Source organism: Strix aluco, chromosome 14 (assembly GCF_031877795.1).
Source record: "Strix aluco isolate bStrAlu1 chromosome 14, bStrAlu1.hap1, whole genome shotgun sequence".
NCBI lineage: Eukaryota > Metazoa > Chordata > Aves > Strigiformes > Strigidae > Strix > Strix aluco.
In genome coordinates, this window is record NC_133944.1 from 19,505,177 (window position 1) to 19,577,265 (window position 72,089).

Here is a 72,089-nt window from a genome sequence, read left to right on the forward strand (position 1 = left end):
ATTTTTTCATATGAAAGATGATTTGATGGGCATGAGAGAGAAGGCAAAAGTGTTAGAGTATCAATTGTAGCCATGTCTCCTGGATTTTAAGTTTACCAAATTCCTCACTAATTTACCATTTTAGCAGAGATCTTGTATTTGAAGTTTGCAACGTGGGTCTGTCACATCCTTTCCAGTTCTAATTGCTGGGCTGGTTTTAAGAATCTCCTACAGCATATACTAGTGTAGGTGCTCTTATGTCAAATACAGAAACAGAGGTGCAAAGGTAAAGGACCTACATATAAGAATGCACTGTTTTGCTTCTCTGTGAAAATGGAGATTAACCAATATAGGTATGAGTATATTTACATATATATCTCAGTGATCCTCCAAGTAATATTTAAATGTCATGTTATAAACTAAAGCAGTGGAGAAAGCAAATATTCCAGTGAAGGAATCAGAGATTTAACATATTAAAACTTTTTTTTGCAGTGTGTTCCACTCTCCTGCAAAGCAGATAACACTGACCCTACATTCAAAAGGGATGTTTGGAAAAAGTAGCTAATAAAACTTCTTACTGTTTTTCTTGGTGAAAAAAGCTTTAAAAATAGGGACCATTGAATTTCTTTATAGCTGAACTCACAATTCAGTTTGTTGTGAAGTACCACGTGTGTTGGCTGGTGGTACCATTCACTCTTTACTGGCACGTACTTAGGAAAACTTGCCACAGAGCTGCTCGCAGCTCTGGCCTGCTGGGGTACACTGCTCTGTGCTTTAGCAAGTGAGACTCTTCCATCCCAATTACCTTTCTGCTTTCAGGACAGCCCTAGCATTGGTAGCAAAAAAGCCAAGTACCATGTTTGCACAGTCTGGGACCGCTGAAGATGTTTGCTTTCAGTCGCTTAAGTTGATTTAACCAATCTCCAACTTAATATTATCTGGGGCTTCCATATATACAGGAGCCTGTACACCAACCTCTACTGGTAATAGCGAGGTTACGAAGATAGTGCAAATTTCCAGATATAGGTATTTGTCTCCATTAATCTGCCACCACTGCTCACTAATCACAGTCACATTAAATAAATGTCAAGGAATATCAATTTCTTTGATTTCTGAGGTCCAATTAAAACATAAGATGTAGACATACCAATTCCAGTACTTTTTCATAACAAGTTAGCATCTACATTCCTCCTGCATCCCATTAGACATTCTCACACATATTAGACATGACACACTGTGTACTAAGGAGGTCAAAAACTTAAAGAAAACTGTCCAAGAGTCCAAGAATAGTGAAAACACTGGTGGCATTTGACATAATTTATAGCACTAAAGAGCTGGGGAAACAGGAAAAGGTTGATGTAGTAATAACATTAGCAGGAACTATAGTCCATGCAAGCCAGTGCTAAATAAAGTGCCAATCAATAGCTCTTTTATTAGTAGGTACAATCAATGTACAGCAGGCAGGCCTGGCCAATTAAGCTTATCGACTGACCAAAGAGTAGCAGGAAACATTCTTTCCTCGGTTTTGTTTTCCTTTCTGTAAGTGAGAAATGAGCTCCAGTTTTATCACTGGATTCCCACCAAGGCATCTCCAGGAGTTCCTGTAGAGTGGAAACACTGACAAAAAGCAGGCTTGAGCTATCCTGGTATCCTTTAACCTAGGGTCAGCCACAAGAGCCAATATAGTCAAGGGTCACTTACAAAGTAACTTTTTTTTCCTAGTGACTGTATGAAGCAAAAATGTTGTTCTTCTAGATGAAGGAAAGAACTGGTAAAGGAAAAGAGCACAATCCCTTAGCAAGGCTTAACCATTAACAGTCCTGTAAGACCTTAGGAAATTAAGCCTATTTGTTTCCAATTCATGTATGCACTGCCTGAACTCAGTAAACCTCCCGGTGTGGAGCAACTCTAGTACCTTTCTTTGGAGGAAAAAAGCCAAAACTACAGCTCCGGTAAAAATTAAACAGAATTTCAGTCCCACGTTGTGAAAGCTGCTGAAAATAACAGAAGCTTTAATATTCAACTGTGACTAACTGTGCAGATGCAAATAGGATATTTACCCACTCTACCACTCTCCCTCCCTGCTCTGATTCCCCCCTTCCTCTGTTATCTCTTTCAAAAGGAAAAAAGTTAGAAGACCAGATAAGATGTGGGTTCTCAGCATGATCAAATAAACACTGTGTGGTGGTCACAAGGAAGGAAAACACATTGTAGGAATGAACGGTAAAGATTACATTTTACAAAGAATCACATACAAAATCAGCAGCCCAGATGCCGATTTCCCATTGATGTAAGCTAGGCAGGATTTCTGTGGCCTGGCTTCTCAGCAGGCAGAGTGCTGCAACCATCCCAGCAGCCAATCCGGCTACATCATTGGAATTTAGTGAATACAGCATATTTCACCAGGTCTATATCCCCTCCAGGTCTGGCACATTCAGAGCTTTACAGGTATTTGACACCTCAAAATATTGGGGGAGGAAGGGGAGATTCTCAGCATGTTTGACTACTGGCGTACAGGCACTATGGGATGGGCCAGTTTTCAGCTTCCTATCAGACAGTTCCCCAGTTGTATCCAATTTAGAAAATATTTTAGCAATCTACAGAAGTCACCTTAAGTGTCAGTCAGACAATCCATTGCTTAAGCTGCAGGCAAGCATCTCATTTCTTGTATTTATGTTGTTTGCCGTTTTCTTTTGCTTGCATGTGGTAATTTAATCTAGAAGACTAAAAAGAGCAAATCAAATAACTTTGCATCCTATCTAAATGTCACAAGGTTCAGTCTTCTCTACTGCAACTCAGAAGAGCTCTAACTGCACAGACTGCAACTCCACTGGGTGTTGCGTGATCCTACTTCTAGCACCATGGCATCTGCTGAAATTCATCATAGGTTACACGTGCACACGTTGCTTTAATTCACTAGAGAAAAATCAGCCTAACACAAAAACCCATTTACTCACAGTTTTGCTTGCCTGCGTTCATGAGACATTAAATACCGTAACTCCAGGCCCACTATATTATGACAGTTTAAGCAGGGAAACAATGCAACGAACAAAAGCAGGGGATAAAAATATGAAGAAGACATTTCCATTCGGCTTTTTTACATGACAGTTCACAGGAGTTTACAGAAGACAAGACAGGAGCTTAGCTTGGACAAAAGTAGCAACCTTAAGGAGTAGTATGAAATAACCCAATTCTTCAGAAGTATTTATCAATCAACCCCTCTGCTTCAGCTTTCCAGGAGCTCAGAGGTTTCAGAGCTTCTAAAAAAAGACAGGCCTTCAACCAAAAGCAAGAGGAAAATGGTTTACTCCCTGGCTTCTCAGGCTGAGAAGCAGCCTCAGCTATTTTGTCAAAAAGAAAATTTTGTCCGGGTTTTCCCAGTTTTGTCCAGAATCTCTTTCTTGAATCAGATCTGGCTACCAGTCTCAGGGAGAGGTTGGGGTGTCTTTTGGATAAAAGTGGTTTGATCTCTCATGTCCTTAAACAGTTGACAAGTCAGACCCATACCTTCAGTCCCAAAATATAAAAAGAATTAATGACCTGGGCTAACTGCTTTACATCAAGCACAGGCCATTTCCAGGGGAAGGTGTGTAATCCCTATTCAGCATATTATTCCAGCACAGCTTTATTTCAACACCATGCGGTGCACAGCTAAGTGTCACAATAAGAATCCAGGTATAGACAAACGTCTCTGGAAAGCCACAGGCATGTGGGACAGTCAGTCCCAAGCTTTACCCACCTTTCAGAGTTGCTCAGTACCTCTCCCTTAACACATGCATCACCTCTCTCATGGAGATCATACAGCAAGGCCAGTTCCTGGCTTGCTTTGTCACTGCTGGTCACTCCTGTCCCCAGGAGGGGCTCATTCTTCTGCAAGGGGCTCTGTAATGCAAAAGATTACATCCTTATCTTGGGTTGACTATCTAAACTGAGCTAAATAACAGGTCAAAAGTCTTTATCAAAATAAGGTTCACATGAGATGAATGGGGACTTCTGTCTTCAAGTTTTTGTAAAGTTAACCCCAGGCCTGGTGTACTGCTCTTCTTCTAAGACTTAAAGGGAAAGATATCTTTAACTCAAAACCAGGACCTTTAACTCCAAACCCTGTAATTCTCAGGTCAGCCAGGGCCCTCACACATTTGTGTCTTAGTTTTTTTAGGTTAAAAACTCCAGCCTAAACCTTGAGGTCTGACTAGAGGAGCTAACCGTGTCACAGCCTGGGAGAAGTCAGCTTTGCTAACAAACACAAGGCTCATTAGTATTGCTGAGCAAGCTCAAGATGAAAATGCACTTCAGGTTTGGGGGTGGTTTTTCTGAATTGGTGAGAGGGACCTCAAATACACCCCACATCATGGCCAGAAACATCTTCTGGACTTCCATTTAGATATCTGCCCTTTTGTCAAGAAGCAACATGTTCTAAGATGCAGGATTACATCTTCACACTCAACACATTCTCAACTAGAGTCTGTAAAGATACAGCTGGACATGTGCTACAAATCCCACTCAGTTGTTCAGAAAAATCCTTGTTGAAATTTCCTCTTTGTGAATCTATTTTAGTGTAAAAAAACAGAGACAGATCTTCAAGAATCAAGAACTTCACATGGAGGCACTTCTGTGAGCGTAGAAGGTGGAGCCTGTGAAGCAGCTCATCACTCCTCCTACTACTGTTTTCCATGCTCTGTGCCTCTTCCACTGTTATGTTCCCTTCTGAACTGCACAACAGATGGGAGCAGTTGGTTTTTAAAAGGTTTTTATTTTCTGATTTCAATTTTTCATGTGTCATTTGAATCTGGCACAATACCATTCTCTAGTGAAGAGGAGACATTGTGTTAAGCTTAATTATCAAAGGCTGAAACCCAGCAAGCAATCAATCATTTAGTGACACACTCATGCTTTCACTGATTTGAAAAAATATTTTTTTGTGGCTATTGAAAAAAGAAAAACTGTCAGAGACAAAAACAGAATCACTCACTTTGCAGCATATCAAAATATCAAGACTGTGGGGAGATGAGTGAAGAATGTTCATTTGTTTTTTCTGAAACTAAATCCAACTCTTTTTGGCATGAGAGCCCGGAAGTCACGTAAAATGTCTTTTAGTGTAAACATGATCTTTCTGCCGAGCTTTGCCTTATAATTAAGGCTGACTGGAACAGTCACAAAACTTGTTTCTAAACAGCTTTCCTGAAGAGCCAAGGTTGTTTTGTTCTTTAATTTTCTTTAGTTTTTCTCCTCCGCCCCCCCCCTTTTTTTTTTTACTGCCAGATAAGTGCTCCAGCAGCTGCATTCCTGGGGAACACTGACATCCAGTGGAGAGCTGGGGTCATCCCCAGAGCCAAGGCAATGGCCCCCCAGTCAGCATCTCTGGCGAGAGGAACGCCCCAGAAGTCTAACGGCTGTAGGAGATGCCTTGAATTACAAACACAGAGCCTCACAGCGCAGACTGTGGCACACTTCAGTAAGAGCCTGCATGACCTTGAGCTGTAATAGTTATTTTGTCTTCTAAATTCTCATTAAGATGATCACATTTCTAGCAGTGTTATTTCTAGTGGTTTACTTGTGAAGCTTGGATGTGGGGTTTTTTCAGTTGAGGAAATGTTGAAAGAAAAACCGCTTGTATCCACTGATCAGCAGATACACCATGCTTGCTTCTGTTTTTTCAGTGATACAGAATGACATGTCCCATGTGTTTAGACAGCACTGTATTTCAAATGATAGTGTACAGTCAACAATTAACATTGTTTTTCTTTGGAGAAACAGAGTCTCTGTAAGGTCACTCTGGTGTTATCACCCAGTATAAAGGCATCTGATATCACTAGCCTAACTCCAACCAGCACATAGATGCTTTTTCAAGCTTACTCAGTAAAAATCTACCCAAATACAAACATCAGACCAAACTTGGTCTGCAAAACAGGTTCATGAAACCTACATAAAAGTGTGATTGTGTTCTTGCTCCTTTGCAATAGCACCCTAGATCAACTCTTTGCAGTTCTCATTTTAATACACTGTGTTGTTTAGGAACATAATAGATACTCAACAGCAGATGACTACAAGAATTATGGTGCTGGTAACATCGCCTCAAACCCAGGGTAAACTAAAGTTTGAAGAAAGAAAACACAGTTGTACTGCAAGCTACAAACAAGAATCCTGTTTCAGAAGGAAATGTTTGAGGTTTCTAAGCTGGTTTTCTCTCTGCATTGCATTCCAGTACAAAGCTTCAAAACATTTCATCCTTCCATCCCCAAATGTGTCACATTCACCCCATTATAACCGCAAGGCTAACCACAAACCTGAGTCGTGAGAGACTAGATTTTTCTGAATCCCACAGAGGGAACTTGAACCTGGGACACCCATAGCCCACAGGACATCCTTGCAGCTATTTTGGGTGAACAGACCCATCTTGCTCCCTCCCTTTGTCTTAGACCCTGGATACTCTCACACAGATCCATTTTCACTAAAAGTTTATTTCATCCCATCAGCATTTCCAAAGAAATCTTTTATCAGAAGTTCCCAACCAGCTCCAATCAACTGTTTTTACCTTCTGGCCAAGAAACAAGCCACACTGTGCTCTGTTTCACAATGTGCACTTCTAAACCAACTCCAAGAGATTGTTGTAAAGATCCTCCAGATTTACACCGATAAAAATGAGATCAAGTTGTGACGCATGTTTCCTAGCTTGCTATAATACAAAACAACAGTGCAGTAATATCCTTTACATCCCACTCTGAGAAGCATATGCTCTGAACTGTGTCCTTCAGTGCTTTCCTATCAAGAGCAATACTTCAGGACAGCCTAACCACTATCACATTTGCTTCAGAAGGACTTGAGCATGTACTTAAAAATAGCAGCAGGGAGTGGAGACACTTTGGAAGGATGTACTAAAACCAATGTTAAGCCAAGCCTGTACTCAAGTGCTTTCCACAGCTGGGACCAGAGAACATGCCAAATAATCAACCTCCTTCTTCCAAAAGGAAGAGTCCCTGCTCCAAAGGTGAATAAGAGACACCTGTTCACTCCTGAAGGTATGACAATAAGATTATAAATCCCACCAAAGCTTATACTATTTTAACTTATTTTTCAAATGAATACATAAAGATTTTAGTGCTATGACAAAGTGTTGCTTTTCTCCCTGTAGCAAGCCAGGCTAGTTCTGTCTTATTAAGGCAGGATATCTCCTTACTGCCTGACTTTTGATACACAAGTTAAGTAATGAAGAAATACCTTTTTTTAAAAAAAAAAAAAAAAGGTTCTTAGTGTATCCTTCCAAAGGAAATAATAAGGGATAGCTCTTGTTTCTACAGCTAGCAAACTATGTGGTTTCTTTTATGAGCTAAATGAAAGGAACATACAAAATAATCATTATGGATTTGTATGAAATTACTGGGTATGGAATGCAGTAAATCCCCAAACAAGCTTTAACTATAGCTTGTAAGATATAATAATCAGGTAAAACTGCAGACTATCCTTTTGTAAGATGCAGCAGAAACCTAATATTTTATTGGAAACCTTGATTTATGTTTAATAGCTCTGCTACCTACTAAAAAAGATCTTGTATTAGCAAATGGGTACAGATCCAGTCCATTAGCTTAGGACAACTGAAAAACTCAAGGGTTTTGTGAACTAATGCAATAAAATATCATTAAACACTGTAGCATGACAAGACAGACAGAAGGTTTGAGTTGAAAGTCAGGAGAAGTGTTTGAAATGAAGTAAAATGTACAATAGATATGTTTAGGTACATCTGGCTTACATTTGCAGTAGGTCGTCAGAGGACCTTAGTGTCTGTGATGTAAATGAATAACAGAGCCCTCAACAATTTAACTGTCATCAGTATAAATGCTTTAACTGGCACAGTAAAGCAAAGCTCTGGGCCTCTTTCTAAATCTCCATAAGCTCCTGGTCTGAATTATAAACTGGAGCTGCATTACCTGAAGATGAAAGCAGCCAGGTCAATTCACTTAAAACCAGAGAATTACCACTGCGAAGCTGTGATGAGCAGCAAAGGAGCATGTATGTGTGTGTATGTGCGGTTGTGTTTTCAGTGTACAGTTTCGTAGAGACAAGAGGAACATCTGACTGCTCCGTCACTCAAAAATCCAGATTCAAAGGTCTGATGGGAAAGAAGGCAACCGTTTGATTTTCAACTAGTCGAAGTTCCTAAAGAGCAAGGCTAAAGATAAACCACCAGAATTAAATCTCTGCTAAGAGGGGGTACATAACTGCAAGGAAAGAGTTGCTTCTGTATAACCTGCTCCAAGGCCACTGCTTGCAAACATTTCCCTATCAGGCAGCGCCATCATGTATACAAGGCCAGGATGAAGTAGTCTGGCTACATAAGCTCTGCCGCTGACTTAGATGGCTTTAATCAAATCCTTTCTCTCTCCTTACGCACATTTCCTCCCTCATCTTCTGTTAGCCTTCAGATCACCAGGTTTGGGGAGCAGGAATTATCCCCCCTCCACGTGCTACAGCACACATGGTACAACACTGCCGCAGATCCCCAGTCACAGTACACCATACAATCGGCAGCAGCCAAGTATAACCCCTCTCCACTCACCTCACTTATCTTTGTCACTCATTTCAAGGCCACTGATCCCACACAACTGTCCAATATCCAAACGGTTGAAAAAAATTTTTCTAAGACTCCTCAGGCAGACAAAACCCAAACAGATTTCACTTCTTTGAAATGTTGTGAGTTGGATATACTGAATAGAGCTTGTTTGGGTAAGTAAAGGCAACTAAGCTTAGAAAGATATGAAGACAGATTGATCACATTTACTGCGATGTGGCCAAGTTAGTGTATTGTCACCACAACTCTCTGGCTCAAGATGAAATTGCTTCCTCCCCCCCCTTCAACAAACGCATAGGATGTTCACTTTTATAATAAATCTCAAACAAATTAATGGATTCCAACATGCATCATGAAATTTATATTTCCTCCTCCACATAGTCCTACCCCTGTAAGTAATCCTTAAAATACGTCATGAAGCTTTCAAAACAATTTATGCAAACAAACATCAAGCAGAGCTATTTGTATTGGCAGCACATTTCACTTAACAACCTACAACAAGGAACAGATGGTCTGAGCTCTGGAAACAGCTACAAAGAAAACAGTAGGAGCAAGTCCATCAGAAGCGCTTTTTTCCCCCAATTTTGTGAAGATTACAGACTTGTTCTTGTTTATTTCTTTGATTAGGCTGTTATTTTATGTACTCATGGATTCTTCCCTTGCATTTCATGGAACAAATCCACCAGAAGCACATTCCCCAACTGTGTATAGTTTACAGAAGCACTGCTTTATGAACTGAGCTATCTGTTCCTCACTGATCCAGCGCTCTCTAAAGTGGTGGGGAAGGAAGCAAAACAACATGCAGATGTTGTACAAGGGATTGACAAATTTAAGGCAAACCTCTTAACAGTTCATAGTTCTCTCTATCCCTTCACCCATCTCTTGGTCTCCAATATTAAAACAGGCAAAATATTATTCACACAGTTCCATCCATTACACATCACTTAGTGCTATTCTTGGTCTTGTAAGATGTGATGGTCTCCCTCTTCCGCTTTTCTGAGGGGACCTTCATCTTGTGAAGATGAGGCTCAGCCCAAGCAGGATGCTATGGCACAAGCAAAGGAGAAGCAGAAAGACTAATACCTACAGGCTATTAGGAGGCTGTGCTAGCTGGTTAGAAGCCTGATCAAATGGTTTACACTCAGATCAGGGCCAGAGGACTCTTCAAGGAAAGAGGAGGCCACACTGCTCAGTATGGTGCAGGAAGCAATCTAACAAGCAAACATTAGTAATAGTATTTTGAAGTAACTGAGAGGAATAACATGGAAATTAAGCAAAAACCACCACAGTGACGTTAATGGAAATCTGTCTTCCCTGTATCAAAACAAGTAATAGGAAAAGTTTTTATAAAAAGTAAAAACAATACTCACCTGTACAGACCTTTTAAAGAGGTCTATCCCTGATCATCAGTAACCATGCATTTCTTGTCACTACCACCATCATTAAATACACTGTCAAGTCCACTAGTATCTGTGCTTTCCTCACAAGGATTCATATGAATTCATCTGCACAAAGACTCTCACTCAGCCCTGGATTTAATTTGAATAACATTAGGGACAACTAACATGCTGCACAGCTATCAGCCCACCAGCCACAAACACACACCCCCTCTTTATTATCAGAAGTCAGAGGCAAATTAGCCCCCCAGAGTTACACAGGGATGAATATGGACCACGATGTTAAAAAAAGATAATAAACAAGCAATGAAGGACTCCTGACCGGAGACACAATCGTGATATCTTGAAGTAACAAAAATCTTTCTGAAGGGCATTAACCTGGGTGGAGACAGAGGTCAGTTTGGAAGGGTTTGGCTTTGAGAACTGAAACCATGTTAAATTTTGGGGGAGCAAAATCAAGGACAAAGCAGACCAAACTGACAGCTTAATAGGACCTTTGAGCATCACAGTTGAATAAACTTTGTTCCACATGACACTATGTAATTTCTGTTTTTATACTCGTTAGTGGTACAGTTTCATATCAGGATGACTGCAAAGCTGTTTTCACTGCCTGCCTTGGCGAGCCATGATTGCCAGTCCTTACATACTGTACAGATCTTCTGCTAGACCACTTAACAGAGCAAGATGACTAAAATACTGCTGAGGAACAAAACCAAACACATCAGAACCACTTTCTGCCTTATGCAGCATCACAGATCCAAGTTTTTTTGGGGGTGAAACACAACTAGATACAGCAGCAAAAGCCCAGGCAGCCAGCACATATATTTTCAATGCAGCTTTTCCCATTACTCATCTGGCTGCAGGAACAGGAAAGCAAACTCAAGCAGATGATAAAGCTAAGCTAACAGGGCTGTTGAGCAAAAGGTGTCTCAGGGAAAACAGCTGGAGAAGAGTATCTGGACAAGCTTTGTCATGTAAGCATTGCTCCTCGGTTTTACTTGTAAATACAAAGCAAAGAAAATGTGAAAGTTGATTTTTCAGGACTTGAACTGTCTGACTGCAGTTTAAACCAATTTGAGAGTAGGTACAACTCTGAGTTCACGGTCTGACCCTGTAACATGATACCCAAACTGAGCAAACAGTTTGAAGTTCACTTCAGATTTCTTCATTTGGAGGATTACGATGAAGCATTTCCTGAGATGTCACGCTTTAAACAGCTAATGGCATGTGACAACTAAGAGCTTTTACGTTTTACGTTCTAAAGTTGCAAACACTTGGCCTCTCCCCCAAGCAGAGAACTATGTAGCAGCCCTAAGAGCTTTGACATGCGGGGCCCCATTGGACTCTTATTTTAGCAGGCACTGGATGCAACCGGGAGTCTGCTCACTGCAAGTAGGAAAAAACTCCTCTACAAATGCCTCTCAGCAAGGGGCCACAGTAGCTGCAGTGGGACGATGGCACTGGAGGAAGCAGAGAGACTGCTGGTCACCCCAGCCTCCCAAAACAAGCTGGTTTATGTCTTTTCCCAGTAACTTTGTTCATAAGGTGTATGAGGAGTGATACAAAAAAAAAAAACCCAACACCAACAACAAACAAACAATAAAACAGATAGACAAGACAAGGAAGAGTTTCAAAGGCACAAGTGGAAGTACATGCATGATCCCTCTGGTGATTTCCAAGTGTGTCTTAAGGCTTTTGGGGTAGATCAAATCAAATGGCATCATCAGGCAAAAAGCTGCAGTTTCACACAGTACCTGCCCAGGTTTCCCTAGCACATCCGCAGGCTGGAGCTCAACGGGGCCACTGTGTTTTATGGAGGACAAGTGTTAATGGATCAGAGTCCTTTCTAGGGAAGGCTGCAAGTTCTGGAGACATTAAAAAGTGTATGCTTATGTTATGTATACATACATACAAAAATAAAAATCAAACTTAATTGAGAACCAGTAAATTTTTAGGTTTGGTTTAATCTCTATTTTAGTTTGCAAACTTGCCTGTGTACTTTTTAAATCAGCAATATCATTTCTGAACTACTCTAAGCCAAAGAATCACCCTTAATTTATTACATGATACCAAGCAAGAGGCATCACAACACATAGGAAGCATCTGGACCCAGCTGCTGAGCACCAGCACTAACCAATGCCCTGACACTGCTTCTGGGTTTTGCTCTGAATACCAGAGCCAAAACTGTTCTCAAGCACAGTTAAAAAAAAAAAAAAACCAGGATGCTTGCTATTAAGCTTCAAGTTTCCTTCTACTGAGAAATGCTGTTTCAGCTGAATTTGGTGGAATTACAGGAGCCGATTAGGTTAACCACTGTGTTTCCTGGAGGGCATCTGAGACTATGCCTTGACCCAAATTATTTAATCTTGATCCAGATTTGAACTGTTTAATTTTAAGCTCCACATCTCTGGGAAACGAAAAAGGTAATACAAACTTCAGAGCAGCTTTTAAATTTGAGAGGTAGCAAGGGACAGGGCACAAACGCGATTGCTCCCAGACATGCGGGGAAGCAGGAAACAAAGCCTTCCTGCTCTGAGTGGAAAACTTTGCCAGAGCAGGTTGTGGAGGGAGGGGACAGAGTGTTGATGCCACCTGGGAACAAGCTGACAGTTTCGCTCCTCCCAGCCCAGGAGAGGGAGCAGACTGATGGTCCCTGCCACGACCCACATTATTTATACCTAGTAGAGTTTAAACATCCCCTCTCCAGCTTCAACCATAAGCTCCAGCCTGTCCCCGAGATATTTCCCAATGAAAGCATAATTAAAATATCTCAATTACTTTTGTTTGGGATGTTTCAGACTGAAGTAAGCCAGTCACACTGTGTCAATAACAATGAACTTGTTCGCCCGGAAAAGATAAAATACTGATCAACTTGCTCACACCTTTCAACAGCTTGCTCACTAACAGCATCAGGAGATGAAAATGCTTCAATCTTTGCATGAAAGGGATTTTTAAATAGCACATGAAGTGTGCAAGAGCGTTCCTAAACTGCATGATGCAACAGCATGCAAAACTATGTACTGTACCTTGTAAGACATTCAGTGAGATACTAGAAGCTGCATAGCTGTGTTAGTGAGATACCCCATACAGCTAATTAGCCCAGGAGAGAGGCAACATTTATTAATTCAGGTCAAATGGCCCTATACCTTGGCTGTAACCACAGGGATGTAGTCACAGCAATTTTAGATGTCTTTCAACAGCACAACATTGTGCCACATACCTTAAAACCTGAATGACTTAATTTATCTCAGGACTCAGTTCAGCATAGGACGATTTAGCCCAGGTATTTTACTATCAACCACACATGAGAAAAGTCCAGTTAAAGTATTACATTGAGGATAGTATAAGCCTACCAGCAACACAGAAAAAAAGGGCTTTCAATGGGGTGCTACAGCACATCCCCAACAAGCTTTAGACATGTCTTCTCCTCTGCTCCCAGACAGAGGGGTAACATTTACTACCTCTGGCTGCAGTCAGTGAATGGTGAGAGGGTTCACCTGGGCAACATCATCCCATCCCAGCCTCCCCTCCCTGGTAGGATGGCAAAGCACCCCAAAGCTGAGAACATGTGCACAGCCCCCCCGCTAGCTCCGGTGAGATTACAGCCTGCTTTTAATTATACCCAGGGCAACACAGCATAAATCCCAAATACACTGAATCTATTTCAGTAAGGGACAGTAATTTTCAGCCTTCCCTCCATAGCCTATAAACTCAGCTGAGCAATTCTGAAAAAGCCATGTCCTGGTGAAGCAGCCAAGCCCTCTCCCATACACTCCTGACCTACAGATATGCTTAATATGTTAATTTTTGTTTTGGTTTCAGAACAAAACCTGCCTTTTAAAGAAAAATTTAACAGATTCTAAACCAGAAACACTGCACTCCCCTGAGGCATTAAAAAATGCAAACTGAAGACTTCCCATGTGTCGGGGTTATTACTTATTTCCTTCTAAAAACAGAAAAAGTGTTGCAACAGTTGTAATGCTCCAGCTCACTAGGCCAAGAAGATGTTTTCTTTCTGCACACTCATTAACCATAGTGTGGAACTCAATAACTGTTCTAATTTCCTACCTTAAATGTTTTTCTTCCCCCCAGTTTTCATTTTATGCTTTACATTTACATAGGGCTACACTCCACCACTTACCTTGAGAGGCTAGTTGCTGTCAAACACAATAAAAGGAAAGGAAAAGTGTCTGGAATCACAGAAGCTTTAGTGTTGAAAATTGTAATTTAATTTCTAGAAATGAATTTAAGCACTCAAAGCTTTCTTTGTCAGCCACAGATGAGAAATTGATAGGCTCTGAATGCAAGCAAATGTTTTTTTAGTCAAATCTCTCAAGTAAATATTTATGTTAGATATAATAAGAGATGTTATTTCACACCACAAATTAAATACCAGCTAGTTATTAAATCTGGTGCAACGCTATGAAACTCTCAGGTACTGTTGCCCACAATAGGTGCACTGTAATTAGGCTGGCTGAGCTCCAGGAGGGTTCCTGAGCCTCACCTCCAAACCCAGAGCATCGGTCAAGCTGCTGCCATGGCCTTGGGAGCCCTCAGTACCAAGCCCGGCTCAAGGACAGATTTGCTCTGTGATACAGGAAAAAAAGTCACTGAACGGTGTCACACTTCTGCTGCTTTTGTAAAATGCTTCTGTCTTCAGCAGCAAAACAATTTCTTCTCTAGTTTTCAAGGACACAGAGTCTGTGAAGGGAGAAGAGGGCCTAGCCTGGGAAAGGGAGGGGAAGGCCCCTCCATGCTCTGGGTGGCCCAGCAGCCTCCCCGGCCAGAAAGATGTTGTATTACACGTACCCCCTCCACAGAGCAACCTTATCTGTGTGTGAGCACACAGAGCCCCAACCTGTTCTTTAAAGTCTTAAAGGCGCAAAACACGTAACACATTGAATTTGATTTATAAGAATAAATACACTAATATTTACATGCCTGAGGCATAACAGAGACAAAAACTGCATTGTGCAAAATCGTCTTGAATCCAGCCCAGGCAAGTCATGCCAGGAGTGCAGACACAAGCTTCCAAGAGCAAGCGGTGTGCTCCGCGGGGGCTCTAGCAGAGGAGACACCCCCTCTCCGGCACCGCTCAGGGCCAGGCAGGCTGGGGCTGCTCTGCCCGCCAGCCCACACCACTGCAGCACGGGCACCACACCAGCTTCACCTGCACCCCGACGCCTGCGCAACATGATAGAGCAGAAGCAGATGTAAATGCTGCTTTTTTCCCCCCCAAGTATCTTATTTGGCTAACGGCACAAGCAGGCTTCAAAGCATGCCAAAAATTGGGATGACTCTTCATGGGTGAAAAGGCCTTTCATTTCTCCTTTTCCTCTAACAACTACTGATAATGAACCATTATCCTACTGTGTTGCCCTGCCTTGTTGTGTCTTAATGGATATATTTAACAAGATTACTGATGAGTATAGCACAGTGGATGTCTAATAAGGCAAGATCATTAATTTTGAAAGTTCCACTTTATCTCTTATTACTACAGTATTTTTGCCCGCTGCCTTGGCAGAGCATGAGGGCTGTAAACCAGCAGGGCTGGGCAGTGGGATTCCTGTACTCCGCCTGGAGCTGCTTCACTGAGTGTAATTACAATACTCTGGTTATGGCACGTTGTAAAGACTGTTTTGGATAGGACACTCATAAGTCATTCCAAAATGTCAGAATCTAAAGGGAAAGAAGTTTTGGCTGCAGTAGCTGAAGGGGGAGAGGGAAGGGATGAAGGAAACGCACTTGGGTACCATCCATAACCCTAGTGCAATGCAAAGACCCAGGCTGGTAAATGGAACTGGGGTTCACATCCTAACTGGTGCAGCGGGACCCAGATAGCCAGCAAGGCTGGAGACAGACAGAAGTCAACAGGAACCAGTCAGTACATAGCAACACCTTGGCCCAGACTTGTAGTTCGATGCCCACAAGCAACACCACTAAACTCAAAGGTAACACCACGTGCTCAAAATCAGGACAACAGCTTTCAAACACACAGTTAATAGGACAGGATGACTACATCCATCTGTCCTTTCCAAACAGGAGGGCAAGTAGCAGCCTTGCTGCTGTTCCTGCTGGAGAGGAGCAACATTCCACCAGCAAGCAACACTGCAGCATATAGTCACACAGACAGGTTATTTAAATAAGAGATGCTCACACAATCTCCTCTCACTCCTGAAAGGTCATCAAGTTGGGAGAACTTTTCAGCAAGATGACAATTCCCAAAATACATGAGATTACAGCACCAAGGTGCAAAAGAAGGCACGTTCTTACTACTGGCAGACCATCATGGTATTTTCCTCTGTTCATCAGGATAATACAACAGTGGGTAAAGCTCTGCAAACACAAAATTAGGCTAGTATTCTAGCAAAAAGGAGCTAGGAATAGTGCTGCATTTCACTATCTCCCAATGAAGAATACAAGCATACACTTTCAAAAGAAAGAACACATGCATAGTATGCTAAATACAGTAAGTATTAATTAAATCATTATTAGCAATCAAAATCTAACTTTTTTCTGTCATTTTCTGATATCTTAACTAAAGGCATATTTGCAATACTATTATAACGAGTTACAGTTTGAGCAATAGAGCTGCTTGCAATAATTCAGAAACATGTACACTTTCATATGAATATATCATGCCTAACTAATGAGATTGCTCATTTCATAACTTCAGTTCCATTTTTATTATTTCATAAAACTGGAAGTCCTTATCCATTTTATGAAAAACACCAAACCTTTGTGAAATTCATTAAATAAGCATAAAAAATTCATTAAACAAGTGAATTGCATTCATGGCTGCTTTGATGCAAATGCCCTTTAAGCAATGTAAAACTCCATATTGATTTAACCTTTCATGTTCTGATATTTCCATGTGGAGATATATATATATAAAAAAAAAAATCTTTATTCAAAGAATGAAATTAAGTGCTGATCCCTTGATCTCCAGCCAGGGTGAGGTAGATTGGTCAATTTAAATAGTCACTGCTGATCAGCAAACAGCTGACTTTGTATTAAAACAGAGCACTAGTATTTCTGTACATCTTTGCTGGCAAATAAATACACATATAATATCTCAGGCCAAATCAATATGATGACTGAAGTTTCCTCTGTAGCAGAAAGTCAACCAAATATTGGTTAAGTCCTGTGGGACTAGTTACAAAAAGGCTATGCTGGTCAAGCAAAAGGTTGAAGAGCTTCTCCTGAGTACCTGGTGAAATTTAGCTGCTCATTTCCACTGCAAGCTGCTGCAAACAGCACAGTCAACGAGCCAGGGTCTGCCTGAACCCATCACCATGTACCACCCGCACCAGGGAGCTGCCAGGCTGAAGAATCAACTCCATTTTCTTGGGGTTACTCTGCATCCCTTCAGCAGTTGCAATACTCATTTGTCTCACTTCCTGCCTTTAAACTCCACTGAAACCACAATCCTCTCCTAGTACTTATGGCAGTGTGAAGAGTTAAAGAAATCACTAATCTCTAGTCCAGTAGAGTAATTCTCTTCTTTGTGTTTCCAATGTATTGTACTACAGAGGAGATAATGTGAAAAAGATGTACCCGCAATAAATATATGTGCCTGCTACCCAAGATGTGCATCTAAAGACCTGCAATTGTCATGGAATAAAGTACTTGTACTTCTCCAATCATCCAAAAACACTTGTTGATGAGAAGCAATCATTTCTTCAAAGGCTTATAACAGTCTAATTGCAGCAAGCTAAGAAAAAGACATCCCCTGTATTCTAAAATAACCATGCCCATGGCTGGGGTTCATGCTGGATGTCAGTAAAGTAAGGCACAGACTACCCATCCCACCACAAATACCATTCTTGTAAGTACCAGTTCAGAGGCTACTACGCAGACCTGCCACACTGAGTCCCAGGAGGTCAGTGACTGCAACAGGATTCCAAGACACTCATTGTTGAACCAGCCTGAGGCGTGACAGAGCGAGATGAGCAGACCTTGGTGCCATCTCTCGGTTTACACCTGCATACTGCTGTACTGTTCGTTTCTGCTGTGCTTCCTATCTAACAGTTTTAAGTAAGAAAATGTCATCAAACAGTGCATACATGAAGGAGAGAAAGAGATATGCCAACCTTATGGCTTCTCAAGGTCCATGTTTCAATGATGCCATTCCTGAACCACCTCCTCTACAGCCCTTCCATGCCTCATTTTCCTTCCCAGGTGCCTCTCCTGCACAGTTCCTTCTCCCTCAGCCCATTTGGCTCCAGCAAACTGAGCCAGAAACAACTCTATTTCCATTTCTAACCATTTAAATTATAAACAATAATTTTTACACACCAAAACAGGTTTTACCTCATATTTCCCTCCAAAATACTCCCAGACATCCTTATTCTCAGTAAGTCCAGCCAAACAAAACAAATCTTGTTTCTGGGCCAAGCTTTCCAGGAGTTAAAAATAAGACCAAAAGTATTAAAATAAATTTCAAAAAGAAAAATCACAGCCAACATATTTAAAATATCATCATTTTTAAACTCTCCCCAATTTTTACCCAATGTCCCAGAAGACACTGATTCGAAAGGAATGATATGCCTTTTTTTTTTTCCCCCCCAGAGAAAAGGAATCACCCTGAAAATAACCTTTATAATAAAGGAGTTTCAACCTTAATCACAGGACTGTGTAAGCCAGCATAGCAGAAGGCTGCTCCCAGTTCTATCATCACAACAGTGAACAAAAAGACACAAAAACATCATCACTTCCCACCTTTGTGCCTCCCGACCCCCCTACACTCACTACTCCTCAGCTGGCTGAAAACTGCACCACTGCACCCCCACCCCCCCACAAGGGCATCTGTGATTGAACAAGCCCAAAACAGTACTTGAAGCCATTTAACTGAATCATTATTAGGTTTTAGTTTAGACCTCCCTTGACACTGTTGGCCAACAATAAGTCCCTCAGGTACCCTGCAGATCCTTAAGCCTACAGCCTTAGGAGGGCACACTTCCACCTACGGCAAGATTTAAAACTGGCTTTGTAATAATTAAAAAAAAAAAAAAAAGGAGGGGGGGTAAAAACCTTGGGAGCTTTTTTTCACGATTACTAATTTAACAGATAAACCATGTTTTATTGATAGTTCAAATAGTAAATTTGCCTTCCGTACACACTGCTGATGATGCCTAAAATAAGATGTGCAAGACGAGATAATCTTGTGCCTAAGGCTTTTTTAGGATAATTCACAATGCAAGCTTGCAACAATTCAACCAAGAGATACTCAATAGAGTACCGCTCTGCAAGGGCTGCTCCTTGCCTTTCTGGATCAGAAGAGGATCTTATTTCTGCATGTGTGCTGCTATCAGCCTCCCTGCTCAGGCAGGCGCAAACTCACACAAGTGTCAGTCCTGCAGGTTTATTCAGAAATTAGAATTCCATTTAAGAAAACCCTTGGTGTGACAGCACTGTGGCTTTTAAAATTTTGTCTGTGTGCTATTGGAAATGGAGGTATAGACTCCCGAGAGCCTGCAGCACAAACACTACTCATTCATCTGGAGCAATATTACTTGGTAGGGATATAAAATTACTTCTGCATATTTTGGGAAGAAATATTATCCTTAAATTTTGCAGGTGAATGAGCAGATCTGGAGTGCCTTGATGTCAATGGCACTATTCCAGCTGAAAGTCTGACCTGGGATCTTCCAAGACTCCTGACCTGTGCCATCGCTGTGCGGAAACATCATACCTCAAACAGGGACGTTGCCCCAGATGCCAGTAACTCTCCCTCATTGTACATACAACTGCACCCGCTCTCGCCCTCCTTCGTTCCCAAGTGCACACTCCTAGCTCAGCTGTCAGTGGAGAAGTTATTGCAGCTGCAAATAACCAGGGTGCTGTTAATCTGCAAACACAGCTTTCTGCAGCCTTTTCCTTGAGTTTAAATCAGTTTCACTTGAGGAAAAAAAAATCCGTTTGTTTTAGCTAGGCTAACTAGTCAGTGATGTGTTTGGCTGGAAACCTGTTATGTTTTGCTACTTTATCATGTTGCTATTTCCATGTTCAAAGGCTAGTTAAATTATTTACGCTACACTTCATATATTGTGTACAACACTTGCCTTGACACGACCAGCAGCAACTGCAAAGCCAGTTTCCTTGAGCCAGTGCTTCAGAATAACAGAATGCTGTGCTTTGCAGGGAATGACCCATCCAAAGCCTCAGCTCTCATCCCTCCCACCCCCACCCCCCCAAAAAAAAAAAAAAAAAAAAAGAGCCACACAGACATGAATTGGCTTCAAAGTTTCAAACAGCAATGTTGATTTAATTCTGCAGGATATTACAAAATACACAGTATAAAAGGAATAAGCTGAGCATTAGCTCAGTGCAAGAGTCTAGCTACATCTAAAATTCACTGTGAATGATAAATCGCTTTCAGCCAATAACACCCAACGCTATTTTAAAATGTATATTATAGAACATGTACTTCAAGAGGCTCTGTGAATATTTTACTATACCATCCCAATCATTTACACTGTGTGATATGTCTCATTGTAGTTGCACTCCCTTTTAAGGTACAGTTTGACTTCCTCCCTGTCTTTTTATTTATTTAGTCACAACTCAGTTGAATTACCATTTCTTTGCTCATCAGCAACCAAATTGGGCATAAGAGTTAAGAAGCTCCAAAAACTCTGGAAAGTACTTCCATGGCCAGAAAAACAAACCTCCTCGTGTATCTCAGAAGCCTGAAATCACACCCTAGTGACCATCACACCTCCAATCTCACTGTTCTGCAGTATCACCCAGCAGCATTTAAAGAAAACACATGATTTCTTTAAATGTGAGAGGGCAGTGTTGTGGTAGGACAGCTTTCCTACAGCTCTGCCACTACAAAAGCCAACACCCTATTTTTCCAAGATCCACTATAGACGATCTAGTACAGAGCAAGCCCTTACTGCTGCTGGTCCCTTGCCAAACAGCACCAACCACCCCCACAAACCAGAGGATGTTTTTTCAGTGCCACCTCATTTTCTGCTGCATTCCAGCTGGCTCTGGCATTCCCCCACTAAAGCAAGGGCCACATACAGGCCATAAATTCAGCACAAACTCCAAGTGATGGTTATCTGCAGCGGACCCGATGGTGCCTCCCTGGGATGCCAGCAGAGATCAGCACGGTGCCGTAGACACACACTGCAACACAGTTGTTGCCTAAGGAGTTCTCAGCTTCATTTATCTTCTCTGTACTTCAGTATATTGAAAACAATAACTGTACATAAAGCAGAATGGGGGTCAAAGGCTGGGGAAGGAGATTATAAACAAAATCTTTTGGTTTAAAATATTACTGAACTTTCCATATTGATCAGTATGCCCAGGTGCTGCTATGTGCCTTACTGTATATTATTATTAAAATTCAGTTAAGAGGCATTTTACTGAATCAGGTCAGGGCCTAAGTGTTCCCTCCAGTTCAAGCCTTGATATTGCACAGGTCTTGTGAATTGAGTCATAGATATAAAGAAACATTACAAGTCAAATCAATATTTTATAGCCTTTGCACAGATTGTAGTCTGAAACTCTATCAGCACGGTGCTCTGAACAGAAGGATTTGCAGGAGCTAAAATAATTTACACTAATAAGGCACTGACCCATGCAGTCCTTAATGATCATTTAGCTTTGGCAATACTTTTTACTGCTATTGAGCTGCTTGGAGTTGTGTTTTTTTCCGGCAGAAAACTCCTACATCAGATTAAGGACATAAGCAGTAACCTAACCACAAAGCTCAGTTTTGTTCCATGTAAATTCATTTCAATTATATAAACTGCTAAATTAAGAAATGAGGTATTTAAAACAAAGGGGTTTTAACAGAGCCACAAATACACAAACAAGCATCACAGAAATTCTTAATTCCATCTCCTGCCTTGTTTGCTTATTGAAGTGCCATATGTTGCTGCAAGTGCTATGAAAATATCATAAGATCGTAATTATAAGGTTTGTTGAATTATAGAGTAAAGAAGCCACTTATTTACATTTAAATATGAACAGCAGTAATTGAAATGTCACATGCTTCTCTGTTCTTGACTCCAGAAAAATATTTATCTACCAACAGCTTGATGTGCTTTCAACAATAGCCTGGATTCATGAAAGGGACTGTTACTCACATCACTCTCCGCTTTTATTTATTTCTCCTTTCTGATTTACGAACTCAGATGGGGGCTCCTGAAGTGCTCAGGCACTGACATAGCAATGAAGACACTGCAGCCAAACAGGATTGTTACAAAGTTGATGTTCAATAACTCTTTGACCTGTCAATATGGGAAGCCCTGCAATAGCTTTAGGAAATCAATTTTAAATTGACCTCATTGAACTGATGCAAAATCCAACTGCTGATGCATTTAAATTGATTAGCTCTTGTTAAAGTCCAATAGCAAGCAAACCCAAGTCAGGCTGATGTTGAGTACACACACAGAGGGTTTACAAAGTCTAAAATGAAAACTGCATTAGTTGAACCAGAATCTCTTTAAGGGGAAAAAACACCTAGTCGGCCCCAGTGAAGGCACTGCAGTCCTGGACAGATTCTGCTACACCAAACTCGCTTATGAATGAGACTTGAAGCTTGACCCTCCTTACAACACTACCAGTGTCAGCAGAAAGTCTCCGAGAGGTTCAATTCCACTAAGAAAGCTGAAGAGAAGAGCAAAAGCCCAAAGCAGAGGAAACCAGCTCCTGTGAGCTGCACATTGCTCAGACCCACATAGGGAGCAATAAGCGGTTGGCCCTGGGAAGGCAGAAACCAGCCTCTCTGCACACTTGCTTCTTAAAAGTTTTACCATCACCTATTCCAGGGAAGGCTCTCCAGAAAAATCTCTAAACCAGCAAAACTTGAGTCTGAGCCTTCTCCAAGGAAGTTTAATGTCTCATTGTAGAGAGCTGGAAACCCTGCTCCCCCTGTGGCATGCCCCAAACCCAGTGGCTGTGGCTATCATGGAGGGCAGGGAGAAGCTTGCAGGACTAAGAGGGACAACAAATAAAAGGAACTCCCAGATATTATTTTCTTCATCTAAAAAAGAAAAAAAAAATCATAATTCTTTTTGCATAACCTCAAAATACACAAAGATTTTGCAAGTGATTTTTTTCTGTCAAGCTTTGGGGGTTTTTTGTTAGATGTTAATAGTTATCATGGAAGGACTGAAGTCTCTGCCTGCCTTTTGTTGGTCTTTCTCAAAGAGGGCTATTCCACTGCACCATGTGAAAACCCAGGGGATTTTACCACCTCTGTTTAATGGCCACATGCTTCACCACTGAGTTAATGGTAAAACTGTCAATTAACAAGAAGCAGTTTTAGTCTAATGCTAAACCAATGAATTTCAGTCACCTGGTCTGCTTCCCTCTCTACCTTTCCCAAAACACTCCTTGTTTTCTGGTTTAATAATTAAATGTACCAAGGCCTTTTTTGAAGACTGAAAAGAAACTAGGCTGACTGAAGTTTAGTGAGAACAGGTAACATTTGCAAGGAAACACTCAGAAGAGGAGAAAGAAAAACGTTTGGGGGCAGTCACAACTTGTATTGAACGCTAACAGAACTCTTCAAAGTCATCACATCAAACACCAGCCGAGATGAGTCTCTGCTGGGTTGTGTCAGTCTGTGGGAGAGCACACACACGGCGGTGGCAGGAGCGGCTGATACCCGAGAGCGAGAACACCATCTCCAAGGCAATGGGTCAGTAAACAGCATAATGAAATGTGACAGTAACTTCATTTGTAAAATACACGCTAAAACTATCAGGGCAAAAGTGCTAATAGCAAGGGCAACATTTGCATAATTACACTGACTTTAAGGTTCTGGTTTTAAATTGACCTAACAACATCTCTCATTGATGCAAACCGCAGTCAGCTCTGCTGTTCCCAGACAGCACACTGCCCGGGGCCTTGGCTACTCACCACACCGGCTCACACGGCCTTCGACTGTGACACAGCAAAGAGGTTTCCACTGCTGGGGCTTTAGGAACATGCTAGTGTAACACTGTGCATTAATGACCACATCTGGCTTATGAAGGATACTGGATTTTATTTTTTCTGCATTTCTTTGATGTTAGAGATCTGCCAGATAACCCTCACTGGTACACCTCATTCTCTAAGCTACAATAATACAGCTCTGCTTCATCACTACACCACACAGATTAGGCTGGAAGAACAAATAAGTGGCAAATTAGCAGCACAAAAGGAATACAAGAGCAGACTAAACTGATGCAATCTTAAAAAAAAAAAAAAAAACAAAAAAACACACAACAAAAAACTACTCCACCATCCTTATGCACAGTGAGGACATTCTTCCCAGTTTGAACTTCCTTATGCAGTGAGGACATTCTTCCCAGACATTCAAACACCAGTTTGAACCATTCCCTGTGGGGTTCACTAACTATGCCTACAAACAATATGTTTTTTACCAGCTTTGGATACTGCTCCAGCAGATATCATATGTATTAATACTACAGAGACTGACTGCATACAGTCTGTATGTGGCATTTAGTCATTCATCAGGGAATTAATTTAATATTTATTAATTAAAACAATATTCATATCATGGTACATGCTCAACTTCGTTTACTACTGCCCAGGGCTTATTTGGCACACATGACCAAACCAAAGGCACAGAGGTGACAAAAGAAAGCCTCTGTGGTAATGGTGCTACCCAGCCCCCAAGTAGAGACCCTCTTCCAGGGAGACCTACACACACATGACCCTGCACACACAAGTTGTTTGCAAGCAGGAGCTGCCTGGCCAGGGCTGTGGGGGCAGATTTAATGGGGCTGTTTCCCTCCTGTTCCCCCAGCTGTGATGCTCAGCGCCTCTTGGAGGCTGGCGTGCAGCCCTGCCTGCTCAGCCCCTTCCTAGCACAGCGTGCAAGGGAAGCAATCAGTTACTTCCACAGTGAAACCCGTTACAGTCAGACTACAAGAAATGGAAGGAGGTTGAATAAATATTTAGGCTCAACAAAAGAGTACAGATAAAACAATCTATGGGGCAACATTTTTATTGAGTAATTTTACACAGTAAAGCTACACAGAAACCAATGAGGAGCACAAGCAAGCTGGGCAAGGAACTCGCAGCAAGGCTATTCCAGCGCTGCTGACTGCCCGCTGCACGCTTACCCAGGCTTCTTCTAGCTCTGCATAATCAAAGAAGCACTGGGAGCTGATGCATGAGGAACAAACTGAGCAGAGGAACAAGCCTTTGTCCATCATTTGAGATGCATGCAGAGAGCTGGGGATGAGCCTCTTTAACCAAGTAGTAAGCGATAGGACAAGAGGTAATGGCCTCAAGTTGCACCAAGGAAGGTTTAGACTAGATATTAGGAAGCATTTCTTTACAGAACGGATTGTTATGCATTGGAATGGGCAGCCCAGGGAGGTGGTGGAGTCCCCATCCCTGGAGGTATTCAAGAGGTGGGTTGACATGGCGCTTGGGGATATGGTGTAGTTGGGATCTGTCAGTGCTAGGTTAACGGTTGGACTGGATGATCTTCGAGGTCCTTTTCAACCCAGATGATTCTGTGATTCATTTAGGGTTCAGCCTTGTGGGAGCCTGTGCTGTTACGTGCAATTGAAACTTCAGAGAAGCAGCACCTCCCAGGGTCACCCCACTGCCCCCAGCGAGGCACCTGGGCAGACCCACCACTTGATGCATCAGTAGTTAGTACAACTAACTCATCTTTCACTCTCAACAACAGCCAGTGAAATATATACAGATGTCTCCTCCACCACTACCACCAGTACAGATCTCCAGTGCTAAACCCATCCACCCAAAAACCAGTACCTATTTCAGAAAGATGAGAAGACAAAAAAATACAAAATAGCCATGGTAGCTATAGCATCTCCCTGGTAGATATTAAAATATCACACAACATCTTCATATTAAACTCTTCCTTGAAAATAATAAACATTGCAGATCCCTATTCCATCTTTGTTACATTTTAGTATTCTTTGCTTCATCGCCCATTTACAAATCATGAAGAATTCATAGATGAATAATGGACTGAGAATAATATGTGTGTGTATATAAAAAAACATAAAACCCAGGACAAGCTAAGAGAATAAACTCTTCCTAGGCACAGTAAATTAATGACTAAAATAATAAAATTAAAATTTAAAAAAAAAATCAAACCAATATTGTTAAGTGTCTAAAAATCCCTTCCAGTGGCTCTGATGAGCAGTCATTATTCTATTCCACAATAAACCATGTCCTTTCATTGCCCCTAGAGCCTCCCCACGATATATAAATGAGTTATTTTCTGGAGGTTTCCCCACTGTCTCTAGAAAATTTAAGACACATTCAATTTAGCTCCTGTACCTCCTCCAAGAGGATATGCTACTTCAGCTATGCACTGCTGTGTGCCTTAACCAAGGAGGGAGGTAACTCCTACCTCTGCTACTGAGCTATTCTGCAGCCTCCAGAAACCACCTCCCCTCCTTGCAGCCCCTTTGCCCACCCACCTCCCCCATGGCCCAGGAGGACCCTTGGCCAGCACTGCCTCTCCCAGGGCACTCCCCAGGCCCAGCACCAGTACAGCTAGAAGACACAAGCACAGTGGGGACACCACCACATTTCTCACCCACCTCAGGCAGTCCCAGTCCTGCGGCCACACAGCTTATGCTCCTGCTTCTAGCCACGTTTCATCCCAAGTCCTACCTCCACCCACTCCTGCTCCAGGTTAACAAATCCACTTAATCAAAGCTTTACAGGAACAGCTGTTCCCAATCATTAAATTGAGCTGCAATTGGTGGGCAATCTCCAATTAAACTGGCAGGGAGCAGTGCTGGCTCCTAGATCCACCTGTGGCTGCAATCACCCACATCATAACTGCATTTTAATATTATTTATAAAATCCACATTATTTATGAAATGTGATGAATCCTCAAAAACATATATCTGAGGTTTTTACTCAACCCCATTTGAGAGACCAGTTACTGACCCTCCTCCTTCGGTCCTCTCCTTTTTTTAACAGCGCATTTGAAGAGATGATCTCCACCTGAGAGGTGTATATGACCCAGGAACCTAAATCCCATTTTCGAAAGTAAAGTAGGATCCTGGCATGCAAATTCAATAGACCTCTAGCAAATCTCACGCCCGTAAATCACCGATGGAAGAAAGCCATCTCCACAGGCTTGCTGAAAAATGTTATCCACAGGTTTTTTTACAAAAACTTCACTGCTGATTATTACTTCCTAGTGCAAATAATGGGGCCTCCTCATTTTGAAAGACCATCAGTGAAAAAATATACCCTTTTATGAGTTAAACTGTTTGGAATAACTTTTAAACAATTACTCAATTCCTCTGAAATTTCTTTCATGGGATTGAAGGTTTTTCCTGTATCAAATTATCTGGATTTCTCATGGATTATGCATTTCTCAAAAACTCACTGTTTGCAGATTAAAGAGAGAAAGGAAAGTTAGAAAGAACACCATAGAAAAAAGATCAGTAAAGAAAAATATTTTAAATATTAATGACCAAGGGGGAAATGGAAACACATTAAAGGCAAATGTGAGAGCTTTTAAATATGTTATTAAAATTGATTTATAAATGAGACTCTTCTTTAACCAAGTGCTTTAGCCTTCACTACTTATTTCCTTCTGCTGTCTCTCCAAGCATTGGTGTCACCACCCAAAGCCTGTGGCATTAAGGAAAGATCCAGAAAATAATTAGGCTGGCAATGACTATGGGCTATTCAAAGAGGAAAACATCATTATATCAAGAATCTCAGTGAATGAGATGAGATGAAGTTGGCTGTTTTCAACTGCTGCAAAACCCCAGGCACTCGCAGGACATCCGTCCCAGGTCAGGCTGGAGGCTGGGCGGCCTCGCTGGCTGGGACGCAGCCAGGGGGTGCTCTGCTCTCCCCACTGCACCCCGAGCCACCCCGTGGGCCCTCACGGGAACTGAGCAGGGCAGCGGGCAGGCAGAGTTGGGAGGAAGGAGAGACCAGGCAAGTCCACAAATGCAGACACTAATTACTTACAAAGGCAGAAAAAGAAATTTCCCATGTCTATCCTCCTCCTCACCCTCCCTCTGCACAGAAGCCACGCTGATGGCCAGTGTGGCTGTGCCACGGCCCCAGCTGGGGTCTGAGAGCGGATCCACACGCAGCAGAAACCAAAGCAGCACCTCCACTGAAAAGTGTCTGCAGGCTGATGGAGAAGCCCATCCTGTGCAGCCGGGACATGAATCCGTGCGCAGCGTACAACGTGCTGCAATCCCCTCCCTTCCTTCCTTCCTCACCCGATCTCAAGTTCAAATAAATTACCCCAGGAGCATTTCCAGGATTATCTTCTAGAGTTTTTCAGCTTTGAAAACATTTCCAACGATGCATCACGCGACCAGGACAGCAGACTGCAGATTACTGCTGCTGGCATGTCAAAGCACAAGCCGCTGCAGCTTCCCAAGCAGCGCACGGCAGAGCGTGTATCACAAAACCAGCAAGGACCAGTATGTGAAGCTGTATGATTCCTGAGTCACATTTTATTAAAGGACACGGTAGCAGATGTGGATTGCACAAACAGCCCAATTAACATAGCCAAAATTGTGGAAATTATCCTTGAAAGGAACAAATTCTGTGCACAAATTTGTGTAAATGGACAAAAAGTGCTAGCATATGTTTAACAAATTAATCTCTATTTAATTTTAGTTTAGATATGCAAAATGTTTTATTTTAAAGCTGCTATCCATCATAAACCACAATAGCATTACAGATGGAACCTCCAAACAGAAATATAATACATCACTGAGAACTATAGATCTCCTACGTTGGATTTTGTGGCGAGAATGGTCCACAAAACTCATTCTGAATGTCCTCATAAGATCCTTTTTATAGCAGGTTATGAATCATCACATGATATCTTTAAATGGATGATCAATACTATATTTTCCCATAAAACGTTTGGTTTGAAATCCGATTTTAAGTGCATTAGAGTTTTTGTGCACTGAATGAGTGAGTGTCATAATAAATTGTCACCAAATATGAAAGAAATATAGCTTAGATTAATTGCCATATTTATTTATGAGTCTATAAAATACGTTGTGAAAGTCCTGGCACATTTTTGGGATACCAGCTTGAACTTTCAAGAAAGTTAAAAGCATTAAGCGAGACTGAAAGTAGATTTATTATTGGAATGTTTTTAATTGCAGTTTCAACCAGACACAGGTATTAGAATGGCTGTGCCCTTAATGGCCATGTCTCATGTGTTTTTTCTTTAAAAATGATATACTTTCCATATTTTTATTGATTTTATAAGATTTATTGTAGATTAGTGCTGCTTGTGTGTGAAATCACAAGTGGTCCCAGCTTCCCCAGAGTAGTGGGCTGCACATGGCCCATCGCCACCGCGGCTCCTCCCCAGTGCCCCCCCAGCACTGGGTACCGCCTGAAATACCAGTGGAAGGAAAGACCAGAGAAAAACCTGAATCACCTGAAGAAGATCGGCAGAAGCGCCCTCAGCAAACTACCCAGCAGGTCCTGTTCTGCACTCGTTTCTACAAACGCAAAATGGAGTTGATTTCAGACAAGATTTGGAGGGGGAGTCAAGCTGAGTCCCTTCTTTACTCAGACATTAACTAATGAAGAGGCTCAAGGCCAACTGATTTGATGGGGCCAGGACTTGCTCTCTTGGGCTAAGCATTTTCTGGTATTGGAATAAGTTACAAACTCTCTGTGTTTTTATGTACAACAAACACAGCTGGGTTTTTGTAAATTACAAATGAAAGTAAATAAGGAAGCAGTTCTGATATACATGTTTAACAGCACACATAACTTGGAAAATAAGGCACTGTTACATGTAACCAGCACACTAATTAAAAAAATAGATCCTGGAAATTACAGCAAGCAGACTAGGTAATGGAATAAAAGTGCCATTCACTGCCACAGAACAAAAATGACAAACTATACCTAAGGTGATACTAAATTAAAAACCTTCAGCTTGGCAGCCAAATGACGCCTTCACACCAACTGCACATCAGCCGATACAAAGGCCACGAAAGCACAGATACAGCTCGGTGGTGAATGGCACCTGGTGAGCCCCATATCCTCCAGCTGTGTCAGAACACAATTGCTTTGTCAAAAAAAAAAAAAAAAAAAAAAATTTTCCTATTGATTTTACCAAAAACTGAATCCACAGAGGGGTCAGCTTGAATGAGAGCTGTGACACTGCCCTGACCCTCCCGCCGTAAGTCAGCCTGTATCTCAACAAAGCACAAACAAGTCCTCAGAGGTGAAGTCCTCATGAGTTTCGCATAGATGTATCTTCACTGGATGAACTCACACTTTAGAGAATAATCTACAGATAACCCTAAGAAAGCTGGCACAGCAGCATTGGATTACCATGACAAGGAGTGCTCTTACAAAAGAAGTATTTCCTCATTAACCAAGTACAGTTTCAGAAGCCAGGTTTAGCGATGGCCCCAGATCCAAGGGAAAATCCCACCCAGGAGCATGGGGAAGATTCACACTCAGCTTCCACCCGCTTGGCTGCCTCCAGGCACAGAATGGTCCAGATGAAAGCCCTGGGTTCAACCATCTTCCAGCTCCAGGAACACTCAAGCCCAACTGTCAATTTTAGAGCCATATCCTAAAACTCAATCACAGCAAACAAGGTGATGATCTGAGATTCAGCAAATCCATGGGTCATTATAAAATTGATAATGGGAGCCAAGTGGAGCTGCTGGTCCTCGGAGAAGAAGCAGGAGGGTGAGGTGGCAGGGTCAGGCCAGTGCAGGGGACTGTTAGGAGGAAGCAGGTCACTGTCACGCGAAGGAGTCCAGGCAGAAGTGGTGCTTAGGGATTACCCTCATCTGCCTCTTACTTAACATCCAGATAAAATTTTAAATGGCTGGTTTTTAGCCATCCATCTAGATGAGAGGGTCTGGAAAAGCAAAGTAAAGGCCCACCCATGTATTTCTTTCACTTTGCACACACCAAAACCAGAGTGCAATTGTGCAGGTTCTTGGATGAACTAGCCTACATATATAACTCCCCGGAAATCCACTGACATCTTTTTGGATGTTCCCTTTCAGAAACAAGTGTCCAAAGGCAATCAAAGCTATTCCTGACGTATTTCAAAAGCGATCTAAAAAAAATCTTTCAGGTTTAGCCTTCAGCTGACAAGGTACCGTATGTTATCTCAGCAATTATACCTCGCCCCCTAAATCAGGGTATGTCCCATACTTCACTGTGCCAATTCTCCCCTCTGTCCTGAAGACAGTTCCTTCTATTTTCTGCTTGTATGTTAAGCAATTAAAATGCTTTATCTTCAACAAGATATTAATCTTAATATTGTCCTAATTTGTTTCGTCTTTTTCTGCCTCTCACGCAGAAATCAGTCTTGACAATAGCCACTGAGATAAGGACAGTAACCAGCAAGCTTCACAATAAACTATCATATACACTATTTTAGTTTGTCAAAACAATTAGTGTTCATTTTGGCTTTATTCAGTTAAATCTGCAGTGACTGATCAGTATAAATTATGTATTAGGCTGCCCAGCTGTACTTGTTTATTCATGCATGGACTTGAAGAATTTTCATTTTCTCAGTACAAAAAAGCAACAGCCAAAAAATCCCCCTGTATTCTAAAATATAAAGACACTTTCTTCTCAGCCACATTTCTGCTACATGTTTTTGAAGCTCCTCTATTCTTAGCCCTCTTAGAACATTATTCTTCCTTTCCAGAAACAATGCTCCAATGCTTATTTCAATTAACCTATTATTTCATTCGCAGTTATCGGCAGCTGCATTTGCATCAGTAGGAAACATGTACTGTTACGTTCACCCCTTGCAATTGCCTCCTGAGCAAAGCAATACCAGAGCTAAAGCAAATGATGTTGATTTTAAAAGCATCAGAAATCACATTGTAGGCTGTATGTGAACTCCTGCCTTGCTTCAAGAGGAACTGCTCACAGAAATGTTTACAGTCAAGCCTCACACTCCTCTCTTTCAAGAACAAAAGTTTGTGAATTATGAGAGATCATTTTCCGGTTTTGCTCGTGTCTATAGTCACACTGTCCTCACTAGGACGATGGGCGAAGGCAATGTATGCCGGAGGGGGGTGGGGGGGTGGGATGATAGCCTGTACGCGGGGAGGGAGATGACACAGATTTAGATAAAGGAAAGAAAAATCTGCAGTGACCACATACAGCATCAGTTACGCTTCTCCGAGACGCGACGTATGAGCAGAATGGAAATCTGGCTGTTGAAGCTGTTTCCCTGCGATGAAAAGAATGGCAAATTGCACACTCCTTCCCCAAAGCTGCCCTCCACCGAGCCGAGTTCAAGAACCTGTAAACAGAAGGTTTATGCCAATATTTACAAATCGCAGAGAGACGATTCGGCAGCTTTGCCACAAGCGAGTCCAGTCGCTCAGTGACGGACTGACCGAGTGAATGGTGGCAGTGCTCAGAAGAACACAAAGAGCCAGAGTTTGTGTCCTCCTGAAGAGCTGGGGAGCGAGGTAGAACTTGTATTTGTTAACGGGAACACCATTTAATATCCCACCTTGTAAGGGCAATTAAAAGGGTCGCCTGGGTGGCTCTTGGGAACCAAGTATGCTACAGAAACATCTCCATAGGGCAGAGTGCGGTACGCGGAGAGAGGGCTGGGTTGCCAAGGGCCACCTCTCAAAGCCGGGCTCGGCTGCAGCGGTACCTGACAGGCGACACATTCGCTTTCACGTAGATTGCGCACGATGCGGCTTGGCAAACACAGCGTTGATGTGCGTTACGTCTGTTATAAAAGTGCTTTTGAGGAGTGAATTCTGCCCCGGTTTCGGCGGCCGCTGTGCTCGTCGCGTTGGCGAGGAGGGAGAGAGCCCCGCCTGCAGCCCCGCGGGGCCGGCGCCAGCCGGGGGCCCTCAGCGCGGGCAGGATGAGTGCACGCCCCGCTGCGCTGCTGCTCTCATCGAACAACGGAAGAAACGTTCTGCTGAAAAGACTAAATTTTGCTGAATTAAGTGCTTTAGAACAAGTGGGTTTATTACTTTATAATTAGCATAATTTCCCCCACAGGGATTCTGGCAATTAAATAATTAGCAATAATGTTACCCAAAGGTGTTCTTTAATGAATTTTCTGAAGTTACTGCCCCCGTTAACAAGTGAAAGGGCTCAGCCTCCCACCGCCCGAGAGCTCCTCCCCGCCAGGCCACGAGCGATGCCAGGGGGTTGTCACACCCGACTCCGAGCCCCGGGCCAGCCTGCTCCCCCCGCCGGGGCGGGCCCGGCGCTCCCCTCCCTTCCGAGCCCCGGCCGGGCGCTTTGCTGCCCCGACGGCGCGGGCCGCCCGCTCCGCTCCCGGCGGCGGGACGGCGGAGGGGGAGAAGCCCCGCGAGTGCCCCGCTCCGGCACGGGTCGTTCCTCCCCCCCCCCCTCCCCGAGCCGCCCCGCGCCCGGGCCGGGCGCGGCGGCCGGCGGCAGCTCTGCCCGCTGGCTCCCGGGGCGAGGGACGGCGGCGGGGGGCAGCGCCCCGGGGGGCAGCGCCCGGGCCGGGCCTGGACGCTCCAGGCGGCCGCGCAGCGCTCGCGGCTCGGCAGCGCCACCCGTCGGGGAGCGGGCGCGGGCGGCGGAGCGGGGCCGCCCCGGCGGGGCCGGGCACGGGCAGCGGCAGCGGCAGGGGCGCGGGGGCTGCCCGCCGCTCCCGCCCGCCTCCGCGGGGCGCGGCCCCGGCCTGCCCGGGACAAGCGCCGCCGGGCAGCTCGGGCCGGGGAAAGTTGAGGTTTTTCCTTTTTTTTTTTTTTCTTTTGCTCTTTTTTAATTGCCACTGGCAGGACATCGCGCCCGGCCGGGCCCGGGAGCGCGGCGACAGCCCCCGCCGCAGGAGGGGGAAATCCCCATTTACCCCCCAGGGATCTCGCCTCAAAGGCAGATTCCCAATATGTAAGGCGCTGGTTAAACAAGGGCATTTCCATTCGTTAATTGATGCAATTACGCCGGAGCGGTAGCGGCAGGCCGGGTTGCCGGCAGCCATCCATCACCTCCCCGCTGACCCGCCGCGGCCCCGCCCCCGCCCGGTAGGACCATTTCGGGTCTGAGAGAGAAGAATGGGTGCCCCGCTCAGCGCTCCTCGGGGGAGGGGGCTCCCTGCCCCTGCTCGCCGGTCTGACCCCGCTCCCGCGGCTCTAGGCCGCCGCGAAGGGTCGGGGAGCCAAGGCGGGGCGGAGCGGGGGGGGCACAACTAAGCGGCTCGACTGCAAAAGCGGTGCCTCTTGTACCGCCGAGCCCGGCCCCGAGGGCGGGAGCCGGGGGCAGCGGGAGGGCCGGGGGGCTGCGCCGGCCCCGAGCGCTCCCGGCCCCGCAGCCCCTGCGCTCCGCTCCCCCCGCTGCTGCTCCGGGGCTCCGTGGGCCGGGGGGGGCACTGGCGGATGCTGCGATTTCCCCTTTTTATATTCTTCCCCCCCCCCCCAAGACAAATTTGGATTGTGTTTAAAAGAGAGGGAGAGGGGGAAGGGGCAGAGCCCCCCGCACCTCCGGTCCCTGCCTTTGACGTGCACCACGGCGCAACATTAAAACAACATGAAACAAGTGCGGGGCGCGGGGCGCTGCCTGCTCCTGCCCGCCGCTGCCTGCTCCTGCCGGCAGGGCCGTGACGTCACCCCGCTCCTCGCCCACCGATGAACGCTAAAGACCTATAGAGCAGAAAATAATACAAGCAAGCTCCGTATCTTGCAAGCCCTACGTGATTTTTTCCCCCCCTCTTTGCAAAAGCCCCTTTGCACTTAAACTCTCCATACATGTGGGGTGGCTTTTTAAACTCTCTCTCTACAAACATATTTATTAAGAGCGATGGGAAGTGGGGGGTAGCCTATTTTTTTAATCCAGGCACCAACCCCCCCCCCCCCCCCCCCCTCAGATGTCTGGCTGCTTTTCTTAAGTGCAATCATCTATAATTGAGAAAAAAAAAAAAAAAGCCATACGTGGAAATGTGTGTGTGAGAAGGTGCATCTTGAAGCAGGGTTTAGTTACAATCGATCTTGGGGGGAAAATATTGCCTATGGTCCAAAAATAAGGAGCAACTATGTCCTTCTCTCAGTTCGGATACCCCTACAGCACCACTTCACAGGTAAGGCGAGTGAGCAGCACTCACTTTTGTTCAGATTCTGCTGCTGCTGTCCAGATGTCTTGTTCCCCCTCCCTTTTTTTCTTCCCTTTCCCTTACTTAGAGTCTTTTTTTAAAAGGGCACATCTGGAGCCTTTTTTTAAAAAATGTGCGTGTGTGTTTATGTCTCGTTTGTGTTGTGTTAGGCTTAAACAAATAACTCGCAGTGTGCACAGCAAAGGCGTTTAGGAAACCGGTAATTCCCCCTCCCCCCCTCCTCCACCGTTCAGTTTTAAGTGCAACAAACAAATAAATACATAAATCCCGGCTGCGACCGATTTCCGAGCCCGCGGAGCTGCCCGCGGAGCGCCGGGCGCTGCCCCCGCGGCGGGCGGGAGGGGACAGCGGCTCCGCCGGCTCGGGGCTGCGCTACCGCTTCTGCGGAACCGGGCTGTGCCGCTTCCTCCACCCTTCCTCCCGGGTCGGTCCTTTTCCTGTGGTTTATTAGGATCTGTCGGGATTTCCCCCCCCCCCATACGATTTCCGAAGGACACCCCCCACCCCCATCCCGGCACCCTGTATGAACTAAGTCGTCGCTATACCGTACCTCGAGTCACGATTTATTTGGGTAGAATTATTTATACACCGTAATCACTGCAAGATGTGCCTCCCTCGCTTGGGAAGTTAGCTGTCCCCTTGAACTTATTGAAATCAAATGCCTTCGATTGCGTTAGCTGACATATTTACTGCTTTGTCTATTGTCAAATTAACTGTAATCGCAACTTCTTGCCTTTAAATCAATGCAAACGGACCGAGCGGGGGGCGGGAAGGAAGGAGCCGTGCAGATCTTTTGCCGTTTTCGAGAACAATTATTTCCTTAAACTTTTGCCTGCTTGATTAATCGTGGCCCCCTTCCCAGGGGCTCCCGCTTCCCATTCCGTTTATTTCCCGGTTTCTATAATTAGTCACCTCAGCCCGGGTTTCCTATCCCCCTCCTCACCCCCCCGCCCCCCGCACACACACACACGCGCACACGCTCCTAAACTCCCCGCGATGGGGCTGCCCCGACAGTCACTCGGCGCCGTCCCGCTCTCCCCTCTCCTCTCCGCAGTTTTTCGTCCCCGCCAGCCCCAGCACGACCTGCTGCGAGGCCGCCCCCCGCTCCGGCCCGGATGCCGCCGCGGCGCCGGCCGCCGCCTCGCTGTGCTGCGGCCCGTACGAGGGCCGGCTGCTGCCGCCCGGCCGCGCCGAGCTCAATGCGGCGCTGGGCATGTACGGCGCCCCGTACGCCGCCGGCCAGGGCTACGGCAACTACTTGCCCTACAGCGCCGAGCCCGCCGCGCTCTACACCGCGCTGGTGAGTGCCCGCCCGGGCAGCGCGCCGGACGGGGGGCGGGGGGGGGGGTGTGCAACAGGCGGCAAACTCCGCGGTGAGCGGTCGGTGTCGGGGCCGGGGACCGCCGAAGGGCGCGGAACCGCCGCCGTCCCGTCGGGGTGGGGGGCGAAGGGACCTGGCTGCCGCCGGGACCCGAGGCGGCGGGGGGCCGGCGGGGGGGCGGCGGGGGGCCGGCGGGGTTCCCCTCCTGCTCGACGCCAACCGCTGCTGCTTCCCCCGCAGAACCCCCAGTATGAAATCAAGGAGGGCGCCGGCACGTTGCCCTCGGGGATCGCGCAGCCCGCCGCCTACTACTCCTACGAGCACTCCTTGGGGCAGTACCAGTACGACAGGTAAAACCCCGCTGACCACCAGCAGCAGCGTCCCCCTGCGAGGCAGCAGCCGACAGCAAACGGCGGGGGGCGGGGGGCTCCGACCTGGCAAACGTTGTACGACAGAAACGAGGCGCCCCGGGAGCACCGGTCCGCTAAAATCAAACCTGGGCAGCGATGGCAGGCGGGCAGGGGCCGGCAGGGGGGCGGGCAGGGCCACACCGGCCTGCGGCCGGGCCAGGGGGCTCATGCCGGGCTCCCGCCGCCCCCCCCTTCCTAACCATCTCCCAGCAGGTACGGGACGGTGGATTTCAGCGGTTCGGCCAGACGCAAAAATGCAACGCGAGAGACGACGAGCACCCTCAAGACCTGGTTGTACGAGCACCGCAAAAACCCCTACCCCACGAAAGGAGAGAAAATCATGCTGGCCATCATCACCAAAATGACCCTGACGCAAGTGTCCACTTGGTTTGCTAACGCCAGACGGAGGCTCAAGAAAGAAAACAAAATGACCTGGTCTCCCAAGAACAAAGCGGGGGAAGAGAGGAAAGAAGAAACCCCGCGGGAAGAGGAGGAATACGGCGCGGAGAGCGAAGGCAGAGGTAGGCGGGAGAGGCAGGACGGGCGCCTCGAAGTAGCTCGAAGTGGCGGCCGATTCGAGCCCCCCCCGCTCCCCCTCCCCCAACTTCCCCGCACCCGCACTAACGCCCCGCCGCCCCCTCCTCCCCGCTGTGTCCAAGTAGAGCAGAAGAGCTGCAAGGAGGACAAGGAGCTGCGGTTCAGCGACCTGGACGACCTGGAGGAGGAGGAGGAGGAGGAGGAGGAGGAGGAGGAGGAGGCGGGGAAGCCGGAGAAGGGCCGGGCCAGCTCCCTGCAGGAAGCCCCCAGCCTCGGCGCGGCGCTGCCCGAGGCTCCGCGGAGCGACTGCAGCCTGCCCGGCCCCTTCCGCGCCTTTCCCTGCGCCAAGGCCCCCGCCGCGGGCTTCGCCCCCGCCGCCCTGGCCGGCCCGCCGCCGCCCTACGCGCCCGCGGAGAAGCCGCGCATCTGGTCGCTGGCGCGCACGGCCGGGGCCAGCGCGGCGCGCAGGGGCAGCCCCGAGGGCCGCGGCGCGGAAGGAGGCGGCGGCGCGGCGGGGGAGCAGCCCCTGCTCGCCAAGGCCTTCCGGAGCGCCGCTTTCCACCTGCAGCCGCTCCCGCGGAGCTGCGCGTCCCACCGCGGCCTGGGGGAGCCGTGCCAGTACGCGGCGGCGGGCGAAGGTACCCGCGGCGGCGGGGCCGCGGGGACGGGGGGGACGGCGGGCCGGGCCGGGACCCAGGGCGCGGCGTGAGCCCGCCTTCGCGCTGACACCCTCCCCCGCCGCCGGGCCCAGGTGTCGGGCGGGGTGCGGCCGGGCCCCCCCCTCCCCCGGCGGTGCAGACGCCGAGGCTCCCCCGCTGGAGGCGAGCGGGCCGGGGAGGGCGGCGGGGCCGGGCTGTGCCCACGGCGAGCGCCTTGTGTCTGTGCAGGCTTCGGGCGGGGCGCCAAGGGCGGCCCGGGAGGCGCCGAGCGGGGCGGGCCCTGCCTGGACAGGCTGCGGACGGCGTTCCGGCCGGTGCTGCGGCGCTGAGGTATGTGACGGGCCGGCGGCCGGGCCCACCTCGCACCGAGCCGCCCGCCCGGCCCCGGCCCACCGGAGCGGCCCCGGCCCGGCAGCGCAGCGCCAGGGCCACCGCTCGGCCCCGCTCCCGGAGCTCCCGTCGGGGCGGGGCAGCACCGCCCCGGCCCCGGGCGCGGCCCCGGGGAGGGCCGGCGGGGCTCCGGCAGGCACCGGAGCCCGCCCGGGAGCCGCTCATCACCGCCTTCTCCCTCCCGCAGGGCCGCCCGCCCCTTCCTGGGGCTCCGGCTGCAGCGAGGCTCTGGGCTCCAACACCGACCGACACCCCTCCCCGGCCCGGCGGTGACCCCCCCCCAGCCCGCAGGTCCGGCCCTGCCCTCGCCGGGGAGGCGGCCCGCCGCCGCACAACGTGCTGCTCACATGGGGCCGAGGGGCGCGGCGGGCGGAGCGGCCGCGCCCGCGGACCGGCGACCCCCTCACCCGCCGCCCACTTTCCGTTTGTTCGACAACCCTCCTTAACGTCTTTGCCAAAAAAGAAAAGGAAAAAAACAAGACTAATCTTTTCTTTCCCCACGTCGTGGTTTGTTTTTCCTTTTCCTCCCAAACCTGCTTCTTCCAAGGCGCGTTTGTTGGCGGTTGCTCCGCGCCGTCCCGAGGCGGCGGGAGAGGAGCGGCGCAGGTCACGCCGGGCTGTTGATTTCCCGTCGCTGTACATAGATACCGCTGAAAGTATTTTTCAGAGTCTAATTAACACGGATGAGCTGAAGGCCGTGAAGCCGTCCTGTGACCCCGCAGCTCCTCGGCCAGGAGCCGGCCCCAGCCCCGGGCACCCGCCGCCCGCCCCGGGGCACGGCCGGGGCACCCCCGGGCAGCGGGGGGCGACCGGGCGGCGGAGGAGGACGTTGTTCGTGGGTCACCGCCGTCAGTCAGTGAAAAGAGCAGTGCTGCACTTCACAGGACAGATGGGAAAGGGAAACCATATCTCTGCATTATTTCTGTTTAATTAAAAGTGTCATCAAACACTTTGTGTTCAGACTAATAAACTAAGCAGGGATGAGGAAAGAATGTTTCTTTGTTCCTGTCTGTAGAAGCAGTGGCAATAATTTAAATTAATAACTGTGGTAATTAAGAGGTCATCTATAGATCAACCCGATACCTGCTATTTCCAAGTTCACCGGGGTCAACATTTACATTAAGTCATTTGTGGTCAATAGAGTCCAATGAATTCTGCCTTAATAAATCAGGGAAATCAATCTTGAATATCGAGTAGACTTCTGTATGTTTACCAAAGGCTACCAAGACAAGTGGGGCTGCAGAGCTGGGACGACTCCGGGTTTGTGACCGGAGCAGCAGCTCGCAGGGGAAGGGAGAAGCTGCAGGTCAACGCGGGGAGAGGCGGCGGGGGCTGCCCCGGCTTCGGCCCCGCTTCGAGCCCCGGTCCCTCCCGGGCTGGGCAGGGAGCGGAGCAGCCCCGGTCTGCGGGGGCCCCTGTCACGGCAGGCAAACTTTGTCGGGCGGGAAAGGGGGGGCGGTGTAAGCGTACACGAGGTCCGGCAGGTAACGGAGCGGCTGGGAGCGGGGCAGGGGCCCATCGGGAGAGGGGCAGGGGAGCATCGGGAGCGAGGCAGGGGCCCATCGGGAGAGGGGCAGGGGCCGGCCCGGAGCCCCGCCGCAGAGGCCCGACCCCGGGGCTTTCGCGCGCTGCGGAGCAGCCCCGGGCGGGCGGCGGCGCCGAAGCCGCAGTCTGTTGCAATGACCCGCAGCTTAGAGTAGGGCAAATTAAACTGCGAAAAGATAAACATTATTTCAAGTCGGATTTGAAGGATTAGAGCTTGTAAATAGAGTATTAGGCCCTTTCGAAGGGTTCTTGCAAGGCGGCTTTTCCGCCCCTGCTCTTCCACCGGAGGGCACAGGTATTATCTGCCCTGGGAACAAAGCGCAGGTTGCCCACGCGTGTCCGCAGCGGCCGGTCCCCGCTCCCCGCCGCGTCCCGGCCGCCTCCGCCCAGCGCGCAGGGGAGCGACCCGGCTCCCTCCGGTTCCGTTTGCTGGACGGCTTTGGGAGAGGGTCCCCGGGGAGGCAGCTACGCAGTGGCCTCCCGAGCCGCCCACGGGAGACGAAACTTGCACGGCTCCCACGGCACGGGCCGGCCGGGAGCTCCCCCGAGCTGCCGGCGCTGCCCCCCGGCCTCCACGGGAGCGCCCGAAGGAGCCGCCAAGCCCCCGGGATGCTTCATGAGTCGGCTGAGGGCTTCGGGGTCTTTTTAAGGCAGGCACGAAGGTAACCTCGGGGAGTCTTAAGACTTTTATTTATTGTTTTTACTCCCCTTTTATTAAAGGTCAAGAGAGCGAGATGCAGATTATCCCGCCCGCTCAGGACTCGCCTGCAATCTGTCACGCCGGCAAGATATGTATCTCAAATCTCTCAAAATATAATCTCTGAGAATCATATTCCGAATACTGTTTTGATTAAAAACCAGAGCAGGGATTGATGGAGAACTAATACCGGGAGCGGAGCCTGCGAGCGCCCAGGCACAGAGCTAAAATTATGGGCTCGCCCGGGTGTCACAGAAACAAATTCAGCGCCTCCAATGCCCCAATGAACAGATTTGAACCGGCTTGCGGCTGGGCTTCGCTACGAGCCGGGCTTTGCGATGCCGCTGCGCTCTGGGGGGTGAACCCGGGCTGTCCGCCGGCGCGGGGGCACACGGCTCCGCAGCCCGCCCTGCCCAGGCAACGCGGAGCGGGCTCCGCCGGGGCGGCGTGGACGGGGCCGGGGCAGCGCCGAGCCCCGCCCGGCCGGTGCGAGCCCCCGCGGCCCGGCCCGCCGCCAGCCCCCCTCGCCCTCAGCCCTCCCGGGCGAGGCGCAAGCCAGAGCCGCAAGGTGCAGAGCCCGCTTCCCCCAGGGCGGCGGGGCCGAGAAGAGACCGGACCGCAGCGCCCCCCCGCTCCCCCCCAGCCACCCCGTTTCGTTCTCAAGGGCCGGGTCTCCCCCTTTTCCGCAGCCCGCTGCGACGCGCCCGGCTCCGGCCGCACCAGCCCCCGGCTCCGCCTCGCCCCCCAATTAGCGGCGGGGGCGCTGATTGCTGCCTCCCCCGCTGGGCTGGGAAGTTTCTACAACAAAGTTGCCGGGCTAATGGCCCCGGGCGGGAGCGGCGGGGCCGCGCACACTCCACTGCGCCCGCTCAAAGGCAGCGCGACGGCGGGGCCGCCGCCGCGCTCGCTAATGAAGTTTTGTCAAAGACAATTACGGGCTCGGCGGGGGCAGGAGGCCGCGATGAAAAGGCGGCTTTGTGCGGCCGAGACGGCGCGGCTCCCCGTCCCGTCCCCCCCCCCCCGCCCCCCCGGCCCTTCCTGCGCCCCCGCGGTGACCCCCGCGCCCGGCCCCGCTCGGGCAGCGGCCCCGGTCCGCGGCCCCCTGGTAGATGCAGAGATGGGCCGGTGCCGGCAATAAGCCTCCCGGAGCCGGAGTTCGCCGGCCTGATGGAGCGCAGCAGCCCCGGCAAGCGGAGGGCAGAGGTACGGGCACCCCCAGCCCGCCGCGCAACACCCGCAGGCTTTCGGCCGAGGGCTCCCTGGCCCCCCTTCCCTCCCCAGCCGGGCTGCTGAGCGGATTCCGGCGTTAACGTTGTTGTATTCAGCAAAGGGGAGAATTAATCTGAAAACTGAGCGCCGAAATGGCTAGATCTGTTTAAATATACACCGGAGAGGCACGAAATGGGGGTCTCGGGCCGTGGCTGGCTGCAGCTGGGCGGGGAGGAGGTGTGGAAGAGGGGGACGATAACCATCTTCCCCACGCTCCCAGCACCGGTGCTGTCCTCCATCTCCGGTCCTCGGTCACCCGCTCCCAGCACATCACCTCCCTCTCGTCCCAGCCAACACAGGTGGCAGAAAACACCCTGGTGCTCTCCTGGAGAGTTCGGGAGTCAAGAGAAGCTCTGGACAACACAAGTAACCACCCAGATCGGCACTTCCCAGCCTTCTGAAGCACAGCCCTCCTTCCAGGAACACAGGAGAGAGGAAACCTTCCTCTAGTCCCACACCAGCACGTGAGGAGAGTGGCCTTGACACTGAATGGTCTGGGACCCGTCACCCCCAGCTGGCTGGTGCTTGACTGTCCCCTCAAACACACGTCCTGTCACCCTACAAGATTTCCCATCCCACAGTAAAGGGATGATTTTTACTGGCCTTGCAGCAGCAAAACCCGTGGAGATCGCTCTTCAAAGTTGGCTACAGCAGAAGTTTTAGCATTATGTGGCTATCGAGGTTATGGAGCAATGGATTGAAGCAATTAGTTCAAAATGATCTCAAAAGCTGCACAAGCAGCTCTGCAGGCCAGGTGTCATTTCAGGATCAAAGCATCTGTTAGGGGAAAATCATTTTTGCCATTGTACTGCCTTTTTTTTAAATTTTTTTTTTTACCTACTGTTCATCTGAAAATAAATTACAGGCCAGAACAGGTGGATAACATTCTGGAATGATTTAACGATTTATTTAATCTGGATTCTCTTTCAATCTACTTAGCAGGATGAATACTTTTTTTTTTTTTTTAGCCTGAATCCAAAAGCTGGGCTTTTCATCTAAAGAAAAGAAAATACCCTAATACACTGCTCTGCTGCTGTCAAGGTGTACTCCCCACCACTGTTAGTAACCCAGCAGTAATGTTTGCCCGGTTGAAGGGCCTGAGGGGAAAAACCTCCAGAAAACCAAGCAGATTTTAATTTTCTTTTCTTCGTTGTCATCTTCCTGGTGCTTTAGATGTTATCTGCCCTTCCTGGGACAGTGTCTGGGTAATAACTGATTGTAGCATTCAGTCACTATCCCTTAAAACTTAATATGTGTGGGTGTAAGAACTAAGACGGCTGCTCTCGGGCCTTCCCTGCGGTTAGGACAGGTTTGTGTCCCGCTGACTGGGAGAGCGAGCGGGGCAGGGGGCCTGAACGGACACACTGGAGACTTCTGCTGCAGACACCTGTGGCTGCACTGACACTGAACGAGGCCAGGAGCAATGCCTTCAGGCACACTCACCCAAGGCTGGCACCTTGTTCTTCAAGAAGCAGACCCTAACCCGAGACTTTCCTTCTTGAGTAGACACGGTTTTGCTAAAGAGGGATTAGCAAAATCATTGCCTACTTACTCAGATATGAATTTCCGATGTTTGGTTTCAGCCAGAATAAGATATTTCATGGGAAAGATACTCTCAGGACCTGTAACATGCTGAAATTCATGGGATAACTCCCCAGCTGGCTGGGTTTGGGTGCTCTGGTCCCACTGGAGTGGTAACGCAGACAGGCAGAGTGCAGCAGGAGCTGACAAAATGCTTTTAGACACAGGGGAAGGTTACAGCATATGGGAGGGGCTGTAGTTACCCCTACCAGGATGTTGCCAACTCACGTGTCTCTCTACTTCAGCCTAATGGGCTAGAATGAGGTAAACAGCTCTTAAACTTGCTTTACAGACTCATTATGTGCACCAGAAAAATCATACTTTTTCTTTTTTTTTTTTTTTCAACCCAGCACAGGTCTAAGTGCAAACTTGCTACTAGGCAAGTGCTGAGTTCATGACATGGCACCAGATCAATCATGGAGAGGTGTGTTTGGCAGAACTTCTGCATTTCCAGACAAGCCAGCCAGGTTGGTGAAGCTGCCAGCCCACCCCCCCAGACTACCTGGGGTGGCAGAGAAGGGACTTGGCGCTATCACCTGTCAGCCCTCCTGGGGATGGGCAGGTGCTCTCAGCCACGTGGGCTGTTCAAAAACCAGGCCCACACCAACTGGGTTCCAGAGTAAACGTGAAAGTCCATTTTTTAACTAAAAATACAATAGCACAGTCTTCTCCACCCGACTAGGGTGACTTGTTCAAGTGGATTCACTTCTGAATTTTAAATATACACATCATCAATGTACAACATTTAAAAGATGCCCTCCACGGCCATCTGCTTAATGGAATATCTTAAATTTACTGAACAGCTAAAAAACAAACAGCAACTGGAGCTTCCTGTTGCCACAACTGATCCCACTGTTGCTTACTACACATAACAGAAAAATCAAGCATCCCCATCACCATGCTCAGGCTTTCTCTACGCAAACCACATGAGGTGCAGTGGTAAGTAATGGACTAGGTGCACAAGGAATCGGACAGTGAGGAACTCAGTCAGCAGACTGCCAGGGATTCGTGCTTCCCAGTTAAATCTCGTTTATCTGACCATGTGCTTCACAGCTCCACAGCTGTCAGCTGCAATTTATTTTGGGGAGGTCTGACAACCTGGTCACCATGCTCAGCTGGTACGAGAACAATGCTCCACGTACTGCAGGAGGGTAACTCACTGCTAGCAGCACTCAGACCTTCCCGCCGAAGCTCTCTTGCAGTGTTCACAGCAGCAGACCTTTCCCGGAGCTCAGTACTGTGTGTGGAGCATGACTCTCCCTGACGGTGCAGCTGCAGAGCAGCTCTCCAGAGTGAAAAGTGGGTCATTTGTTACACCCGCAGGACAACAGGACAAACAAAGCTCTTTTGAGAAGTGTCGCTGGCAGCAGAGCTACGATCATATTAAGAATGGACAGTTTTGCTGCTGCGTTGTATCAGCAGCAAACCAGCCCCCTAGCCCACGATCCAAAACCAGCAGTGAGTAAGGCAGGACAGCTGATTTTCCCTTGAATAATAAGTACCCAAGAGGAACAGCAGCAGAAATAACTGCTCCTGTGAGACATGTGGTATCTGCCCTGGCCGGGTACCACAGCCTGGCTGTTACCTAACCGACACCAGGGACACTGCTGTTTCAGGGCACTGCTTTATATTCATGAAATCTCTCCTTTGCACATACAGGAAGATAATTCTGAAGTGGCCCAAAGCCGCTTAGGGAGAGAGGAGATGAACGAAGGAGTCTCTGTGAATCACTGCAGCATGAAGACCCAAACCATGCCCATACTGCTAAGAAATTGTCAAATTTCTCCCAGAGCAGCAGCACTTCTGCTGTCCAGCCACCCCCTCAGCATTTATTTGCCTCTTGCCTCTGAAAGAAAGGCCAAAAGTGCTGCAGAGTAACCCCCCTGTCGCAGGGGAAGGTGGTACCACTGATTCATATATTTTCAGCTCTTTCACGCTCCCATTACTACTCTGACCAGCAACTTCAGTATCAGCAAAGTAAGTGTTTCTGTGATGTTGCCATTTAAAAGAAGAAAAGCCATACAGCAACCACCCTGTGTATGTCACATCAGCAGGTTCCTGTTAAGCAGGTGCTTTTGCACTGCACCCCAACACACCATAACCTCCGTGACTACACAGAGCGAAGCAGTGGCACACAGCAGCAGCCACATCATCAGGGGCATGTAAAAAAGTGTGAAAATCTCTCCACTAACTTGCCTATAAAAACAAGCACCAGTACAACTGAAAGCAGCAGGTCTCTCATCCGCAAGGTCAGCCCCTTCTGCTCCTCTGACTGCTGCTGCTTCCTTCGAGGCCGCAGTGACCACCCCCCTTGCTCACCCGGAGTGGGACAGGAGCCCCAGCCGCGGGACATCGTTGTTGCAGACAGAGCTGCTGCCTCCTCCAACTACCTGAGCTCATTCTTCTGGGGGCTGTGCAACCAGGGGTGTCCCGCAGACCTCTCCCCAAAGGCCTGTCAGCTCAAGAGCTCAGCAGCATTTACCAGTGCTGAACTTCCAGTATGATTTTTAAATCTTTAGCTGATATTGCACAGAGATACAGAAAGCTGAAGACTTACAAAAATATAGCACAATTAGGGAATGAGAGAAAACAACGGTAGGTAAAAGTTAACACAGACCAGGATAAAGTAGTGTCTACAAAGAGAAATAATTTCTTAAAACACATGTCAAATTACCGATTTTTTAATCAGATACTTGTATGCTAAATATTTCTGTGAACCTTCAGCATTTAGAGTAATGTAGATAATGCAGTAACAGCTGCCTTAGCTGAGGGAAAGGTGGTTTCTACAGGCAGGATTTCCAATTTTCAATTTCTCACTGCCTGTCAGAGCAGAGCTGATACACCTTCTGCTTCCATTTCATTGTACCCTCAGTGAGTGCAGCTCAGTGGAGGCACTATATTCAGGCGCACATCTGCCTATCAAGGATTACAATTTACCTGTAGAAAAATCAATTGCCAGTAAAACTCTTCAAGCATCCTCCGGAATTCAGAAATGTAACATATATTACTCTTCTCCCTGAACTTTCCCATAAAATATTGGCTTACTCAGTATTCTGTGGCAGGAAATTAATAAAACTTGTCCTAGTTCCTCTCAATTACAGCAATAATATAACCTCATTTTCTCTTCATACACATTTAAAACTCAGGCTACAAATATAACACACAGTATTCCATAAATGAAGCTTGATGTAATTACACTGTGGGACTGTAGTCTCTGAGATAATTGTACTTAGAGCACAACTCCAAAAGATAATAACAAAGATTCTCTCTAGGTCACTTTTCACCCCAAATCCTGAGGCTGATCAAGGGCTGCACCACCTCCAGCTCCACTCAGCATGGCATTAAGAGTGGTTTAACTTGCAAAGGCTCACAAATGACATTTTAAGGTCTGAGGAGAACGAGGACACGGCAGTGACCCAGTGATTCCCCACTTCTTTGTAGAACTAGAGGCTCTCTCTGTACAAGTCCAGGCTCTCTTTGTACAGAGGTGCCCAAGCCTCAGCCTGAAGGCTCTCTGGAGCGTGATGCAGTGCTTGCTGCTTGCTGCCCCTTCCCTGCTAACCGTCAGGTCAGGCTGCCACAGCCGCTAAATCAAACCTGTAGGAGCGATCAGAAAATTAGCATCGCTTGATTAGTTATGAAACTTGGTGCACTACAGTTTTATGCACTTTAGTTTTCTAAGCTTCACTGATAAGCAGTGTTTGTCCCTCCTGGGAAAATTGTGATGAAGTCTAGTGGGTTTTTTCTTGACTAGTGTATGGATGTCACCAGTGTTTCACTGAATAAACCTAAATTTCAGGTCTGTATTTTCACTTATGGCAGCCCAAACAGCCTGGTCATGAGTGCAGCAGTCTGTGAAGGGATCTTGAACATCATCTGTCGCATGGTTAGTTCCCTCAGCCTCTCCCCAGAGGAAACTCTGTGCACACTATTTGTTTTCAGAACGCACTGGTTTTTGTTCTCCAGAATAAAACTTTTGGCCTGATTTCTTATGGAAACAAAACTCCTGTAATCACTGTGGGAGAAAACAAACATCTGCCCACCACTGCATAATTTCTTAAATTGACTGGCACATCTCAGCCAATCCCTAGCATGAGGATGTATGCGCTCTGGCCTCCATCTCAAATAAATGGAGAAAAAGGTTTCTTCCATCGACAACCAGAACCATTTCAGAGCCATCTTCCTCTCTAGAGGAACTCAGAGCAGCCACGCTCCCCAGTCAGGCAATTTGCTGAAATGCCTGAAGTCCAGTGGGATTAATCCCAGCCTCAGGGTTGTACTCATCCCCTGCGGTCACTCAAGCTGGTTAGGAATGGCATGTTTGGTTCTTTTTTCCCCTACACGCAATTGCTATGACTGGTCATGCAAATCATGGCAGTGATGTGCACAACTGAAAACACAACCCAAAAGACATTTTTATACAAACCTGTGATGTACAATACCAGGGGGGGAAGTATACTTTAAAGGACTAAAATGATTTTTCAACAAGAATTATTTGAGATAGAAAGTAGGGGAAAGATAGAGGGGAGCAAGAAATGCAGTCCCCCCAAACCAGAAGGTATAATGAAATCTCTGCTAGAGCTCACTCGTTTTCTTTCAGCCTTCCAGCCAGGTATACAAACATGTCTATAAAGCTCTACTAGTGACGGTTATTAGTCCAAAGCCTGGGTCACAATTTTACCCTATATAAAGTGGAGAGAAAATCTAGATATTTTCCTCCATAAGATGTCAAGAGAAGCTAGCACACCCTGCAGAATTCCCTGCCATGGCTCACAGCAGGTTAAATTGCACGCTGGCAGCTCTGTGGCCAGTTGCCTGGAGAGTGCCACTATCTTAAAGCAAGAAGCACCACAGAGAGGTCCTACTTACTACATTACGAAGGATATGGGTTGTTTGCTCTGAGGTATGGTTTCAAGAGAGCTGTTCGGGTTTAGGAGCGATATACCTGTTTATTACATTGATAAATGACACATTTTTCCTACTTGATTTGTTGGGGACTGAGTGACCTGGCAGTAAAACTGACTTGATATTGCCACTTAGCTCTTACTGATGTCTTTTCCGGTTCACCTTTTATTTGCATAAATGAGAAACAGAAAGAAACCCCTGTTCTTTAACAGAATCACATGGGATTCCCTGGGCAGGGTTGATGGATGTTGCAGACACACATCTCCCCGGGTACCAAACCGGTAACAACTTTTGTCCCTGCGCTCTTACAACCCCCTGCGCAGTGACCCCTCGCCCCACGTTCAGCAAACGCAGAGCTGACAGGCCAGCAGTGTTTGCTCAGGCACAGCTTTGACACTTTAACACATGAAGTTTGTGAGGAGGAACAAGTGAGCAAACATTAGATTTTAATTTCTGTAATTAACCTTTCAAAAAATATGGACCTATAAATATATAACTATAAACCTAAATATATAACTATAAATGTAAACATATAGCTATAAATTTAAATATATACCTATGCCTATAAATAGGCATTTTTATAAATTCAAAAAACTGTGAAGCTTTCTTATGATGGAAGGGACAAGAATAATTGTTTCTAAAAGAAAAAACAGAAAGACTGCAAGCACTCACACATCACAGGGTTGCAGCTTGGGGCTTTGTCTTGCTGTTGCAAAGATTACAACAATATTCCACAGCTGCATTTCACTTTACCATGTCTTAAAATAAAATAATAGTTAAAACCAAAACATAACCGAGGACTGGTTTTGATGCTTAATTTCACAAGGAAAAACCCCAGTGAATATATTAACATGACCTTCACATAAGTGAGACTTCCACCGGGAGGGGACTTTGCCAGGGTCAAAACAAAACCTTCAGAGACTCTTTCTCAGAAACCTGATCACCACCATAAAACACTGGTAGTTGACCCTGAATACTCCAAAACTTAAGACATTTCAGATTCAGATCCATAGTACTCACTCACATCTTTGCAGAAAAATCTCATGGAATTAAACGGAGGATGAAGATAACAGATTAATTTCTGTTAATCCTTGAGATCCTTATTTTCCTGTTCTGTGCACTCCACAGTAGCGTTATATATATACTTCTGTTTAATTTTATCAGACAGTTCCAAAGTCTTAAAAGAAATTAGAAGTGTCTTCATAATTCATAGGATTTTTCCCCATAAGGCATTTCTCTTCCTTTTGTTTATGTTTTGGGAGGAAACATCAGTAGTACAAAGAAATGGTGCTGCACAAAAAAAAAAGAAAAAAATACCCCAAAAGAGATGCTGCAAAACAACAAAAGAAATGAACACAACCAGGAGGAGAAAGCTCTGCAAGGGGGTCCCTGTTGGAAAGAAGTGAATGGAGTTTTACACGCATGGACTCTTACATTTTTTGATAACCAGAAATCTACTCTTTTACTGCTTCTTTCCATTTGAGTCCTCTCATCTAGGAATCTTCTTTATGTTTTGTACCAGCATTTGGAGCAAGCTTATTGTTTTTCTTTGCCAACTGCTGGAGTGTGACTCAGGGAAGGTGGGCTCTGCCAGTCCTGCACTCCTTGTGTTCAGAAGCTCACCTGGTTTAAAAATCAAACGAGGATTTGAAAAAATCACCAAAGAAAACAAACCCCAAAGTCTGTGCATGCCCTTCTGTAACGTTAGCTTTCTCCTGACCCATTTCTCTGTGTATGTGCGTCATGTACTTATGGGACAGATGAGTAATGAGCATTGTGACCTATAAAACCAGCAGAAGATGGGAGGAAAAAAACCCTGCATTTACTTTCAGGTTTATAAAAAATTAGTTTTTATGGATAAATCAGAATGGAAGGGACTGGGGCCAGTGCAGAAGTTCTGGCTGTTTGTAACTTCCATCCTTGGAAAGTTTGCAATGAGGTGAAAAAGATTTAGAAGACTTCAGCATTCCCCCCAGCCAGCTCACTGTACACAAGCAGAAGCTGTCTCACAGATGGCTTTGTGTGGCAGGATGACCAAATTTATCATTTTAACATTCTCTACCAATTTGCTCAGTACCTTTTGATGACACCTAACCATGTCAGGCACTGACAAGGGGAATGAAGTCAGTGGACTCTTGCTCACCCCCACTTTTTTTCTTCTTTAGAAAATCCCCCAAACCCCACGAACCACTGGCTGACATGGAACATATTTCCCCCACATCACAGGCAGTCTGACACACACCTGAACACTCACAAACTGTGTCTGCCTGCTGGACCAGACCCTCCTGGGCTCAGAGGTATCTCCAGGAATGCCAGTGAGACAGTCTGTCCCACCATACTGAGACCCAGGAACTGGTCTCCTCCACGGCAGCACATTGTCCTGGCCACTAAACAACTGGCAACCCACCGACTCTCAGTTTCTCCAGCCTATAAACCTCCAGGTGTGAAAGAGCAGCCACCCAACAGCAGCGCACCACAACTAGGACACCAGCAGAATCCCAGGCTCCTATTTTGGAAGAAAGCTTGAAAGATTAAAGAACAGAAACACCCACCCTCGCCAAAGAGCCTGAGCGAAAAAAACGAGCTGGAGAATATGGCTCACTTCAGTCTGTGCTGCAGCAAGGAGGTAGGCTTTTGTCTAGTTTGGCTTGGTATCACCAAGAGAGATGTCACAGCTGCAGAAGGGTTCAGCATTAACTATATAAGCCCTCCCACCACGTGGCCAGCTTCATCCTGTAGTCGTCCTTTTGCTGTCTCCATCGCTTTTGTTACTAAGTGGACTGGATTAAAGCCAGCACAGATGCACTGCGCGCCGCCGAGTGCCACACTGACGGCTCCTTGAAGGGCTGGATCAGTTTAGCTAAACTGACAAAGGAGACAGAGGTAGCACAGTGCATCGCAGCCAAGTACCAGAGAAAATCTTGACAGGCTGCAGGTAAAGCAGGAAAATATGAACAATAAGGAACACACTTGAACAGAAAAGTAATTAAGCACTAGATCAGATGATCAAAGGAGATGGTAAATACTCCATTTTTTGACACCTCTAAATCAAGACCAGGTGTTTTTCTAGAGGACGTATTCCAGCAGTTCCATGATGTATACCGGGAGCAGAAGCAGCAAATGTGACACTTCTTCCTTGCCTTGAGATATCTGTAAAGCAGCATTATCAGCCCTCTTTGGGAAATCAACTTTCCTTCATCCCAGGCTATATACTTTTTAGGACTTTTTTGGTTTGGTTGTGGGTTTTTTACCTGTCTTTCAGGGACCTGCATGCATATTACAAAAGAGCAGCACTCCACATTTATATGAGTTAAGATTACTCTAGAGGGCAAATATTGCAGAGTATTTTCCACTTTAACCTGTGCGTGCATTTTGATGGACATTTTTGCCAGTATTGTAACAGAAGCAAATAAATGGCAGGAATATCACAGAATCGTCGAGGTTGGAAAAGACCTTGAAGACCATCCAGTCCAACCATTGACCCAACACTGACAGTTCACAACTACAGCATACCCCTACGCACTAAGTCGACTCTGCTCTTAAACACCTCCAGGGATGGGGACTCCACCACCTCCCTGGGCAGCCCATTCCAACACCTAACAACTCGTTCTGGAAAGAAATGCTTCCTAATATCCAGTCTAAACCTTCCCTGGCGCAACTTGAGGCCATTCCCTCTTGTCCTATCGCTTGTTACTTGGTTAAAGAGGCTCATCCCCAGCTCTCTGCAGCCTCCTTTCAATATAGAGTGAAACAGTGGTGCTCAAATACATAATAAAAAACCTGAAGGAAAGCAAGTTTTGACTGAGTACTTTTGCCTACTAGCATCATATTTAGCCATGCAGAGAACAAAAAACCCCATATCTAAACCGATCGTTTACTGCTCAGGCAACAGCCTATTAAAATCACCCTCATTACTACAGACTAGTACATGTTTACAGGGATTGTGGCTGATTTTGATCAGCCATACCAAGCCATGCCTCAACCCATTTCATACTGTTTAGAGTCTGGTCATATTTTAAGTGTCTTTGAAATTATGCAAATGGAATCTGTACCAGAAAATCAGATTGCCAGATAATTGACCATTAATCTTTGATAAAAGTTTAAAAAAATTAAAGCAATCAGAAATCAGCTTAGCATACAGTCTCTTGGGCCTTATTTTGGTCTAGTAAGTCTGTACACTAAGCTGATTTCTGATTGCTTTAAGTTGTAAAAATTGCTTTTTAACCCACGGATATCAATGAGATTGCACCTGGTGTAAGTCGGGCCTGAATTTGATCCGCTGTGTGCCTTAATCACAGTATATTTTTGTTAAAACCCAGTATTTGTGTGGATCTGTGGATACTGATTTGTTCAAGCACACGATAATCTCCCCCTAAGCCCGTCAGAATACAGCAGGTTAATAATGCTGTAAGTAGAATCCAATTTATTCATAAAACACCGGAACGCTTTAACCAAACTGTTCTTTTGTGGCAAGCCCCCTCCTGCCTGGCTGCAGCAGACAAAGGCTCCTGCTGCAGCCGGTGGGAAAGGGGCAGGATAACAATAGCATGGCATCTGTCAACACTGTCCATCCGTCTGTCTGTCCGTCCATCGGGCAACTGGTTCCCTCTCCATCCTCCATTTTGCACAACCAAAGGCACCGTCGTGTCCCGTCCTGCAGTCCGTGGTACCTGTTTTGGGAACTAACTATGGCTCCACGTCTGTAACTGTTATTTTGAGAAGTGCCCCAACGTTTTTGGTGGCAGCAGGAGAGCGTAATCCTGTGACAACATTCCAGCCCATTAACATTATCTCTTAATTAGCATATATAGCACTTGCTGGGCGTTTATCGGAATTCGATGAGCACACGCTGTAAAACTTCCTTTCCTCTGTGACCAACAAAGTAAATAAATTCCCATGTGCTTTCATGGGAAGTTAGATTTGCTTTGCACAGACTAAAGAAAAGCACAGTAGTTTCCATTTAAGGACTCCCTGTGCAAACTGATACAGCCCATGAACTTTGGGAAACCCTCCACCTATTTGTGATCCATCCTCTGTCAGCATCAGGAGCCCTTGCCAGGAATCACAGCTGTATCACATTTGGTGTCACCTCAGCACTGGACAGAGATGATCTTACAGCCAAGGGCACTACAGTCTGGTAAGAAAAAGACGACAGACATCAGCCATAATGAGGAAAGAATAAAACCATACTGGCCAAAACAACAGAACCACCCAAACCACCACAAAGGGATTCTAGTCGAAGGGGACACCCAGGTTACCTCTGATTAAATTAGCAAGAGGGTGGTTTATTGTGGAACTTTGATTTTTCATTAAGCTGGATTTTAGGATATTAACCAAATGCGCATGTACAATCCTGTGCTGCTCATTCGTATGCAGGGCCAGAGAGCTGTTCACAAGCCGGGGGCACATCCTGCTCTCGTGCCTCCACCCTCCTCTCTTTTCTCACCAGGGCTGGCAGCAGCTGGAAATGGCCACACAACAGAGAGCGTTGTTGCTCACTTCAGGCCGTTTACTTTTGCCAGGCCCCAAGATAACTCCTCTTTCTAGAGCTCCTGTCTGCAATCCTGCTCATAAACACAATTTCACAGCTGGCAGGTACCACAGCTGTCTGTGCCCCCATCCTCAAAGGGCAGGTACCTGATCTGCACAAGTTATACTTCCAAAAATGCCTGCAAACTGCTGCGTATGGCCCTTCCATGACCCCTGGGGAGGGGAAAACCAACCAACCTGCAACACAGGCTTCAAATTCATCCAAAATTAAAAGCTTTTGATAAAATTACTGGTTAAGATAATTAATAAATTGAACAGACTACTGGGAAGGAGGTCCATCATTCAATGTGCTCTAGGATTGCTAGAAAATAAACCACCTGGCAGGATTTAATTCATCTGAGAGCTCGCGGGTGCCACAGTGAAAACACAAACCCAAAATCTATGCCCTGCATTACACAGGTGGCCAATCTAGATGCTCATAACATTTTCTCCCAGGATAATAAAGTTACTTTGCTGATGTGATGAAATTTTTGCAAAAAACAGAAGTCCAATCACCTTCAACTCCCAGGTATGTTGCAGTAATGAAGTTTGCCACAAGCTGGTAGGGATCCAAATGTTATAATACTGTTGCTACAGCTGTACCCAACAACACCATCACACCTAATCAGCAAGGGTAAACGGAGTAGCTAGAGAGCAACAAAAACCCCATGAAGTTATATTTGGGACAAGCCATCGAAAATTCCTCTCAGGTTAAGATATGCCTGTGTAAACCATTTGAGCTACTGTACATCAGCAACAGCTTTGAGAAAGAATTTTTTTTCTGTGCTTGAAAGTAAAAAGAGAGAAGGGGCCCAATTACTTGTTATAGCAAAGCATCTCAGCGCTGATCCTGAAGAAAAGCCCCAGGGCAGGAATTACAACACTGCCATCGACCAAACACAGGAGTGGAAACACAAAGGAACACTGATCACTCTAGTGATAAGTACTGCAGTAGTGACCAGTACAGTCACCGGTGTCATGAAATGGGCCAACAAATGCACGGGTATCAAGAGTGAGCTGAAAATGTCAAAAGGTTCATTAGAGATCATGGCTGATTTCTGGAAATGCTACAAAATACAGACACTGAAGGATTAGTCTGCAACTCCAAAGCAGAGGAGTCCTTATCACCTAGGAGTTGTTATTAGACTCCTGTCTATGTTTAAAACCATTTTTAAAAGAATTGTACTGTTGCAGGCATTTTCCACAGCATTTTCTCATGTGCACAACAAAGAGTAACAGGGAAAACACTGTCAAATACTCCTGTGACCTCAATGCCTTAGGGAGGCAACTGATTTCAATCCACTTTCTCCATTCTCATCAATACGACAATCATATCCTACCTCTGGTGGATTTCTCCTTTCACCTTCTTTCATAAAATTGTCTGCTCAATTTTATAGCATTTGGTCTATGCACATAATAGGAAGTGTCTTGCTGATGATTTTCCAGTGCTTAGGTGACTAAAAGGCAATATAAACTAGTGCAAAATGAGATGATCCAGTGAGCAAGAAGGCAATTCAAAACTGAGGTAGAAGATGGAGAATGTCCATCTAGTTCAGCACAACTCACCAACAGCAGAACACCATTTTCAGTAATGGCAACAACCTTGGTGACTTTTGACCTGCTAGGCTACACGTAATACATTTGGGCAGGAGTCACCCATGGTATCTTGTTTTATTTTTGCAGACAAGCTTCTTTGTTTCATAAAAATTCAGAGGGACAAACCACCTTCATCCTCTGGCATGTAGCAAGGCTCTAATGGATAGTTCCTGCTGGACATTGAAGTTACGAGAATGCATGATCCTCCATGCACAGAGCATAAAAAATCCATCTCCTAATGCTCAGACATGGCAAAAATAACTCTCTAAATGTGGATGGAAATGTTACCACAACCACAGACTCAAGGCTGTTTCTCCTTGGGCATCTCTCGTCCAGTTCCAGGGCTGAGTTTCAGCCGGGTGGATGCAGTGACTTACGCACGCTGCCCTCCGTGAACAGCGATTCTCTTCCAAGTGCTCTAATCAAGCAACTCACAATTCTGCTCTTCCAGATATTTTATCAGGGCAAAAAAAGCCTCATCTGAAACTACTCCCTACTGGTAAAGGACTGTAGGACCGCTGCAGTGAGGCTTAAGACACTTCAAAATGTGCTCCAAGATTGCCAGGGAAGCATTCCTGAATTAGCAATGTGATTTGATCTGAATGTTTTAAACTTCCAAAATTTTCACAAGAAAGGTGTATGGGACTGGAATGTCTCCCCAGCTACTACAGCAAGACGATGGAAGTAGCAGATCTGTTGGCAGAAAACTTTGTTAGAGGAGGGGGAAAACACAAGACTATAAAGCGAGATTTTACAGTTACAGGAAAAGGTTCTCTGGATTTGCATAAATCTACTTGGCAGTGAATATGTTAACAGTTGACCATAACTGTTTGGAGAGAAACAAGCTGCTTGGATGCTGGCAGCAGAAATGCCGCTTTATCCAATACCATGCCAAGCTCCTCCACCCTCTCTCAGAGCAGCATTTAGACAAATGCCAACGTTTTAAAATTAAGTGGCCCCATCATTATTAATTCATTTGGTATTCATTGTAACAACATTAATCATAGTAAACTGCAGCAGCTTTATTACACGTGTAATGTGTACTTTCCTAGAATTTCCCTGTAAAATCTCTGACATTGCTAACAATGTAAAGACAATGAGACATTACAACCAAGCAAAACAATAATAAACACACAACTTAATAAATCATTATTCTGCCCACAAGTATGTTAAAAAATAAACTCATTTCAAAACTAGAGGAAAAAACAACATGCAATAAGCAGCATCAGTGAATTTGAGGCTTTTGGTTGCAACAAAGAAACAAAACAGCATGCTAATATGACATTTACAAATAATACCTAACCGCAGCCTAATTAACTTATTGTGTGCTTACTAAACTAGCATACATATTATATTAGAAGAAAAACACTTATTTGTTCTGTTGCTAAGAAACTTCAGACATTTGCATATTTAACAAATTGTTAGAGTGTTTTTAACCAGAACCCATCACTATTTATAAAAGACAAATTTAAAACATGAGATCAAAGACCCAACATTAATTTTTCTTTTGTCAACTGTCTTTGTTCAATGGCTCAAAGAAGCAGTTTTATAGCCAGCTGATACATAATGAAACATCTGGTATTATTCTGAATTACAGCAGAACCCACTAATAGTCAAGGACTTTTCTTTATTTCTCATACTCCAGTCAATGTACTATAGGGACTAAACCAGCAGCACTTGAAGAACGTGTCTTTGAAATTGCTGCAAGGTTTTTCTGAGTAAGGAGTTCAGGATCCATCTCTAGAACAGGAATACCACTAACTTTTCTTCTTTTCGAGGCTCCAGATGTCAGCTGATTTTAATTGGTCTCGTAAGTTGTGCAAGAGCAGGAAATGAAAGCACAATATTAGGGAGCGAGGCAGTGAATAAAGCCCAAGGGTTCTCCGCTCATCGGGAGAGCAGGGTGGAAGCCAGTGCCGTGCCACTGCTGTTCGCCATGCCCATGGATCCCATCTGCAGCACAGCAACTCGTGGCTCCTTGGACATTACTCCAGAGCAGCGCTGGGTCACTATTTTACACACCGTGAGCAAGGTCACTTGCCAGCTTGCCGGAGATCAGCATAATGATTAGCCAAGCTTGAATGCCCTTCTCCTATCCCCCCTCCCCTAGGCACGCACTCATGCAGTGGGAGGCCTGGGCCAGCACCCTGTGTGCGTGTGCTATCTCGGGCACTTCCGCAGGCCCCTGAGCACGCTGTGCCAACGTGGCCCCATCCAAAAATGCTCTTGGGGTGTCTCTGCCCTGCTCTGCCACCTCCAGCTCGGACATATTCTAGGAGGAGCAAGAGGAAAAAGGAAAGCCAAGAGACACTGGAAGGAATTCTGAAAACTCAAGGAGCTGTAATAAAACCAAGGTAATCTTAAATTTGCTATCTATGGGCTACTTAAAGTGGAAAGGATGCCACACGGAGTTAAAGCTCTTTGAAAGCTACCACAGGGATTGTCATCCTAGAGCTGCTTTTTCCACCTACCAAAGGTAGTCAAGTGTCTCTTTTCCGCCCTACCCTCCCTGCTCTGCCTGTCTTGTTAAAAATCCAGGACCAAGGAATTCCTGTGGCAGGACAACATCCTGCTACACTCCTGGGAATAAGCTAATAAAATTTGTACTTCCTCCTCAGCTAAATACTTAGATTTATCATTTGAAACAAAGAACACCCAATGTAACAACCAAATTCATTATTTATGAGACTAAACACTGAAAAAATAATAACTCTGCTAAACTGTAGCATTAACCAAAAGAAAGTAATAGTTTACCTCAGTCACCAACAGTGGTTTCTGGAGGATTTTAAAGAGTTCCAAGACAAAAATCTCCTTGTAAGGGAAAAACAGTTTGTAGCAACTTCAGTAACAATCATGCACAAACTTTATTAAATGAAAGTAGCAGGTGAGCAGAGCGCAGGCAGCAGTTTAAGCTGTGCAAGGCTGAAGATGACTCTGCTCTCGACCCCAGAACCAACCCCAGGTTTGGATGCAACCAGCTGCAGGTCTTCCCTGCGCCCAAACTGCTCTCGCCTACGGCGTGTGGAAAAGGCTGCTGAAAAACACTGCATTTTCGGCAAGACAAGACTCGGCAGGTCCTGCCCGCTCTCTCCCTCGGGGAGGAGCAGCTTGTACCGGCAGCTCTCCCCAGCTCCCTGCCGCATCACACAAACTCCCTCACAGCAGGGAGTGCATTTTTTAGTGGTCTCCACCACAGGAATATGTTACTTCACAGTAAGGGGTAGAGTTGGAAGAACACGTACATGAAGAATGTGTGCATTTTTAAAGCCTTTGTGGGTTCAAAACGTTCACACAAGTCTATGGCCCCAGTGACATTTGTCTGTTAAAATTTCAGGCAGAGGCTATGTATGACATGACTTCATCTGTGACTCTGCTGGCTGGTTAAAAGCTCAGTTTTTCCATGAGAACATCCTCTGTGCTTCCAGCCTGGCACCCATCTGTGTTCATTAAGACAAAGCAAACTTTGTCCCAAAAAGCTTACCGTGCTAGAAGGTGTCCCCACGGGACACTGATGTCAGGCTGTAGCCCAGCTGGGCACGTTCATGCTGGCTTTAATCTGCGCAGTCCATAGCTCCATGCCTTCACTGCTAATAACTCATCTCCCCTCTACCCATGCTGCCACATTTGCACTGCAGCAGTAGGTACCTTCCATCCCCTGCAGCCAACCCGTGTTATGCGTACCCCTGGATTTGTTGCACAGACATATGCTGAACAGGATGAGATTGCAATCACCAGCAAGGCAGGAGAGTGCTGCCCACAGTCTTCTAATTACAAGTAAACAGCTGAAGTTCAGCCATATTATAAACAATTGAAAATTGGGCATGAAATGGGAAGTGGGTAGCCTTAATAGAAAGCAGTGCCAACAGTCTCTGTACTTAGAAAACACACAAATACAAAGCTTTTGCTAACAGCACAGAGCACTGCAGTTTCTATTTGAGGCAGATCACTCCAGTTGTAGTCAAAACCGTTTCTTACATTCTTCTGGGATGCAAAAGAGGGCTGATGGAGGAAAGATCATCTAGGGGAAGTTCTGCTGAAAGTAATAATAATAATAATAATAATAAAAAAATGTTGGTATGTAGACACTCCCAGAAGACAGTCCATAAACCACCAAAGCTCTTTTGGTGGGTAGTGCCAAAGCTCTGCAGTCATTTGTTACAGGATGGGCTGAAGCAAAGCCTGATTGAACACCAAAAAAAAAAAGCGTTTGCCACTTCCCTCAGTTCTGCCTGGTCACAGGTATGGAGCTGCCTGCTTCTGCAGGTCTCAATTGCTCTCTCTGGCAGCGCAGCCCAAGAGGCGCACAGGGAGTTTCAGGCGACAGCCAAATTCCAGGCATGCGCTGGACACGCAGCCAAGTTCTACCAACCATCCTTAATGGGACTGCTACCCCCCTCAAAATGACTTAATCCAAGTTTTATGTTACAAACGTGCAATACCTCCCTGCTGGAGCACCACAGCATTTCTAACCCAGCTGCTTGCTTCTTTGCTTTCTTCAGAAGAATAAAGCGAGTCAGAGGTACGCTTTGGGCTTGATGGACAGCTGTAGCTTGTAGTGACAACACTGCCAGCATCACAGTAACCAGAAGGGAACAGAGCACCAGAGAATAAATTCAAGAAGTTCCAAGCATTTAATTTTGCATTTTCAGTACACAGCATTCAACACTCAAACACGTTTTGAAGAAGTAAAACAAAACTGATCTATTTCAAGCACGTAGATACAGAAGTAATCATCTCCCGATCTTTTCTTAGGGAAAGGAGGGTTTCATTTTTCAAAGAGCTCTAATTCCTACTAACTTCTGAGCGCTGTGATCTCGGGTACAGTTCTCTACCCATCAGTACCTTACCTGAGAGGATAAATTTCCCTTTTTAAAAACTTACTGGATCCTTATTACTACAAGAAAAACAAGTAACTACTGACTTGGAAGCAGCCTATGGCTTTACCTGTCAATAATCCACTTTATCAGACCTTGAATACAGAAATATTTCAGAGCTCAAAAATATACATTCCCTAAAATGCCCATAATAGCACCTTGATGATAGTCCACCATGGGTTGTGTTACCTATTTTGTCAGGATTCCAACTTTCTGGTGAGATATTTTTTTATAAAAAACCTTTTCTAAAGTTCCCATCCAGCTACAGGAATAAAGGTATAAAAGAGCTTTGTGGTATTTTTGGTTTTTCTCCCTCCCTTAAAGAATATTTCTATGATCCAACTTCATCTGCGTACTGGATTTGCAGCTCTTTATGACAAACACAGTAAAACTTCTTCACGTAACCCATGTGAGGGCACGGCCTGGTCAAGGACACTGATACAAGGGTCAGGCAAATTGTCAGCCAAAGGTCTTGTCTGCTGCTTATGTCCCCCAGCCCCCTATATTCCCTCCCATCCTGTACTGGTTAAGCCACATCTCTCTTGCAAGCTTCTAATTATTATAGACTAATTTTTATTAGTAGTCTATAGGCTTCTAATTATTATTAGACTTTTTTTTTTGCACTAGCTCTTGCACCCCTTTAGGTAGAACAAGCACTTGGGTACGATGTTGCCACAGCAGTGGAAGAAGCTCTGAGATATGTTGTCTTTGTGACAGCAGCACAGTTTATTGCTTCTTGAAAAAGGAGTGGGATGACAAGCAGCATTTAATCAACTTTCAAAGAAAGACAAAAATCAAATGTCTGTAAGATTAGTATCAAATACTTGAATCCTTTCCTCCTAGGGTAAGACAGTGTTCAATGGAGAAAATCTCACAGAGAAAGCCAGAAACTCTGGAGCCAAATTCAGATGATGATATTGAGATGTACTCTGTCAATGTAGTGCTTCAGCAAGGAGTAGGCTGGGTCTGCAGAGGGTTTGTGTGCAGGGCAGAAAGGGGCTTTTGTCAGATGCCTCCAGAGGAGCTTTTTCCTTCACTGACCTTCACAGGAAGCAGCACAGAGGAGTCTTGCCATGACAGAAAATCATCACTGCACCCACTGACGGGTAAAGAGAGAAGTCCACAAGAAAGCAACACGAGAAACCCTCCCGCAGGATCCAGTTCAGATGGGGGGTACCGAACCTCCACTAAAGAGCAAGTGGGAAAAATTATTAGTGACTGTGACTGTGGGCACTAGGACAGTATTACATGGCTCTCAACATGTGTACTCACCGGCACGCCCAGCCTCAGCAAAAGCCCAGCTCTCCACCAGCTGGATTCAACACTCAAATGCATAACCTAAAGCTGTCTGGGTGGTTTTAGGTTTTAATTTATCCTCTCAGTGCTCGTGCGTAATGCGTTTTTAATGGGGGGCAGCGCTGCAGGGGCAGAGGAAAGTGGTGCTGCTGGGTTTTTCCTAGAACTCTCCTTCTTTCCTAGAACTCCGCCAGCTCAGGGGTAACAGCACTAAAGGCTGTGCACAGTATTACCAGAAAAATCACAAAATGCTACTTGAACTTTCACATTTTGATGCCACACAAAAATGGGTCACTGAAGTCTTTCTTGCATTCAGAGGGCAACATTTACAGTGGCACAGAGAGGTTTAAGGAGATGAGAACACTTTTATACTGCGCACAGATGTGCAAATTGAAGTAAAAAAATCCCATGGAGAGTGTGGAGAGAAGGAAAGGTGAAAAACAGTTAACATGAAATCGAGTTGGTAATTGCAGGAAAATCACTGGGCAATTTTACAGCGGTTCCCTCTCCCCGCATTTATAGCTATGTCAGTACACCTCCCCCAGAGGACACCTAACACAGCACTGCTCTGTCCCTATCACTCTCTCAGGCAGTTATCACTCGTGGGCCGTAGCCCATCTTTTAGACTGTAGGTACTTCCACATTGCCTTGCTTCCCTCAAAGATTAACCTTTTCCACACATGACCAATTCCACAGACAGTCCAGGGTTCCTGGCAGAACATTTTGGCTTGAAATCTTTTATGACAGGCTCCCTGCTACTCTCTGTCAACCCAACCGCATACTAGATTTGGCCAATATTAAAAATGGAGGTTATTAGACTTGCAGTCCATATATGAGGCACATCAAGTGTTGCTGCTCATCAATCATTATCATATGTAAACACTACAAGGTATTCTTATTGCAGTTGGGAAAAATCACTGTTATGGAGTGCATAAAGGGTTCAAGTTCTTTGTTTTAATTATGAGTGGCTTCTAAACATTCTTTACTCAAACTTGCTTTCTGTGAGTGTTCAAGTCAGGACAATTTGATCACTTGGCTGTTTGTAGGCAGTGGGCAGCAGGGCATCAACAAGACAGAGGTAAGCCAGTTAAATCTTCTTGAATACTTGCAACCAAATGATCCCACTGATCATTTATCTCTAATCACCCTATCATTACCCCTCCCTATTTTTATTTATGCAGTTTATTATGTCATTCAGGTTTTCTGAAGCTTTTCGGTAAAACTGGAGCAAATATAACTTTATATTAAATCGATATATTCAGTGGTTATTTGATCATTTCCTTTGGCGATATCACATGTACTGGATCTAGGAGCTACAAGCAAGAGGATGGCACTTCTTGTTTGGAAATAAAGAGCCATGTTGCACATTAAAAAAAATTCATAATGAAACCTTCATTATAGAGACATATATCTCACCATCCATCATCTCCAAACATGCAGGCTTGGAAATGAAAACCTGACTGCGTTTAATTTGATGGACCGAGTGTACAGTGTTCCCCTTCTGTCAGGGGGAGGGGAACGGTACTTTATTTATTCACATGCCTGAAAATAGACAGGTAAATTTTGAAGCATCATCTTGCCTTGAAATCCCGGAACCACTTATTTGAAAACAACCCCGAATCACGCGTCCTTGTTTCCCGTTGCACCGAGGGCTCCATTGTTTGCTCCCATTAGCGCGGTGAGGGGGGGCTCTGCGCTGCGCTCTCCTCCCAACCTGCGCAGCATCCGCTACAGGGGGTTTATTTCCTTTCTTATTTATTTATTTCCCTGATTTTGTTTCTAATCTCTGTTTCTTTGTGGTTTCCTGGAGTCGTCCTGACAAAGCCACATATTCTGTTCCTGTCCTTTATAGCACTGGAGGGCACTGCAGAACACATGAAATTTGTTTCTAATTTTACATCTGCCAAAAAGCATTCCTGGGTTACAAATACACGCCAGCAAAATTGGTAGGGCCTATCCCACTAATGCCACAAGACAAACAAAGCCAAAAGGAAATAAAAAGACTAAAATACAGCACAAATATTTTTGCACTTCTTTTAGCTTGTGGAGCCTTTCTTTTTTCCTCTCCTTCTCCCACATTTTGCCCAAGTTAAGCTTCCTGGTATTACATATTTATCTGTTTATGTTTAGAAAAAACTAACTACAATACAAGAAAATGAGAAGGAACAATTCAGTTTTTCTTCTTCTGCAAGTCCCATACATAAGGAGATGGCTGGAAATACCTTCAGCCAGAAGCTCGTGGAGGATGACTCCGTCCCCGACGTATCATTGAAACACTGAATGTCCCAAGCAACTGGCCAAAATCAGATTAAACTCCAAGATTGATCTCAGCTGCATTGCTGCCATTTACATATACAATGTGCTTTACAGCAGCTATTTCTTCTCATCATCACAGTTTCCTAAATAATATTTTAGCTAAATTATCCTAAACTTTGTAGCCACGACAGGGCGAGCCCTGAGGTAGCCTTGAGGCAGTAAGAGCAGCATCCCGGCTGGGACAAAGCCACTGGGGCTGCAAGGCCCTTTGGCAGGGCCAGCTGGGGGACGGGCAGCACCACAGCCACTGCTCTGCTCATTTCTGGTACAGGTTTGAAGTTCAGGTTGGGCTTTGGTGTCTCACTGTGGTCTGTATTTGCTGCACCAAAGATTCATCTATGCGTAAATGTAAGCAGCAGCTCCCAGCCTGGCTCAGATTTCATGACTGTAAATGTCAACAGACCAAGGAACACAACTCTGGGTTTATTTTCATTAGTAGTAGCACAGTGTCATGGTATTTCAATGCTCTGCAAGTGCTAATTAAAGACCTTGCCATAAGGAACTTGAAAGAACATTTCAGAGCTGGATCCAGCTCTGCAGCTCGGGTTTATCAGATAAAACGTAATAGCACAGATATTTCAGCACTTCCTACAAACCACAGCGGGGACTCTTGCATTTTCACACTTGCAGAATTTTGCACTAGATAAAAACATACAGCTCCTAATGAAGAACACCGGATCTTTCCTGGCCTGGCGGTGCCCACCAGCTGCCCACAGACGTGCTGGCTGTGCAGCGCTGCTGTCAGGGAGCCGGGGCTGCAATTGGAGGCACGTTTCCTCTGGCAGCCAGAGCAGGTCAGACGGTTACAGACGGGAGCAGGAGCAGTTGTCTCCATCTCATCCACAAAAGCCCATGTCACAAAGTTAAGACTCAGTTCCTTGCACTAAAACACACTGGGCAAAACCCAGCCTGAACTACACAAAATTCATCAGCTTGTGCACGACTCTCATTCAAAACTTCAACCATTCCCACAAAAGTTCCCCTGATACCAGTATATGTGATCCAACATCTCCATTTAGGACCAGATCTGTAGAGCGTGCTGCTTTTCAGATTGCATTACAGAAATTTTACAGGGCTGAACTGAAAAAACATTTTTTTTCAGTTGTGTTTGGCCCTTCATGTTCTAACTTCCCCAGTGATTGCTTTCAGTGAGAAATTTCAACTATGTAGACTTGCTAGAGACTAATCTGCCTGTGCCCGCACATGCACAGCGTATCTTGTACTGTACAAATGTCTTTTCCAATATGGATTATGGGCTAATAAGCTATATGGTTCTGCAAATCTTCCTGGCCTTTACTTTTTAGCTGTTATATACGAGTCATATTTCCTAAAAGGAGAAACATATGGATTGTATCTATCTGGCACTAGATGATCACAGAGTCTGCTGCTGAAATGTATTTGGAAAAAAATAAAGCCATTTATAGGAGACCTGTGAGAAAAATTGATTTTTTGGGGGGGGTTTCTGCTGTCTGGAGTGAAAAATATTAAAAGGAAAAAATCAAAAAGTGTTTGTGTTGGAATAAACTGACCCTACAAATTCACTGTTTGTGGGTTTATATCCTTTTAAAAATATTTTCATTGAACTTGTCAGATTCTGAAGTGAAAATGTTATTTCAAAATTCCTTGTTTGAAAAATACTTCAGGATTTTGTGAAAAGGAACTTTTTGCTTGAAACAGTTCAATACATTTCACTCAAAGCATTTCTCTCTTTCCCTTCAGTCATCACTGCATTTTCAGTTATTTTACACGTTGTTTACTGTAAATGCTAGGGAAAAAAACCCCAAGCAACCCACAAGCAAGTCTAGTTCTAGTTTCCAGAAAGACAGATTTTAAAAAGACGCAAATACCAAGACTTTATATTCGTTTTTATCAGTAACTACCCATTATATACAAAGCTTCACTGGTTTAAACTTTTTATCCTAACTTTGACATAAATATATACCCTTCTGCTAACTATTCATTTCAATTTTCTTACATGTAACACAGGGATAATAATACTGGCTATACTTGCCTCAGTGGAGGGGATTAGTTGGTATCTACATGGATCCTGCTCGTATAAAGCACAATGATTATTGCCTGAATGTCAATATCTCCTCTGCTAGCCTTGAAACATATCATATGCTTTCTGGCCTCAAAATTAAAAAATAACATCAGTATTTAAAATATTTGATTTTTTTCTACATCAGAAAGAAAATCTACAGCCAACTGGGAAGTTTGCAGAGTGGCCAGTGCAGAAGCACACAGCATCCTAAAGACGTGATCACAAATTATAAGTCCAGATACGTAAGTTGCTTCATTTCTTAAGTGATCAGTGCCAGACCACCAGCACACAAAACAGTATGTTTGCCGTATTTCAGTGATATCACAATATTCAGTCCTGTCTGTTAAAAAAAAAGAAGTAAAAAATAAAACAAACAAAAAAATCACACATATCCCTCCATATGTGACTACTCATTCTACTTACTCTGTCTGTTCTCTAATAATTTGCTTCCAAATTAGATCTATTTTTTTTTTTTACTAATATGCAAGTTATCACAGTCTGTATTTTTACATCTGCAGCTGGAGTTCCAGCCTTAATTCTTGACACCCAGCTTTTTGTCAATTTCTTGCAGGAATGAGATGTGAAATACATATATTTTTTATTGACAAAGATAAACATGATTTGTAAGATGAGTCAAATTAACAATCGATTACACGCTAATGGGCTCTAATCAATACATTAATTTAACTAAAAGGGGGGGAAGAGGAGAAAAGATGGAAGAGTAATTTAAAATAACAGGACTGTTCTGCTGGTATAAAAAACACAGTGTATAAAATAAAACTGAGCAGCCCTTTGTGGAAGAATGCAATATCCTCTCTCTCGTTCTCTCACCTTGTTTCTCTGTATGATGTGGCGTGTGTTTATTAAAGAATAAAAGAGCAATTATTACATTTCCAGCAGATTGCAGGGCCTCAGCGGCGCGGCAGCAGCGGTACAGCAGTGTCAGCCTGCTCTCTAGTGTTGCTGGAGGTGTGCGGCATCCAGCAGCCGCCACGCACCCCAGCTGAGCTTCCAGCTGCACCCGCTTAAAACACAGCCCAAACCCTAAAGAATTCCCTTGCTATCTTCTGGGTGGTAAGGAAATCTCAATTATGCACACAAGGGATGTGGTTAGGGGAAAAAAGGAGAAAGAATGTTTAAATTGTATACGTAAACTGTTTTGTTTTACAAGCTGGAGTAAATCAGCACATTTGTAGGCCATATTTATCTGATCCACTCAATAATAATCTCTCTCAATGAATGCCATTGATGTGGCATTTATGCCATTGCAAAACATAACCAATCCCTTAAATTCAATTAAAGCATTAGTGAAAAAATAAGAATTTTTGCTTCTGGGCAAGTCACTAGTGCAGAGTGGCACAAATCTCTGCCACGTTGCCATCAGGGATCAAGATGAGAGAATACGATGGAAACGGAGGTAAACGCAGAATCCCCCCTGCTCTGTCTGCCCTCCAGATTCAGTCCTCGCTCACAGCCCCATAACATTAATAGAGGTGCCATGGCCTAAAAATAAACCAACTGACTCCCCTCACAAAGGTATCAAGAAAAGAATCCAGTCCTTTCAGCACCAATTTCCTAATGGGAGGCGCAATCCTGCAGGCTGATGCTAACGGAGCCTCGCACAGACCCTGGTGAGAATTTGGGTATAAAGAGGGGTCACAAGCAGACGAACAGCTCCGTCACCCTTTTTAGCTTTGGATGATAGTTCAAGCCTTGTATGTTCAGCCCTTCTTAGCTCATGTAACACAAGGCCTTTGTGTTCTTAAGCCTTGTTACACATACAGAGAGTGAAAAGGGAGATGGTCCTGATTCATGCCAAGTAATTCCAAGAAAATTCAAATAGAAGCAAGGGAGCTGTTACAACAGCGCACAAAGTTGCCATCTCCTAGCAAAAGCTTCAAGAGGAAAGGCAGCAAGTGCACATTGCACACTACGCTTTGGTAGAGAGAGCACTTTCAAGGCACAACTGGTCTTTGAAAAAGGGATACTGATCTCAGTTACACTTATGTAAATGAGGAGAAATGCAAGCGGAGCTACTCCTGGCTGCTAGCACTAAAACCTCATGTCCAAGACTTCAGCGCAATCACAAGAATACGGCGTATTCTCTGCAGGCTTGCAGATCAGTAAATGAGACCGGATCAGAAAAGCCCTCTTGGTCTCTTTGAAAACCATTCCACCGATTCACTCTGAAACGTCTTCTTTTGAATACAGTCACTAGCAGATTTAAAAAATATATATAATATTACGTCTTTAGAAAAAGCATTTTGTCAGCTCAGGCAAAGATGTGAGTGTGGGTTTCAGTGGAGGCCAGCAAAGCCCGCTTAGCGAGCTGGTGGCAGGGAATTCATCCTACTGACTAGGACATGCTCCGATGGGAAACTCCTCTCTCAGCAGCAGTCTGAGACCTACAGGGACCTATCAAAGATTATTGACACTGACAAGAATTACAGTTCCGGGACTGAAGGTGGGGGACCAAAAGGGAAAGGATGCTAGGATAGTACATCCATAACCAGTGGTGCTTCTGCAAGTAACATTTGTCAGACCCTTCTCAAATACAAAGTTTTTTGTCAGTTGGATACCACTGCAGAGATGCCCAAACACCAGTCTCCACTTGGAGAGCAGCTACCAAGTATGTACATGCTAGCTGGCAGTACAGATGAAATGGCTAAAACTGCCTGGGTTTCATTAGATGTAATGAAATATTCAGTTAATATCCAATGTATACCTAAAATCAGCTCAGTCTTAGGAAGCTTTCCCCGATATATGCACAGCTGCTGGAAATGGATGACTTCTTTCATTAATATTTGCTTCAGAAAATATCTAATTCACTTTGGCTGTGTTTATGTGCTTTCTACAACTACAGCAATAAATCAGTGTGCTGGGAAGACCTTTCACAGAAAAGGCAAAACTTAGGTAGGTATTAAACAGCACTCATTCAGAATGAACTCTGAACTTGTGAAATGAAAATCTGAAGATTATATGAAAAAATCTACTAATCTAGATGGTGAGAACAATATGATGTTAGAACTACACATATTGAAGATACTAGTTTTGATTAAGTGCAGCCAAAAACTGTTCAAAATATTTACAGCCAGTTTTCTTAGAACAACCTAAGATAATTTTGCTCTGTAGTAACAACTGTCCTGATATACAAATATGCCATTTTTATTTATCACTTCAATTGTTTGTTGACAACGGGTGATCAGATTCACAAATTAAATTTAGCAACTGGTGGTTTAGTTTAAATTCACTTCTCCTCTTAGTTAGTTTAAATTATTATAAAGAGTACTGAAAGCCACAGAGACTTAGAATCACAAAGGCAAACCAGTCTCTGCCATCATCATGTTTACGGTAGATCGACCTCTGGCTGTGCTGGGTAATACTTGCTCCAGCTCTGCTCACTGGGCACATTTTACATAAGTTGTTTTCATAACTAAAAATATGAGGGTTTTATAAGCAGGGAGCAGAAGCCTCTTGTTTTGTTTGTTTTACTGCTAGACCTATAGGGCATTATTTTGATTTCTCTGACATTGGATAAACTTTATTGATGTCAGTCAACTCTGAACCTGTAGGTATGAGTATTTTCAAAATAATCTCTCTGTATGGAAAGTGAGACCAGTTAGGATCTAGCAGAACACTACAGCATAAATCTAATGTGTCTATTAAAAAACATCTCGAATTAGCAGGAGAAAACGTTTACAATCTGCTGTTTGAAAACAATTTACCCATGTAAGCTTAAAGTGTATTAACTTTTTCTTGAATAGTATTTTAATTACTAAGGTACATTTACACTTTTACTAAATTTATTAAGCTTTTTTGAGTTTATCCGAAAGTCGGGTGTTTGTAACAGCTCAAGTAGTTCAAACCGTAGCAGCAGCCATGGTTTTAAGAAAGCCCCCCAAGTGGTGCCTGAAACCCCCCCAGTTTATTTTCAGGTAGAGAAGGTCAAGAACAGCCTTGTGTATATATATTACTTTCATGGCAGTACTGGAAAGTTAAATAATCAAATGCGATTGCTCCCTGCACACCTTAGCTAGGTACCTGGGATACACTGACTATTTTTCCCAAGTCAATTAGTACTGTGTGACACCACTTTAAGGCACTTTTCTTTTATCATTAATTCCTACTGGCTATGTCTTCTGACTTGTATACTCCGACCATCTCTGCCTTGCAAGTGTTATCTCAAGCCTGCTAGGCGTCTAAAATCTCAGGAGTATCTTTGGCTGCTATTTATGATGAAGAGTTCTCCAGTTTTATTTTATTAAGCAGAGCAGAGCTAAGCTTGGGGCCAGCAGCAAAGGAGGACTCCAGACCTCAGAGGAGTAACAGATCCCATGTACCAGGCTTCAGCTAAAGCAAAGCAGCTGCATTATTCTGCAGCTCCCTCTACTTGCTGCAAACCATCATGGCAGTGTGACAATTTGCCTCTGTAACATCCCAATCACTCTTTCATAGGTCAGATCATAAGATCAATATAAACAAGAAAAAAAGAGACATGTACTCCTGTAAGAAAAGCCAGGAAGTTCAAAGTTATAGCTGACAGTCTGGATTTAACTCTGACTGATCTGGGAAACAAAACAAAAGTAGAGTGGTGACATGAATGAAGGATGAAGTGTCAGACTGTAAAGCACTTGGTTTTTATCAATCTCAGTCAAGCTCTTACAATGATTAAACCCAAATTTCTCCCATTACATAGAAAAAACAAAAGGGAAGAAATAATGATTTCATAAATGTTTACACATGAGAGAGCCCCACAGCTCTCAGATGAATGCATTGGTAATTTAGCCGTTTAAAAAAATTAGAGCAGTGCATTCTGAATGAGAGACATTTCTCGAGTATGTGGAGATACCCGAACAACATTACTTACAGCAACAGAGCAACGCTTCCCTTCCAGTTCTGCGTTATTTGCCTACATGTACAGCAGCATACAGTGCATTTCAGAAGTATAAACAAAACAGTAAGTAACAGCTAGTCAAAAAGAGAAGCCCAAAAACCAAACTGCATAACAACCATAGCAGAGAAGGGCTAGCTCTTCAAATACCGAAATTAGCATCAGTGACAAATGGTCTCAGCAGGCGCATACTGCTTTCCCTGATCCCTGCCACCAAGCCCGATGAGCCTGCCAGAAGAAAACACTTCCCTTACTGTTGCTCTGAGAAAGGAGCAGATGATCAGAAGTTTAGGATTGAATTACTGCACTAGGATCTGGGGGAAAGCCTGGCTGAGATCACTGAGTTTAGAATCAGATCCCTTATTAATTGCCTGCACAAGTGCAGCAGCTCTGCCCACACAGTAACCCAGCGCTCGGGATGCCCAGCAGCCTCCGAGCACAGCTCTGGCACGCTGGGCTCTCTGCAGCTGCACCATCAGAGGTGAGGGATCCCACTGGGCTTACCGTTTCCAATTCTTTGTGTTCAGGTGGGGATTCCACCCAAAAACACATCCTCAAACTTTCTGAAATCACAGCCACAGATCCCTACAGCTGAATTTGTTATTTGGTTTTCCAGAGGTAGTTTCTGGGCATTTCACAAACCTTTGGATCATATATTCATTTCTTAGCAAATAAACTCCTTTACTATATTGATGGGAAGAGATAAAAATCATACAAGTTTTACTGCAGCTGCCTCAATTTCACATGGTTAAAGGAATCTCCTGAAAGACTCCATTGAGTTTCATGACTCAATGAATATTTATATAATTTTAAAGAAAAAGAAAACTTGAGAGCCTTGTTTTGCAAGATTAAGCAACAAATGTCTAATATTTCAAATGAACTGCTAAGACTTAATCCTGCAATTCTTTTCTAATCCGAGCAGTTCTAAGGACTACTATGAGATCAAGGACTCCTGACAGGAGCATGTTTGCAGGCTCAGAGCTTTCATCTGTGTAGAATGCATGCAGCCAGCCACCAGGTGAACTCCTTTTGCCAAATTTCTAATCCACTTGAGTATCGTGGGTTTGAAAGTTCAGATAAAAATAAACTCTAAAAAAACCATAATCGAACTTTATTGAATTTCCTTTCTGCTTAGACAATGAAATAGCAACGGAGAAGATGAAAAATGTATTCAATGGGAATGTGATGATACATGTAATAGGACCCAGAAATGGGGGTGCTGCTCT

The 72,089-nt window shown here is 45.5% G+C and overlaps 1 protein-coding gene across 2 annotated transcripts; it reads left to right on the forward strand.

Moving 5' to 3' along the window:
- The first annotated feature begins 34,772 nt into the window (after window positions 1–34,772).
- Window positions 34,773–39,510, forward strand: IRX6 (iroquois homeobox 6). 2 transcript variants are annotated; one of them, XM_074839451.1, is made up of 8 exons: window positions 34,773–34,973; window positions 36,061–36,306; window positions 36,568–36,677; window positions 36,951–37,031; window positions 37,140–37,258; window positions 37,397–37,912; window positions 38,162–38,263; window positions 38,511–39,510. In XM_074839451.1, exons 1-7 carry the CDS (start codon window positions 34,929–34,931, stop codon window positions 38,260–38,262), a joined length of 1,218 nt encoding a protein of 405 aa, XP_074695552.1. In that variant the 5' UTR covers window positions 34,773–34,928; the 3' UTR covers window position 38,263; window positions 38,511–39,510. The 2 variants fall into 2 exon arrangements, with proteins under 2 accessions (XP_074695552.1, XP_074695551.1); XM_074839450.1 differs by having other exon boundaries at window positions 36,951–37,258.
- Window positions 39,511–72,089: the final 32,579 nt, after the last annotated feature.

Coding starts and splice junctions, on each gene's coding strand:
- IRX6 (XM_074839450.1), top strand. CDS start 34,929: ATGTCCTTCTCTCAGTTCGGATACCCCTACAGCACCACTTCACAG. Junction 34,974..36,060: donor CCTACAGCACCACTTCACAG/GTAAGGCGAGTG, acceptor TCCTCTCCGCAG/TTTTTCGTCCCCGCCAGCCC. Junction 37,259..37,396: donor CGCGGAGAGCGAAGGCAGAG/GTAGGCGGGAGA, acceptor GCTGTGTCCAAG/TAGAGCAGAAGAGCTGCAAG.